The 65,010-nt window shown below is 45.1% G+C and overlaps 5 protein-coding genes across 6 annotated transcripts; 2 read left to right on the top strand and 3 right to left on the bottom strand.

Annotated features, from left to right (window-relative positions):
* Positions 1-9,160: 9,160 nt before the first annotated feature.
* Positions 9,161-11,433, top strand: LOC127299585 (pentatricopeptide repeat-containing protein At1g71460, chloroplastic). The gene has a single exon (XM_051329565.2). It carries the CDS (start codon positions 9,193-9,195, stop codon positions 11,242-11,244), a length of 2,052 nt encoding a protein of 683 aa, XP_051185525.2. The 5' UTR covers positions 9,161-9,192; the 3' UTR covers positions 11,245-11,433.
* A 132-nt stretch (positions 11,434-11,565) lies between these two features.
* On the top strand, positions 11,566-15,913 carry LOC127299586 (probable serine/threonine-protein kinase At1g54610). The gene is made up of 9 exons (XM_051329567.2): positions 11,566-12,229; positions 12,632-13,015; positions 13,109-13,393; positions 13,470-13,787; positions 13,894-14,121; positions 14,396-14,496; positions 14,600-14,702; positions 14,961-15,299; positions 15,375-15,913. Exons 1-9 carry the CDS (start codon positions 12,179-12,181, stop codon positions 15,534-15,536), a joined length of 1,971 nt encoding a protein of 656 aa, XP_051185527.1. The 5' UTR covers positions 11,566-12,178; the 3' UTR covers positions 15,537-15,913.
* Positions 15,914-17,166: 1,253 nt separating this feature from the next.
* Positions 17,167-31,896, bottom strand: LOC127299584 (uncharacterized). 2 transcript variants are annotated; one of them, XM_051329564.1, is made up of 3 exons: positions 31,657-31,896; positions 17,468-17,669; positions 17,167-17,421 (listed from the first exon to the last, which is right to left on the bottom strand). In XM_051329564.1, the coding sequence occupies exons 1-3, from the start codon at positions 31,855-31,857 to the stop codon at positions 17,414-17,416; spliced, it is 411 nt and encodes a 136-aa protein (XP_051185524.1). In that variant the 5' UTR covers positions 31,858-31,896; the 3' UTR covers positions 17,167-17,413. The 2 variants fall into 2 exon arrangements, with proteins under 2 accessions (XP_051185524.1, XP_051185523.1); XM_051329563.2 differs by lacking the exon at positions 17,167-17,421 and having other exon boundaries at positions 17,430-17,669.
* Positions 31,897-41,676: 9,780 nt separating this feature from the next.
* Positions 41,677-45,088, bottom strand: LOC127299582 (putative methyltransferase At1g22800, mitochondrial). The gene is made up of 10 exons (XM_051329562.2): positions 44,676-45,088; positions 44,350-44,488; positions 43,897-43,966; positions 43,724-43,788; positions 43,568-43,646; positions 43,276-43,363; positions 42,929-42,993; positions 42,739-42,828; positions 42,081-42,211; positions 41,677-41,987 (listed from the first exon to the last, which is right to left on the bottom strand). The coding sequence occupies exons 1-9, from the start codon at positions 45,004-45,006 to the stop codon at positions 42,095-42,097; spliced, it is 1,044 nt and encodes a 347-aa protein (XP_051185522.1). The 5' UTR covers positions 45,007-45,088; the 3' UTR covers positions 41,677-41,987; positions 42,081-42,094.
* Positions 45,089-48,283: 3,195 nt separating this feature from the next.
* On the bottom strand, positions 48,284-49,668 carry LOC127299581 (glucuronoxylan 4-O-methyltransferase 1-like). The gene has a single exon (XM_051329560.2). It carries the CDS (start codon positions 49,528-49,530, stop codon positions 48,631-48,633), a length of 900 nt encoding a protein of 299 aa, XP_051185520.1. The 5' UTR covers positions 49,531-49,668; the 3' UTR covers positions 48,284-48,630.
* Between the last annotated feature and the right edge of the window lie 15,342 nt (positions 49,669-65,010).

Raw genomic sequence — 65,010 nt, 5'->3', positions numbered from 1 at the left:
TTTTGCAACTTCCATGTGTTGTATACTTGTATCCTGAATCCCACCAAACATGTTCACATGCCACCTCTAGGTCTCCTTAATGCATCATATATATGTTTCAAGATGCACGTCATCCTTTCTTGTTCTTCATTCTATTCCATTTGCATATCATCATATATGGGACTTCTGTAGACTGAAATATCGTTTATGTGTGCTAGGAATCATAACTTCAAGTAAGAATTTCGCAGGAACCACCAATGAGAGGAAGACCATTCAACAGGCACCTGAATCGGTGATAGAACAGCGGCAACCAAAAAAGAAACCTGCTTCTGCTACTAGACAGTCTCAGCGATTCATGGCACCAGTTGAAGAAAATAACGAAAATTCTAAGAGTACTGAAATAAAAAAACGTGGTGAACACCCCAAGCGGTTGAATCAGCAATCAACCACACCAATCCAATCCTAACCAATGACAATCGCAAATAGTAACCAGCTTTCCACGGCAACTTCTCAGCCACAATTGGCAGCAGAATCCGATTTCCAAAGAACTTCTCAACAACAATTGGCGCAGAACAAGTTTCCACGGCAACTTCTCAGCCACAATTGGGATCAGCGATAGCTGTGGTAGGAAATACTGCCCAAGGACACACTGTACCAGTCCCAGTGACACAACCACAATGGCCAAACAACTTTGCTAGCACAACATCAACAAAGCTGTTGATGATCTCCCCTTGACCCATATTAGTCACCATAGACAACTCCCCTGAGGATGAGCCCCACACCGAAGAAGGTACATTTTCCAATGCTTATAGTTTCATTCTCCGTTATAAAGTTATACTTTATAGAGATATATATATAATGCTTATAGTTTCATTCTCCGTTATACCTACCTTGATAGCTTGATGTAATGCTTAACTTTGTAGTTGCACCACGATCAAGAAAAACGAGGGGCCCAACAGTAGGGAAAATGTTCGTAGCTAAGCTTGCTGGGATGGAATCAAGATTTCGCCTTTCATCTATCGTAGGTGGCAGTAAGGCCACTGGACCCTAAGAATCTTGTAAATTAGCATCGGATGTAGGAATTTTCGTCAGAATGAAATTCCTATCTTCCCAACATGGAAAGAGCACGTAGACACCTCTGCGCATTTTGAAAAATTAGTGCACAGGTTACACGTAAGTCATCTTTCTCTTGGTAATGTTACTCATACTAGTATACCACATTGGCACGTCCCGTTCCTTCTAGCTTGTTGTTGGATCTATGTATATCACACCAACGGTTTATATTGTTGTGAACAGTTAAGGTTCGAGTTCGATGAGGACCAAGAGGAAGTAAAGCATGTTCTCAACGAGTCTATTCTCGATCGTCTGCACAAGCGATATTTGGCAGCTAAAGAAGAAATACTTCACCGAAAGATTACTGGGAGTGTTCCAACTATATCTCCTTTTAAGCAAATGACTGACAAACAGTGGGGAGATCTTGTGAAGCACTGGTCTGATCCAAAGAATATGGTATGATTTGTAAGACTGAGACCAGATCACATCTTGGATTCTTATTTATAGCAGTGTCTCACTAGTCTCCTTTTTGCGAATTTGGCTAAACAGAATCAGAAAACCGCGGTAAACTACTTTTACCTAGCCGTACGGGATCTCGTAACCTTATAGTGCACATTCGGCAAAAAGTAAGGACATGTTGTTTTATATCGCTATTTAGAAATATTTTAGTAAAAGATCATGCAGAGTATATACACCACAGTGCAAACTTATATTATGATCCTCCATTTCAACCACGTTATTCGATTTATAAATGGTAGTACTAAAATGCAGATGTTACATAATGCAAGTAAAAGGGAACCAAACAAAGAGATGACTCTGCCAGAGATTTTTGAAGCATGCCAGAAGAACAAACTTGAAGTGATTGGAGAAGTCGCATAGTGTTCTTGTAAGTCTTCTCAAAGATTGAAATTTTGTGACGACTCACATCCCAACTTATAGGAGTAGTAAAGTACATGTCAATATGATATTATATATGTTTATTAAAATTCATGTGATGTGAATCAGACATGCCAAACTGTAGGAATAAAAGTAGGTCATACACATGATAAATCTACTATCGGCAAGTTTCTCTGTAGTAACTATCATGTTTACACATGTGTACGAACTGAATTTTTTGCAGAAGATATGAAATTAGAGATGGCAAAAACAGTTAAAAACCGTCTGGAAAAAAACGATGAAGAAGGTGTGAAGGAATTTTCTATGGCAATAAAAAAGAAAGGCATTGCCAAAAACACTTTCTTACGGAATGCTGGACTGCTGAAGTGCAAGTCCATGTCCAAGTCAAAGTATTTGCATGCTCAAGTTCTAAAGGAGCAACTCCAAGTAGAACGAGCTGCATCAGCTGCGCTAAGACTAGAAGTCGACAATTTTAGAACGATAGCAGACGAGAAGGAGGCCCTCTTTGGAGCAGGTTAGGAATGCTAGTAAGTAGTAAGAAGAGTATCTGCTAGATAATTGGAGATGAACGGGGACGATGACAGTCATTACCTTTGTCTTGTAAAATGGTTCCTTAGTCTGAGCATATTTCGTAGGTGCATTTATCTGCAATTGCTATGATCTTGGTGGTCGTTTCCTTGTTGTGATGTGGATTTTTTTGAACCGGAACCCTGCTGATTGTTAATATTATAAGTGGATTGCCTAGCCCTTTCCATCAGTTCTGACTTTTGGTTCCGTTGGCTCGTGGATGAAGCTTGACGTGGTATCAGAGCCCATAGTCTCAAGTTCGAGTCATCGCTTTCACAAACCTTCTCTTCTCTTCTCCCGGTCTAGCCTTTTCTGTCAGTTTGGACTTTTTGTTGCGATGTATAAAGTGGATTGCCTAGCCCTTTCCATCGATTCGGACTTTTGGTCGCGTTGGCTAGTGCATTAAAGCTTGACACCGATGATTTTCGTGATCCATTGATTTCCATCTTTCTACATACTGGTCTAGAAGCTTGTCAACTGATCTGGTTCATTCATCGGCTGTATTGAGTGCAATGAACGGAATAGTGGCTTCTCCTTTGTGTTGTGCTTTGCAACACAACAAATTGCTCTCGCTTCGTATTGGTGAGTTGTGAACAGAGATACTTATGTATGCTACCAAATTTCGACTCCATATAATCAATAGCTTAACAACCCTCTAATTCAAAATCTCAACATTATTTCACACACTGAAATATTTTGTACGCGTTTTGAATTGGAGAACATGGGAACCGACTTTGGTTTACGATTATGACTTGATGTGACCCTAGGCCCCTGGATTCCCCGAGCGAAGGTATGTGTAAAAACAAAGAGATTACAAAGTGCTAATTCCCTTTTTTAGTAAGTCCTGGTGGCATTGACACTCCTTTCTTACTTGCTATATTTTTTTGGTGTTTATATATAATAGAGAATTACCAGCTTATTGTCGAACCCGTTAGATTTTGGGCAATAATTGTTACGTGGCTGCTTCTTAATTAAAGTTTATCATGTCATGTAGATGGATTTGTGAAAGATGCAGCGGGTCGTTCTTCAGATCGTCTACATGGGATTCCCATCTACATGTATGTTCACGGTTTCATGGAGTACTTCAGCTCATAGCAGCCACATACGATCCTGCAAGATTTGCATTTTTTTTGACCTTGCAAGATTTGCATTCAATGTATCGCCAAGACGCGTCCGTGAGAACTCTAGAAACATCTTCGCCCGACTCGTTTTGGCGCGCGCGCTGTTCCTTGAGCGAATCCAATGAATTTTGACCGTTCTCTTAAAAAAAGGAGCTTTGACCGTTGGATCAAGCGTTGGAGAAGCATGTTGTGCCAACGGCCAATAATTATGATCGTCGTAACCGATTTTCAACGTGATGATGAATTGATGTGACATTTGGCCGTACTAGTACGGTCTCATATTTTTGTATTACTTGGACTGTAGCCAAATTCGAAATCTCATTCCGTGACAAAACTTCCCGCCCGAAAAATACAAATATTTCACACGCTTCTAACTTCCCATTCTACCCTCGTAAAGATGACAACAATGTCCATGTATAAGTCGGTTGGTGGGGGGTCTACCCGTCATTTTTTTTCGATCACCACCTCCCTAGCTCCGGAAACTCCCCGAAAAAAAATTCATTTCCCTCACTCTCTCCTCTGAGACCACCCACCGGAACTTCCCAAGTCCCTCTCTCTCCCACCTCCACGACCACCGCACTGAACATCCCCGCGGACTTCCCTGGCCTACCCGAGGCCTCGCGATCCTCGTCATCCGGCTGCACTGCCGGAGCCGCTTCATCGACGCCGTCATCAACCGGACCGGATCATCCCCGCCGAACCTCGAAACCATATGCTCATCCGGCGGTCTACCGCGATCGCTTCAGTGCGGCATCGTCCACCCCACCGGAGCCGCCGCCGGATCCGTCGTCCACCACCATCGGATCTTGCTCACCGACACCGCTGTGCATGAACCGGATCTGCTTCACCGGCGCCGTGTATGATCTAAACTCTTCTCTGTCGCTTTTCTATTGCTTGCCTGCAAGTTCTTGTTTAATCTTGGGGAACCTGTTTGTGCTAACGACGCGCGTTACGTTTTTGCAGACGAGATGAGTAACCATGAAGTGTAATGGCCACCGTCTCTCCAACCCCAAGTAGCACATGTAGCGTACTTCATCACCGGATCTATCAACCCCAGGAAGATCTGCTTGTGACTCCCACGTAGTGCTTCTCCTAATGTAAGTCCCTTGTTTTAGCGCCATGTTCGGGTTCGGATGCTTGTTTGTCTGAAGCTCTTTTAGTTCATTCCTAGCTATGACCGTAACACCTTGCTATTTTCTACTTCATTGCTAACTTTAAGCGATTGAACATTTTGGTTTGCATTCCCTGCTCTGTAGATGGAGCCATCATAACTTCTATCTTGCTCGATCGTTGTTACAAAAATTATACCGTAGGTATTATAGTAACATCCTGCTATTATTTAGTTCATGGCCAATTTTAAGTAATTGCACATGTTGGTTCGCATTCCCTGCTCTATAGCTTTTGGCATCGTAACTTCTATATTTGGTTTACATTCCCTGCTCTGTAGATCTAGCCATCATAACTTTATCTTGCTCGATCGTTGTTACAAAAATTATGGCCTGCTACTATGTTGTTTGTGCCAATTTTTTACTCCATGAACATGTTGGCTTGCATTCCCCTGTACTACAGTGATGCCATTGTTTTGTATCTAGTTCATTGTAAGCTAACAAAGTAAGGACTTAGTTTGGCATGCTATCACTCTGCTATCTAGCTTTTGTAGTACAAATAAACTTGTCATACTACTAGATAATAATTTTGCGTGCCATCTTGTTCTTCAAAAGCTGCATTATTGACTTGTTTCTCGACTTGGCATGACGCTCACATATGGAAAGCTTAACATATTGGTTTGCATTCCCTCTTATACAAGTTCACGAGGTGATCCCACTATATTCTCGTATCCTGGTCCATCCTAAGCTCCAAAGCATTAACTATCCTCCATGTGTTGCTCATTACAAGTTTATATCCCGAAACATCTTGATTTGCATCCCCTTCACTATAAGTTCAGGAGTATTATTTAGTTCACGGCCAAAATGAAGTAATTGCACTTGGCACATGTTGGTTCACATTCCCTCCTCTTTAGCTTTTGCCATCGTAACTTCTATTTTTGGTTTACATTCCACTGCTCTGTAGATGTAGCCATCATAACTTCATCTTGCTCATCGTTGTTACAAAATTTATAGCTGCTACTATGTTGTTCATGCCAATTTTGTACTCCCCGAACATGTTGGTTTGCATGGGACTCGACGATAGTAAGTCTCGCTGTTTCATTCTAACATGCTGTTATATTGGCTGTTGGTATGCGGCATGCACTCTTTGTTTGCTTATTGTGCGCATTACAATGATCTTGTTATAACGATTTAAAATGATGAGTTCCAAATTCTTTGCCAAACAATATTGTAGTGTCATTGCCTTTCCATTGTTGTTGTCTTAACTTGTAATGTCTTTGTTTCGGATATAGGTGCTTTATGGACAACTTAAAAGATTGCCGGATCGCTTCATTGTATTGCTAGGTTTAATTACCATTCAATTTCTCTGGGTTACTGTAATATTTTTTCAATGCCTTGCAAATTTGATGTAATATTTAGTTAGTTTTTATAGTTCTTTCGCGCATTTTTCTTTGGTGCTTGTGGTAAGTGAGGCTATCCGACGTAAATCAATGCTGCGTAAATATTCTCGATATCTAAATCACGAATTCCCATCCCTTAAACGGCCCAATTAAACGAAATCACATATGTGCTGCCCGCAAAATCCTAAAGCGCATATTATGCCGCGACATATAAACAAGAACTAAACGGGCTGGCCCACTTACTTCTTGGGCCACCCATTTGATTTACTGTGGACCCCACACACTAATTGGGCGGGCCCACTTGCTTTAAGGTGGACCCCACTGACCAACTCGGGCCGGCCCACTAATTAGTTGGGCCAGCCCATTTGCTTTTTGGTGGACCCACATAATAAATGGGCCGGCCCTTTAAGAGGAAAGTGGGACCCACTGTGTTTTTGGCCGGCCCAATATCTTGTTGGGCCGGCCCACTTGCTATATGGTGGACCCCACATACTAGTTGGGCGAAGCCCTTTAACAGAAAGTGGGACCCACATGTGTTTTTGGCCCGGCCACTATCTTGTTGGGCCGGCCCACTTGCTATATGGTGGTCCCACATACTAAATGGGCCCTTTAATAGGAAAGTGGGACCCACTGTGTTTTTGGCCCGCCCACTATCTTGTTGGGCGCCCCACCCTCGCTATATGGTGGACCCCACATACTAATTGGGCCGCCCTTTACCGGGAAAGTGGGACCCACCGTGTTTTTGGCCCGACCACTATCTTGCCGGGCCACCACTTGCTATATGGTGGACCCCACATACTAAATGGGCCTACCCTTTAACAGAAAGTGGGACCCACTGTGTTTTTGGCCCGCCACTATTTTGTTGGGCCTACCACTTGCTGTATGGTGGACCCCACAAACGAAATGGGCCGACCCTTTAACTGGAAAGTGGGACCCACCTGTGTTTTTGGCCCGGCCCACTAGCTTGTTGGGCCGGCCCACTTGCTATACGGTGGACCCCACACACTAAATGGGCCGGCCCTTTAACAGAAAGTGGGACCCACTGTGTTTTGGCCCGGTCCACTTGCTTCTTGGGCGGCCCGATTCTTTGTAAGGTGGACCCCACATGTTAAATGGGCTGCCCATTTAAGTTTTGACCAGTCAACCTTAGAGGTTAGGCCCGGCCCACGTAACTAATGGACCAACCCGGCTATATAGTTGACCGGTCAAACTATGTCATCTCGGCCCGGCCCGCTAAGACGTGGCGAGCCTCGTGTGGGCCTACCATCTACCACGGGGTTTCGCCGGCTTAACGCCGTTAATCGGGCAGCTAACTGCCGTCGCCACGTGTCGGTTGCATGACGTCGGCGATCCAACGGGCTCCCGAAAACACTTCCGCAACGGTCCGATTTTCCGTGGCGGAAGGGCGCCCAAGCGCGACGGACCGAAAAAATCGTCGTTGGACTTTGCCTGACGCAGTTTCGACAACGGAACCCATATCGTCGGGTTAGGCCCATAGGCGACGAAAAATGCCCCTTAGTTGACGATTTTGGGACGTTGTCTATCAGAACTTTTCTTGTAGTGACGACGGTCAAGATGGAGGCGCGGATGCAAGGGGTCTTATTCTTTGCACGCATTTCCGTGGCGGCGCCGATGCGTAGTCGCGCCGGGCTTCTTCGCCTCTGCCCCCCTGGCGGCCGGTGCGCAGAGGATGGCAGGGGGGAAACCATGTCCTCGTTGTCGGCAGCAAGAATGGCGGCTGGCCGGGCCGACAGGGGACGTGACAAGGGGAGTGAAAGGGGCGGGAACAGCGATCGACCACACTAGGAGGAGGCGTCTCGCGGTTTGTGGGGTTTCTTGGGCGCGAGAGAGGTCGGAGGAGGCCTCCATAGTCGTTGCGGTGGCCAGAGTAACCGAATATGGAAGACCATGTCACAGACGGAACCTCCCACGTAGCAGTTAGCCTCTCCCGCGCACCATTCGACCCGTTTTAGGATTTTTAGGCCGCGGCCTTTGGATTTGCAATATACCAATTGGATGCAAACTTTTTCTCAGTTGCCTAAATTTTTTAGGGGCATGGGGGAGCACTTTTAGCAACGATTTTGGATCAACTTTTTTTAGCCAAATTTCTAAAATTACAGGTTTTAGCAATCAGTGGCAAATATATAAAGGTTGTTGAAGATGTTGTAAATAAGTACTTAAGCAACGCTTGGACTGAAATTCGATGGCACTCAAATGTCGACCCTTTAAATGATCTAACTCCTTTCATTCTATTGATATCTCTTATACGAAAACTCAAAACTGATCCTAGGTGCATATGTATCCGATATGTACAAAACTTCCTTTTAAAAGTAAAAAATTTAGGGAAAAAAATCTCATGGGATATGTTCTATGTGTGCACGTAAATTTTCACATAAAACCAACAATTTTCGTGGCATGTGAAAAAATTGTCTTTTTTCCACAAGACACAAAATATGTCGGTTTTTGCTGAACTTTATGAGCATGTAACATGTCAAGATTTACACGGGACAATTTTTTGTATTTGTTTGACATTTTTAAATATGTTTAAAATGCATTTGAACTAAATGATGCATATGCACGGGGGAGCAGAAACACCTTTTCCTTCTCTCTTATAAAGCAAAACTCACTAATTAGTGATAATCTCTCTCAGTGTGCAAGCTATTCTTTTAGCTCCACTAATAGTTTAAAAAACTGCAAGCTATTCACTTCGTGTCATTCTTTTAGCCAGCCATATCATCCCCCTAATATTTATTAATTGTAGTCTATTATGTAAACTATCTACACCATTCATTCTTTATACTACATTCTGTTGTCTATATCATTATAACTCTTAAACATCAAATAGTATAGTCTATTAAATTTAGCATCTGAACTATTTTAATCAATTAATTTATAATTATATCCTTGTGGTTAAATCCAAGGATGGTCACATTGTAGAACAGCATGATGTTAAAATGTCCATTAGTTAATTACTTAGAGAACGTTCTCTAGATAGCCTCAATCGAACGCCCTTCGTTTTATCCAATCCCTATACGTGGTTCGTCTTCCCTCCAAAAATCCAAGCTCGCCATGGCCATGGCCATGGCCTCTACCTCCTCCTCCTCTCTCGCCAGCCTGAACTACCCCCATTTTCTACCAACCAAGCTCGTCCCCCATTCCAAACCCTTCAAGCTTCCCATACCAGCGAGAGCTCTCGCCGACGCTGACGCCGCCGCGGTCACCCCCGGCACGACCCAGGTGGAGCTCCGGCCGGACTCAAAGAACGCGCCCGCGCTCTCCGCGGAGATATGCCGTCTCGTGCGTGCGGGACGATTCCGCTCCGCGCTCTCTCTCCTTGACCATCTATCCCACCGCGGCGTCCCCGCGAGCCCCTCCGCCTTCACCGCTCTCCTGTCCGCATGCCGCTCCCTGGCACACGCTCGCCAGATCCACGCGCACCTCCGTGTTCACGGCCTTGACTCCAACGAGTTCCTTCTGGCCAGGCTCATCGAGCTCTACCTTTTGGTCGGTGCCGCCGACGACGCCCGCAAGGTACTCGACGGTTTGCCCCGGGCCAGTGCCTTCTCCTGGAACGCACTACTCCACGGGCATGTTCGCCGTGGCCGAGGAGAGGCAGGGAATGCTGTTGCAGGCGAGTTTGCAAAGATGCGCGCTGCTGGGGCCAACGCCAACGAGTACACATACGGGTGCATCCTCAAGTCCATCTCTGGGAGTGCCAGGCCATCGATGGCTATGGCTACTGCCACACACGCAATGCTGGTCAAGAACGCATTTGCAGGTGCGCCAGGTATGCTCATGACTGGTCTCATGGATGTCTACTTCCGGTGCGGGAAGGTAAAGCTGGCAATGATGGTCTTTGAGGAAATGCCAGAGAGGGATGTGGTGGCATGGGGCGCAGCAATTTCTGGGTTCGCACACAAGGGGATGAAGAGGGAGGCGTTGGAGCATTTCCGGTGGATGGTGGACAACGGGATCAAGGTGAACTCAGTGGTGCTCACCTCGATCGTGCCAGTTATTGGCGATTTACGTGCGCGCAACTTGGGTAGGGAGATTCATGGCTTGGTGCTGAAGAAGTTCCCAGACCGTAAAGATGTAGCGAAGGTCCATGCAGGGCTGGTAGACATGTACTGCAAGTGTGGTGATTTGGCCTCTGGGAGACGAGTATTCTATAGCACCAAGAAGAGGAATGCTGTCTCATGGACAGCGTTAATGTCTGGGTATGCATCCAATGGGAGGCCAGATCAGGCTCTGAGGTGCATTGTTTGGATGCAGCAAGAAGGAATCAGGCCAGATCTTGTTGCGGTGGGTACTGTCCTCCCAGTATGCACAAAGTTGCGGGCATTGAGCGAGGGGAAAGAAATCCATGCATATGCTCTGAGGAGGTGGTTCCTGCCAAATGTCCCATTATGCACTTCCCTCATCACCATGTATGGTGCATGCTGTCATTTGGATTACTCTCGCAGGGTGTTTCATGTTATGGACAAGAAAACTGTACGGGCTTGGACTGCATTGGTTGATGCTTACCTAAAGAATGGAGACCCTTCAACTGCTATTCAAGTGTTTAGATCAATGTTGCTGTCCAGCCGTCGGCCTGATGCTGTTGCCATCACCAGGATGTTGAGTGCCTACTCTGATATTGGGGCATTGCAACCTGGCAAGGAAGTTCATGCTCAGGTGTTGAAGTTGCGGATGGAACCTCTCCCGTTAGTTGCTGCGGAACTTATTAACCTGTATGGCAGGTGTGGGGATCTCAAGGGAGCACAGAGGGTGTTCAATCGCATAGAGTCCAAGGGATCCCTGACTTGCACTGCAATAATAGAAGCTTATGCAATCAACCAGCGACACAAGGAGGCACTCGATCTCTTTGCATGGATGTTGTCAAACAAATTTGTCCCAAATAATGTCACCTTCAATGTGGTTCTGAGAATCTGTGATGCAGCAGGATTGCATGATGAAGCTCTTGAAATTTTTGACTCCATGGTGCAAGAGTACAACCTGGAAGCATCTGAAGAGAATTATGACTGCATCATCCGCCTTCTTACGGGTGCTGGCAGGACTTCTGAAGCTCAGCGGTTTGCTGATCTGAAAGGTGCTCTGTTTAGTTTACCAGATCCGATTTAGGACTTTGAAGAGCAGTAATTTGTACATGTGATTTTCTTCCTACCTTCAAATATTTATTGCAAAATTTGTCAAATCCATACTGGTAAGGATTAGTAGCTTAGAACTCGGAGAGAAGGAACATTGTTTGTTACCAACTAGTAGTGCTATAATTGCTTGGTCAACAATTCAGTATTGATTTCAACTGCAGCACATCAAGTTTTGAATACTAAATAATATTATTGCCTTTATTTCCTCAACAACATGACTGTCAGCATGAGAAACTTGGGTTTATGGCTCACTTGTTTGTTTCAGTTTGTTTTTTGTCAGGACTCATGCAGGAGTCTCACACATTAAAAGTGTAAATTTTGTTGCACTGCTAAATAAGCCATAATAATTAGGGTTAGCAACTTAGATTTTTTTCTAGCAATACAGTGTTATTGTAGAAATGTTTAGCTAGTAATCTAATTTTCTATTTTTTTTACTTTTTATATTGTCATAGTAATTCAGCAGCTAACAGCGATTTGGCAATTCCTATCCACAAAAGGAGTAGTATAAAAATACTAAGAAACATAACCGTTGACTATTTTTAGAACAGAATATAGCTGATAACTATTTTTAGCTCTCGAAAATCCCTCCTATCCATTGCTTCGTTGTTTGTAACTTCTAATGGTTTGTTACTATTAAAAAAATTCTAATGGTTTGCAGCATTTCCTTTTGAGATTTTTTTCTTTTTTTCCTCGTTGTGTTCGGAAAGAAGTAAAGGAGGAATTTCAGATAAAACTTCATTGATGTGATATCTGTATCTTCTGCCCTGGTCTTCTGGATCCAATTTCATTTTGTATTGCTGTTTCTCACCGCTCCTCCCTGTCCAAGGACTAATGGGGAGTAGGCGCCATGATGTTTTCTTGCAAGGAGAAAACAGACTGATACCAGGTTCTTGGTTCTTGTTATTGGCATGTGCCTTCACACCAAGCTGAAATTTTCAGAGTTCAGCTGCCTTTTAAAGGTGAGAAGTATGTCATTTTTGTGTTCCATTACCTACTTATCTGGATTTGACATAATTTTGTGAGTTACAAATCATGGGCAATTTTTCCATATTGGTTGGTATCATATAATTATATGAAATTTTTCTTTTTACCGTTTCCAGCCTTAATTGGTCTTACCTTGAGGTTCACTTCAACATTGTTTTCAAGGATTCAGTAACTCTCAAATTTTATTTGGATTTATGCCACTTCATTTCTTCAAACATGGATTGCTTTATTATGTAAGAAATAAACATGTAGTTTGTTTTCTAAGAATACCATGCAAGTGGAAAACCTCATATGATGTTGTCATTGTTTGGTTAAGTATATGATCAGCTTTGGCAAGACTGAGAATTCAGGCAATGGTCATTTCTTGTCATGTGCAGATATTGGCTAGAAAGGCTGCACAGATTGGTCTCAATCTGATTCACTGGTTCAAGAAGGCGTCACATGTGCTTATGGGCTGCCTTTGCTCCAAAGGCACCAAAGATCATGCTGATGCCACTTCCGAAAAGACAGAAGCATCAAGAAAAGACGACTCTAAGACTGCATCAGGTACAAACGATGGTAGCAAAGTCATGCCAGATGTTGAAGAGAAGGTTGTTGTAGGTTTTGATGCTAGGATAAGCAGTAGTAACATTGCAGATTTGAAAGGGCTCTCAGGTGAGCATGTTGTTGCTGGGTGGCCAGCTTGGCTTACAAATGTTGCACCTAAAGCAGTAGAAGGCTGGTTGCCGCGCCGGGCCGATTCATTTGAGAAATTAGACAAGGTGAAGAACTGATTTAATGGTGTGGATTATGTGTTTTAGAATTTTTCTGACTTAAATTACTTGAATAATTGAATGGTTTCTTTTGAGTTGTAGATTGGACAAGGAACTTACAGTATTGTGTATAAAGCTCGAGATCTTGAAACAGGGAAGATTGTTGCACTCAAAAAGGTGAGGTTCATCAATATGGATCCTGAAAGTGTTCGCTTTATGGCTAGAGAAATCCATATTCTTCGGAGACTGGATCATCCAAATATCATAAAGCTTGAAGGAATTGTAACATCCCGTGTATCACAAACCCTGTATCTTGTTTTTGAATACATGGAACATGACCTTTCCGGTCTTATTGCAACTCCAGGCCTGAAACTCACCGAGCCACAGGTGGTTATCGTCCCACTCTTGCATTGAACAGTTATAAGAAACTTATATGACTAAACCAATTAAACATGATTATCAGATAAAATGCTTCCTTCAACAGCTGCTTCATGGCCTTGTTCATTGCCACAAAAATGGAGTTCTGCATCGAGACATCAAAGGCTCGAACCTCTTGATTGACAGCAATGGAGTACTGAAGATTGCAGATTTTGGCCTGGCAATATCGTATGACCCCGACAACCCGCAACCACTAACTAGCCGAGTTGTGACATTGTGGTACAGACCACCAGAGCTTTTACTTGGTGCCACAGAGTATGGTGTTGCTGTAGATATGTGGAGCACAGGGTGTATTGTGGCAGAACTCTTTTCTGGCAAACCAATCATGCCAGGAAGAACCGAGGTATCTCTTATTTTACCTCTGGAGATCCAGAATAAACCATGTCAGTTATCTTTCATATTTTTAGCTGGTTGAGGTCTCCAGTCTTTTTGTGGTAATGGTGTCCTAGGTGGAGCAAATTCACAAGATCTTTAAACTTTGTGGATCGCCAATGGATGACTATTGCAAGAAATCAAAGGTGCCAGAAACAGCAATGTTCAAGCCTCAGCAGCAATATAGGCGGTGTGTTGCTGAGACTTTCAAAGTTTTTCCTCCTTCCGCTGTAGTTCTCATAGACTCCTTGCTTTCATTAGAACCAGAAGTTCGTGGAACAGCTTCCTCAGCTCTTCAGAGTGATGTAAGTTTCAGATGCTATCGTAAGAATCATTTTTTACTTCTCTGGAAGTTTAACATATTAGTATTACCAGTATAGTTAAAATTACACTTTTGTTAGTATATTGCGGAATCAAACTAGGCCAGATTACATTCTCAAGGGGAAATAAATCAGTGGTGACCTTAATTGCCACTGCTTTTTTGAACTCTCCTTGTGTGACTGTGTGCACCCATAGTATTTTGCTTGTGCGGATATCTCTGGATCTGTAGCACTTATCCATGTTTCAAATATCTTTCAGTTTCTTACAACAGAGCCGTTTGCTTGCGACCCTTCAAACCTACCAAAACTTCCAGCAAGCAAAGAATATGATGTTAGACTCAGGCAAGAAGAAGCTAAGAGGTACACTTGCCAACACCACCATTTCTTGTTCCATCCAGATTCGCTGTGCACCTTGTTGAGCAGTTAAATGAAATACCAGCACTCTGCGTTCATGTTCTTGCAGGCAAAGAAAAACAGCTTTAGGTGGACGTGGAACTGAATCTTTCAAACCAGGAGATGAGAATCATGTAACCAGTCGTGCTGTAAATTGTGCTGCCGAGTCAAAGGTGGGTATGGTTGCGATTCAGGACTGTTGCTCAAGTGTCCAAATTAAAAGAAATCAAATCATTTGTCTATTCTGTTGGTTCTAATTTTGTACTGCTGTCAGATTTTATGCTTCCTAAAACATCGGCACATTCATTAAAAAAATTAGCCCCAAAATGGCGGCTTTGTCATTTCCCTTGAAGCACATTACTTTATCTCCTAAAGGCAAGCACCTTAAGAAGTACATTTCACCAACTGTGCATATCCTTGTGACCCAGCAGGAAAACGCACATACCAGTTCAAAGAGCAACAGTATGAAGTTCAACCCAGAGGACAGTGTGCCTGGGTTCCGGGTGGAGCCACGTCCATTGCCAACCACGGTGCAGGTTCCTGAATTTGGCTCAACACGGAACATGGGAGATTACAACGATGGCACGACGGTGCCTGGTCGTGCCTGCAGTTCTGTACATGTCGCAAATACATCTACCTCTAGGGAAAAGGCATCATCACATTCACATATACCACAGTTTGGTGCAACAGACCTCACGAGTGCAGCTGAGGTTACCAATCAGAATCAGCCACCTGATATGCCTACATCATCTCACAAGAACCCCCCAGAGGTAAAGGACACCATTAGTAGCGAAGTATCGAATATTTTTCTTTCATCTCACGTGGCTGCCTTTCTGTGTGGCCAGAACCATGGAAGGAAGTTCAGAAGGATCCACCACTCAGGGCCATTGGTGCCGCCAGGAGGGAACATCGAGGACATGCTCAAGGAGCATGAGAGGCACATCCAAGAGGCGGTGCGAAAGGCACGCCTCAGGCAAGGTGCAGGTAGCCAGGTAAACATGGAGTAGCTGAAAGGTCCTTAGGGAGCTCTGCAAACACGGACCGGATTTCAGAGGTGCCAACACCACATTCTTATGCAAAGCTGCCGTTTCCAGTTGCTGCAGTCCCTGTGTAGAGTTTTAGCATGTAATAGTGTGTTCTAAGATAGGATACTCAGTTGTTTGAGGGCAGAGCATGGCTGAATTTATAGATCTCTGTTTGCACCTTTTCCTTGTATCCCTAGGCTTATAGGTCTTCCGTGTATCCCTAGGTTTCAAAACACATATCATTAGAAAGTTCAGATGTTCTACTTTCTAGGGATAGCGCAGGCCCTATAAATCGGGACCGAGTGAGTACCAACAATTTAGAATGAGGGATTGAAGTAATTAATGTCAGTTTAGAAGAATTATTTTTTTAAGAAAAAATGCAGCCAAAAAGTTCCCTATTTTTTCTATTCAGTGCTAGTTCACCGAGATGTCTCGTGGTAGCTGTCTATTCATGAAAAACTTGAAAATGAAAATGAGAATATTTGGTAGACACTTGAATTGTGCAGTGCTGGGACGATTTTCTACCTTAATTATCATACATGCGCCTTGTCTGAAAAGATCATGGACAGCTTCACTGTGATGACGCTCCAGAGCATTGTGCCACAATCATTTACAATCACATTAAAACACTTCCCCGCTGACTGTCTGGGTAATCAAGGTGGAGAAGATGGAGATCTTGGGCGGCTCAGGCCCAAATTCGAAACCAAATCAACAGATCATGGAGCTTCACCACGATGACAGGGTCATTGTCCTCAAGTCTCCTGGATGGCTGGACCCAACCTCGACGATCTCATCGGCTTGCTGAGATGCTTCCCTCGCTTAGCCAAGCAATACGACATGCAGTTCAGATGTGTGTGAGAAACGACGCCTGAACACAGTCTCAGCCTCTCAGGCAAGTGGTGCTCAAGGCCTCAAGCGCTATGAGGGAAAGCCGCGGGAAGTCAATTTCTCAAAGTTCTTCATTCTCACCGCTAAGGAGCTCGAGCTGATGGAATTCGGTGTCCATGACCGTTGTTCCACCGAGAAGCACAGACGCCTGCCACCTGCGGTTGGATAGCAGAGCTTCTCCGGGTGCTCAATTTTATTTTAGGTCAGGCATCACCTGTGATGATTTTGCTTGCCATGATTTTCTTTCCATTCCTAACCGCCCTTCCGGCCCTTCGGTGGATCTTGTTGTGCATATTTGTTACCCAACGATAAATAGGCAGCGAGCACTCAAGTTAGTCAACGGCTCTTTCTCAAAGATTCGCTATGGAAACCAGCCTTTAGGTTGCTATGCGCCGAGGTTTGAGCTCCATTCATGACTGAGAATTGCGAAAAGCACGATTGCAGAAGCAAAAGAAGCTTGGTTGCTAATCGCTCCTGGCTCCTTTCTGTACGCAAACTCCTGACTGAACGTAAGTCCAAACTTCAAATCCTTTCTATATGTAAATTCCTGACTGAACCTAAGTCCAAACTTCAAACGGAACAAGGCCAGCATCCTAATCTATATTCCTTCCTCCTTGGCGTCAGATAACTCCAATAAAGCATGACTGAAGTCGATATAAAACGTGTCGAAGAGCAAAGCCTATATTTACAGAGCATATAACTGTCATCGATTGACCAGCATTACTTATGAATTGAATTTGATATCCGTGTTATTTGAATAGCGAGAATCTGGAAAGGCAGATGAAACATACTTTCTTGCTCCTGCATCATTCTTGCTATAAGGGCATCGGAACTAATCAAAAGTTGCCAAAGATAAGACTTGAAAAGGAGTTTACTTGTCCCGCTAATGCTACTTCCACTATCTCATAAAGAGGAAATATGACACATAAACCTCCCTTCATAATTTTTTTAGAGCTACAGCTCATTTATGTTCACTTAGTAGAACACATCTCACTCTGATCGTCAACCATGCACCGATCACTTAGCCTTGCCCTTCTCCTGGGTAGCTTGATGGTCCTTTGCATTCTCCTGAGCGGGTTGCTGATGGACAGGCTGAATTCGTTCATAGCGTTTCCTTGTCAGTGTCTCCCCTTTAAGAGCAGCGACGTATCTGTCATTTGTGTCCTCTTTCCTTTGTATCTCACCGAGAAACTCTGCCAGCCTCTCCCTGTTCACTTGTCCCATCATCTGTTGTTCAATGGTTCCATAAGTTAGTGGAAATGAAATCAACAAAACTTTAGGAGAAGCACTAACAGACCACAACAAAATGTGCATGACAGATGCACCTGGAAGCTGGAAAGCTAGAAAGATACAGAGGAAAGAATTGGATATATGGTCCGTCATGAAGTAAAAATAAAGTTAAAACCTTTAGCTGTGCAAATAGATGTCAAGCACTTTGTTGGGAGTGAAGAGTTACATATGCTGAACTGATAACTAGACAATGGTTGGCAACATCCACTTAATATAAATTCTTTGCACAACAATTTCTTACAGATGCTTTGGAAAAATGCAGCAAACATTCAACCATGGTATGGACTGGACAAGGAACATATTAAATGGCAACAAATTGTTAGGGTATCTAACTTCCTCAAAGTTCATCCACCTGGATATTCTAGGAGTATTACTTATTTAAGCTGCACACCCTTTTTCCACAAAGATACTCTAGAAGCATATTTTGATAGTATCTACATGCACAACCATCTCTTACAGATTGTTTGCAGGGACCAAAAATTTAAAGTACTCAATCAAACACAACAATAATACAGGCCGCACACGGCATTTCCGGACAGAGTAATGGCATCAACCCAACAACCCCTAAGAAACTCTTTATATATCGAAGTTGTTTGTACCATAGCGACTGTCTATGTATTTCCAACATGAACTTCTCATTTTCCCTGTTTTATGGAAGATAGTGCATCTCCGTTTGAAGTAATGGGAACGTGGACAACCAGGTTCGGATAGCCATCATAAAAAAATCAATAAGTGGATAAAAGATTGTAGCTAAGTAATGGGAATGGGGATGACCTGGTCCAAATAGCCACCACCAATTTGTTTTTCAATATTTGGGACACAAATTCATAGCTATCACCAGATAAACATGTATAGTGTAAATTTAGATGGTAAAGAAGGCAATTGTCAATCACATCAGGTATTATATGGTCCACACGTCAATATTGGTCTGTACTGTCCAAATAAACATTCATGAATGATATTTTCCAAATAAGAAATGAGCTTCTTTGCCCCTTCACTCACTTCTGAATGAAGGTCACATGATGTATTATATGTATGATTATGCACATTTCGACTAACTAAAAGCGAGTATTAGAAACCACCATTGACATACACAAAAAAATTATTTATTCATAGGTGAAAGACATGCACAAGTCTTGGCTATACCACAATAGTTTCCACACAAGATTATGCTGCTACTTCACAAGAGGCAAATGATTTCTCAATGCAAATCTTGCCACCCTTAACAAGTTGCACCATGAAACTGCTATTGCACGGATAACCAGTTTGAATAAGGACCCTTTCTTCAGCTCATCAACTTGGGAAACTTTCACATCGAATTTGAACTTTCAACTCCACATCAGAACACTTCCCACTTAAATCCCCTACGTGCAACTCAATTCCTTTTCTTCCAATGTCATGTTGCTCAAACAGTGAAGTAACAACCGAAAACTTCAACTCAAATATGCACACCGACTTCAACTTGATTCACGAAAAATCACTAGTGACAGCGCAATGCTGAGAGGTATATCACATTGGCACAAGTGCACAACAAGGCAGCACTTGAGAAAAGGTACTCAGATCGTGCTCCAGCATCAACACCGGCAAAAGGTATAAGAACGCACCCCATATGAAGAGGATAGGGGGAGCACACGAATGGAGAGGAAGACTTACGGGAATAATGTACTCAGTTTGCTATTAGACAGCCCAAAACAAGCAGATGAGATCACAAGGCTGCTGAATCAAAGGCATCACATGTGCACAAGTGCGCCATCGAGCATGCTAGTTTTAGCAAGGTGCAGAGCGACCTGCTGATTCCTGAACGCAGCAGCTGCTTTCTTTTGCTACTCCTGACGCCTTGGCAACGAGGGCCATCACTGAGGCTGCCTAATTCACTGTTCTTCCCGGCTAGAGGAAAAAAGGGCCCTTGATGGTTTTGACGATGAATTGGAGACAACTTAAGATGAGATTAACACTAGGGGTTTGATACAGAAAACAAATTCTATTAAGATTTGTTTGCAATGATCAAGTCGATTCTGTAGGGAGGTGGTTTGGGTAGAATTTGATAGAAAGAAAGGAACCAGAACCATGGTCCTTTTTTTCTTTTGGAATTGCTACCAGGAGAAGGGGCACAGCGTTTGGTCTGTTTTGTTGACTAATCTTGAGGGGGAAGATCGTGTAGGTGTTTTTCTTAAATCGAATCCACAGATCGAAAACTTAGGTGGCCTTTAGTGGTGGAGGAGGAAGATGTGATGTGGGATGAAAGGACATGCATCAAAATCACCATCACCACTAACTCCCCTTCGAAAGTAAGGAGATAAGAGGTCTTTCACATATTGTTAACTACCAATACTGAAGCAGGTTGTCCTAGGACCATATATACTACTCAAGAATACTGGTCAACTGTGTAATTAGAACTCAAGTAGTGGACATGTTTCTTGAAGGCATTCCAGTCTATTTGTGCATAAAAAAACTGCAATCCACTAGAGTGTATATCAAAAATCATGTAGCAAAGCATGCCACAGAGCAAGGTCTAGAAAACTACTCCCTCCATTCCCATTTATAAGGCACATGCAGAAAACTACTCCCTCCATTCCCATTTATAAGGCACATGCATTTTCCAAGATTTTCATTTGACCAAAAAATGGTATAAGTAAATAAAAGATTATCTGATGAAAAGTTCATATCATTAGAAAGTGTTTTTCAATACGAATCTAAATGAGATATTATTGCTCAACTTTTTGGTCAAAGGTTCATCAGAAAAAGCTCGTGCGCCTTATAAATAGGAGGGAGTAACACAACAGATGCATACAAATTAGGTTGTAATATAACGATGTACTTAAATTACTTGTACCTAGGGGTGCATGTTTGGTTAATTCAACAGATGCATACAAGTTAGGTTGTAATATAACGATGTACTTAAATTACATGTACCTAGGGGTGCCAAACTACTTCAGTACGGTTCCGGTAATTACTATATTAACCAAAGTTGACACGAATTTTAGAACGACACGATAACTGCACATCATACTATCACACATTGCAACCTGTGTTCTCTAGAAATTCTCTAACTATCGAGTAAGAAGTGTTCTGGACCAAGAAAAAACAAGAGCAAAGTGCCCAGCACTCCATTAGGCATCTACAACAGCGAGGAGCCCAAGCACAACACAGCAATCAATACCACATCAGTGTCTGTGTAACGATCTAGTCCTCAAATTTTCCGTGCATGTATATTGTGTATGAAGATTAATTAGAATACATGGCAAGCACAAGTCCACGTACAACATAGTTCTTTACACATTAGGTCCATATGAGTTGGACCGTCATGCTCAGACATTAACACAACCTTGCATGAAAGTTCATGTCCAGAGAGTGATGTAGCCCCGCTCACCAACGACTCTACATCAAGGCCAACAAGTCCCCCAAGTGGACCAATGACAAGGGCTCGAGTTAAAGCTCTACACGACAAGGTGAACTCGCTCCTCACTTCCCTCGACCTAGATACCCCATTGGATGGAATGCTACCTCATGCCGAAACCCTTTGTGTCATTAGGTACGTGGAGCATCAAGATCACGGAGAGGACGTTACGCCATGGTCAAGGGAAGGAGAGGAGCAGCTGATCGAGAAGATGTACACGGAGCTGGACCCGAAGTCGCCCCAAGAACGCAAGGAAGAGACGGGGAGCGACCAGTCCAGGACCCGGTCTGACCGGGCTCCTGACCGGGCCACCCGGCTCAGAATCCGGTCGACCGATCCGCTGGCCGACTGTCACCGGGTCGCAACCGGGCTACCAACCGGTGCCATCCGACAACATCCCGGGGCCTCGGGACCTCGCCCGGTCGGCGCCTTGTCCACAGCCAGTCGGGACCGGACCGCCCGATCACGAGCCCGATCTGGACCGGATCCCTGACCGGCCTGCACGACTTAAGTTATAATTTCGGCCCAAACTTACCTTTTCGGCCTGTGTCGTCTTGTAAGACTATATAAGCACCCCAAGCACCCCTTTAGCTCTTCAGACTTGTTTAGAACTCAAACCTTCCTTTGAGCTTAGTCTCCCTTGGGTATCATCCCTCTGTAATCAAGGCACCTTGGTTGTTGACTTTGAACTTGTTGAGTGAGATTCAAGTACTTGTTACTCTCTCTCCCTCACCAAGCTCATCCTCTCCAATCCCAATCTCTCTCCGGGAATTCTGCCTCGTGCCTCTTCCACGGAGATTCTATTGGCGTGGTCCATCGAGCCACGGAGGTAAGCATCGAGTGTATCGGGTTGGTGTGCGTGCGTGAGTATCGGAGTTCATCGTGTTCTTCGTCCCCCTCGCGTTTTCCCATCTCTCCCGCTTGGTTTCGAAGTCAATCCGCAAGATCGGGCCACACACGGGGTCTTAGACCTCATCATATGGTATCAGCAGCCTTTGGTTCCCGCGGATTTGACCCTCCACCCACCCGATTTCGTTTCTAGAAAATTTTCCAAAAAATAGCCCTAAATTGCCTTTTGACCGATCTGTGATTTGGTTGAGTTTTGAGTGGTTTTGGTCCGTGGATCTGGTGTTGTTGTGCTTGATCTACTATTTTCCCAACTTTTAGCCTCCAATTCCATCGTTTCCCTTCGATTTGGTCGATTTGGCTTGGTTTTCGTGAAGAACAGGAGAGAGAAAGCTCAATCCCGAGCAATCCGGTTGAGCAGCCTCATTAACTGCACATAGACCGGCCGGGCCGGCCTGTACGCCTGGCCAACCAGGACACACAACCTGGCCGAGCGGTCCAGAGCCGGTCCAACCGGGCCCCCGACCGGGTGACGCAACGCCTCCTTCGACCTCGACATCCGGCGATCTCCACCACCACCACCACCACCACCACCACCACCACCATCGCAGGTATAACTTGCAGGTTTCCCCTTGTAACCCCTCTTCCTTTTGCGATCTACCCCATCGAGCATCGCTTGTCTAGTGTTGCGAGACATTGCACGTGGCCCCGCATTGTGAGGTGTGTGTGTCGCGTTGAGTAAGGCACCCAAGCAAACACTCGTGTGGCAAGATAGCAAAAGCGAGGCTAACGCTAACATAGTGCGTGAAAAAGCCCAAAAAACACAAAAAGAGTGCAAGTAGCACCATACATCCATACGCCCATACATACAAAAGTGTCCACAAAAGCCACCAAAGATAAAAACGAGTGCAAGTGCCACCATATACAAGAGAGAAAAAGCTTTTAAGCAAAGAGAGATAGGAGAAGAGAGGCCGCGTGCGAATCTTGTTGTCTCTTCCTTTGCAACCAAAGCTTTGGCTCTCCTTGTGTTAGTGTGACACCGAGCAACTATACATACACTTTTCCGCTCACTTTTGGTTGCACTAACCCCGCTTATCTCGTGTGTGAGTTCCACATTTTTCCGTGTTTATAGTGATCGCACTTTGACATTTGGATTTTTGGACCTCATCCACTTTTAACAACATACTTGATCTTGGATTTGTCTTTTGGCTTTCCACAACACTCGCCTAACACCATATTTGCTAGCTTTTGCGTGTGGTTTTGCGTGTGTCCCCGATACACTTGATCTTACTTTCGGCTTGGTTGATTGCCTCAATACTATCTTACCTTGGTAAGAGTGCGAGGTAGTCTCCTTCCACTAACATACACAACATAGTTCTTGTTCTTCCATCATGGATAGGAGCGGAGATGAAACAAGGGATGGAGAAGTACTTCGGAACACCGAGAGGTTGGCTACTCAACACAACCTATGGACTCAACGCCAAGAGTTCAAGGAGCAACTATCACTCTTCGAGACTCGCATCGACGAACAATATGAAGAAGTGGCTCACAACTTCTCCACGGTGAACCAAGACTTGGCTCTCCTCCGTGAAGCTACGGACAACTTGAATGGCCAAATGGCGGCCAATGACGCGAACATGGAGCGACGCATGGATAACCTCGAGCGCGCCATCACCAACTTGGGTCGTCATCGCCGACACCGCTCTACTTCATCATCATCAAGCTCGTCACAAGATTACTACTCTCATGGCCACCGTTCGTCATCAAGCTCCTCCTCAAGGCATGAAGACCATACTCGTCCTCATCGACCACATGCTCGTCAAGAAGACTCTCGCTCTAACTCAAGGAGAGGTGAATTCCATCGCCATGCTCGTCCTCATGAACGACCTCCACAAGAACAAGCTCCTCACCAAGATCGTCATCAAGCGGCTCGCCATGCCCACCATGGGTATGACGACCATCCTCAAGACAACGTCCTCCACAACATGGCGCCACATGCACCCGCACAAGGTCGTCAAGAGCAACCAAGGCGTGATCTCCGGAATCATCCTCGCCATGACCAAAGGGGCCGAGGGCAACCACAACATGATCAAGATGAGAGGGCCATCATTGGGCAACGCCAACAACCTCGCCAAGACCCGCAACAACATCCTCAACATGAGCCAAGTGAAGCTAGTGTTCACCTCCAACGCCAACCCAATGCTATGGTTGGTCGTGGAAGACCTCCTCCACCACCTCAAGTCGCAAGAGATGAGGGCATCCGTCCTCGCCGCCGCAACATGGAAGATGAAGAGAATATGTATGGAAAGCTCAAGTTCAACATGCCCAAATTCAAGGGTGAAGACGATGCCGAGGCCTACCTCTCATGGGCACTCAAGGTTGACAAGATCTTCCGCATCCATAACTACTCCGGTGCCAAGAAAGTAGCCATGGCCTCCCTCGAGTTTGAAGATTATGCCAACACTTGGTGGGAACAAGTTGTCACTCTTAGGGAAGAAAAGGGTGATCCTCCAATTGATACTTGGGAAGACATGAAGGAGGAGATGCAAGCCCGCTTTGTCCCTACACACTACAAGACCGATCTCTTCAACAAGCTACAAAAGTTGAAGCAAGGCACCAAGACCGTTGAGGAATTCTTCAAGGAGATGGAGTTAACCATGATGAGAGCAAACATCCAAGAGTCCGAGAACCAAACCATCGCTAGGTTCTTCAATGGCCTCAACTACCCCATCAAGAAGATTGTGGAGTTCCAACAATACTCCAACATGGTTGAGTTGGTTCACCAAGCTTCCAAGGCCGAGCGTCAAGTGAATGAGGACATCAAGTACTCCAAGTCCAAGCAATACTTCGCCTCCAAGCTTGCCACATCAACTCCTACAACAAGTGTCAAGCCATCCGCATCCTCTACACCTTCCAAGCAACCTTCCATACAAAGTCGTATGAAGCAAACGGTATCCTCCACCGCCTCCTCTAAGGCCTCTACGGGACCCTCCAATGTCACTTGCTTCAAATGTGGTACTCAAGGCCACAAATCCTTTGAGTGCAAGAACACCAAGGTCATGATCACTATGGAGAATGGTGACATAGAGACTCTAAGTGAAGGTGAATATGAAGCCCTAGTGCAAGCCGCCGTTGCTAATGAGGAAGACTATGATGAAGAAAGTGGAGAAGACCCTCTCTTATGCACACATGATCCAAGCTCTTCTCTTGTGGTCACTCGAGTGCTCACCACTCAACCCCAAGCTATGGAAGACCAAAGATGCAACATCTTCCAAACGCGTGCCGGCATTGGTGGCAAGTCTATCAAGGTCATCATCGATGGTGGGAGTTGCCACAACTTGGCAAGCACCGAGCTATGTGAGAAGCTCAACCTCACGCTTCGCAAGCATCCTCATCCATACCATGTCCAATGGTTGAGTGACAAGGGCAATGTCAAGATTCAACACACCGTCACCGTCAACTTCAAGATAGGACCCTATGAAGACACCGTCGAGTGTGACGTGGTGCCTATGACCGTGTGCCACATGTTGCTTGGACGCCCATGGCAATTTGACAAGAAGGCCATACATGATGGTTTCTCCAATGCATACACCTTCAAGGTCAAGGACAAGAAGTTCGAGCTTCGCCCAATGACTCCTAGCCAAATCATCGCCGACAATGCGAAGGCTTTAGCGAGGGCACAACACCACATCCACCATAGTGAGTTGAGAGGAGAGGGAGCTACCCACCAAAAAGAGAGTGAGCGCCACCACCCACATATGAGTGAGAGAAAGAGTGTCCTCCTAGCCACCAAAAGCGAGTGGAGAGAAGTGAAAGACAACCCATCCACCACCATACACTACGTGCTCATTTGCAAGGGCCTCTCACGTGAGACTAATGACTTAACCAACATTCCTTCGTCTTTGTTGTCTCTTTTGAAGGAGTTCCAAGACGTCTTCCCCGACGAGCTACCCCATGGACTACCACCGCTTCGGGGCATCGAGCATCGCATCGACCTCATACCCGGCGCTCCCCTACCAAACCGCGCCGCCTACCGCACCAACCCCGAGGACACCAAGGAGATCCAACGCCAAATTCAAGACCTCCTCGCTAAAGGGTATGTCCGAGAAAGCCTTAGCCCTTGTGCCGTTCCCGTCATTCTTGTGCCTAAACCGGATGAGACGCAACGGATGTGTATGGATTGCCGCCCTATCAATGCCATTACCGTCCGTTATCGACATCCCATTCCGCGTTTAGATGATATGTTGGATGAATTGAGTGGTGCCACGATTTTCTCTAAGATTGATTTGCGTAGTGGCTACCACCAAATTCGCATGGCAATTGGTGATGAATGGAAGACGGCATTCAAGACCAAGCTTGGTCTCTATGAATGGCTCGTCATGCCGTTTGGTCTTTCCAATGCTCCTTCCACTTTCATGCGTCTTATGAATCACATCTTGCGACCTCTCATTGGCAAGAGTGTGGTTGTTTACTTTGATGACATTCTCATCTATAGCAAAAATCTCGAGGACCATGTTCAACATGTGAGAGAAGTCTTATGCATCTTGCGCCACGAGAAGCTCTTTGCCAACCTTCCAAAATGCCATTTCGCTCAAAACAAATTGGTTTTTCTTGGTTTTGTGGTTTCCGCCAACGGGATTGAAGTTGATTCTTCAAAAGTTGAGGCCATCCACAATTGGCCCACTCCCACAAATGTTGGTCAAGTGAGAAGCTTCCATGGTCTTGCCGGATTTTACCGCCGTTTTGTGAAAGATTTCAGCACCATTGCTTGCTCTTTAAACGAACTTACAAAAAAGAATGTTCCGTTCGTTTGGGGCAAAGCACAACAAAAAGCTTTTGATGAATTGAAAAAGAGACTCACCGAGGCACCACTACTTGCTCTTCCCGATTTTGCCAAGACATTTGAAATAGAATGTGATGCGAGTGGCCTTGGAATCGGTGGTGTCCTCATGCAAAATGGAAAACCCGTGGCATACTATAGTGAGAAGTTGGATGGCGCACGCCTCAACTATCCTATATATGACAAGGAGCTTTATGCTTTGGTTCGTGTTCTTGAAGTTTGGCAACACTACCTTTGGCCAAAAGAGTTTGTTATCCATTCGGATCATGAGTCCTTGAAGTATTTGAAAAGTCAACACAATTTAAACAAGAGACATGCTAAGTGGGTTGAGTTCATAGAGTCCTTCCCTTATGTAATCAAATACAAAAAGGGCAAGGAAAATGTGGTTGCGGATGCACTTTCCCGCAAGATTACTCTCCTACTCACCCGCTTGGAGTTTCACATTTTGGGTCTTGAGGAGATCAAAGAACTTTACCCCCCCGATTCTTTCTTTGGACCAATCTTTGAAAAGTGTTCCATTGACCGAGGTTTTGATGATTTCTACTTGCATGATGGCTACTTGTTTAAAGCTAACAAAGTTTGCATACCCGAGTCTTCTCTTCGTAAGTTGCTTTTGCAAGAGTCACATGGAGGTGGCCTCATGGGTCATTTTGGACGCGACAAGACTCTTTCGATGCTATCCACACACTACTATTGGCCACGCATGAAACGAGACGTGGAGCGCCTTTGCAACCGGTGCACCACTTGTTTACAAGCTAAGTCAACATCCAATCCCCATGGTCTTTACATGCCTTTACCCATTCCATATGCACCTTGGTCGGATATAAGCATGGACTTTGTGTTAGGCTTACCACGAACAAAGCATGGGCATGATTCAATCTTTGTAGTAGTGGATAGGTTCTCAAAAATGGCACATTTCATTCCATGTCATAAGAGCGATGATGCTTCACACATTGCTTCATTGTTTTTCAGGGAAGTGGTTCGCCTACATGGGATACCGGCAAGCATTGTGTCGGATCGAGACGTCAAGTTCATGAGTTATCTATGGAAGTCGCTCATGGCCAAGTTTGGAGTCAAGCTCTTGTTCTCATCATCATCGCACCCTCAAACCGATGGACAAACCGAAGTGGTCAATCGAAGCCTCTCCACACTCCTCCGCACACTTGTGAAGAAAAACTTGAAGTCATGGGAAGATTGCCTCCCCCACGCGGAATTCGCCTACAATCGAGCCAAACACTCCACAACATTACGGAGTCCCTTCATGGTCGTCTATGGATTCGAACCTCCAACGGCACTCGACATCCTTCCACTCCCTCTTCATCAAAGGACCAACATGGACTTCGACGAGCGCACCACCGCCATGAAGAAACTACATGAAGAAACAAGAGCAACCATACAAGACCATGTCCTTCGCCAAGCTAACCGCCTCAACGCCAAGAAGAAAGAACGAGTGTTTGAAGAAGGAGACCTTGTTTGGGTTCATCTCAGGAAAGAAAGGTTCCCTCAAGAACGCAACTCCAAGCTCAAGCCAAGAGGAGATGGGCCTTTCAAGGTCCTCAAGCGCATCAACAACAACGCCTACGTCATCGACATACCGACATCCAAGTACTTGGTGAGCAACACTTTCAACATCTCGGACCTCTCCCCACATCATGGAGATGAGGAGGAACAAGAGTCGAGGACGACTCTCTCCCAAGGGGGGGGAGATGATGTAGCCCCGCTCACCAACGACTCTACATCAAGGCCAACAAGTCCCCCAAGTGGACCAATGACAAGGGCTCGAGTTAAAGCTCTACACGACAAGGTGAACTCGCTCCTCACTTCCCTCGACCTAGATACCCCATTGGATGGAATGCTACCTCATGCCGAAACCCTTTGTGTCATTAGGTACGTGGAGCATCAAGATCACGGAGAGGACGTTACGCCATGGTCAAGGGAAGGAGAGGAAGCAACGATCGAGAAGATGTACACGGAGCCGGACCCGAAGTCGCCCCAAGAACGCAAGGAAGAGACGGGGAAGCGACCGGTCCAGACCCGGTCGACCGGCTCCTGACCGGGCCACCCGGCTCAGAATCCGGTCGACCGGCCGCCTGACCGGGTCACCCAGGTCGCAACCGGGCTACCAACCGGTGCCATCCGGACAACATCCCGGGGCCTCGGGACCTCGCCCGGTCGGCGCCCGGTCACAGGCCCGGTCGGGACCGGACCGCCCGGTCACAGGCCCGGTCTGACCGAATCCCTGACCGGCCTGCACGACTTAAGTTATAATTTCGGCCCAAACTTACCTTTTCGGCCTGTGTCGTCTTGTAAGACTATATAAGCACCCCAAGCACCCCTTTAGCTCTTCAGACTTGTTTAGAACTCAAACCTTCCTTTGAGCTTAGTCTCCCTTGGGTATCATCCCTCTGTAATCAAGGCACCTTGGTTGTTGACTTTGAACTTGTTGAGTGAGATTCAAGTACTTGTTACTCTCTCTCCCTCACCAAGCTCATCCTCTCCAATCCCAATCTCTCTCCGGGAATTCTGCCTCGTGCCTCTTCCACGGAGATTCTATTGGCGTGGTCCATCGAGCCACGGAGGTAAGCATCGGGTGTATCGGGTTGGTGTGCGTGCGTGAGTATCGGAGTTCATCGTGTTCTTCGTCCCCCTCGCGTTTTCCCATCTCTCCCGCTTGGTTTCGAAGTCAATCCGCAAGATCGGGCCACACACGGGGTCTTAGACCTCATCAGAGAGACTGGTCGACTTACTTATTTTGTCATGTGTGGCCGTCATTTATCTTGTGATTGTGGTACCACTTACCAATTTGCCAATTTGTGTCTGTCATTTCCATTTATCTTGGACTCTTGGCAAGTTTAGACTTCAGAGCACACTCTAATGTGTATGTTTATCATTTTGTAGGTTTGGATGCATCGACAACCAGACTAGAGCGTCCTGGTACCATTTCTACACCTCTTAGTCTTGTCTATGCCTTTTGTATGTCTACAGTAGCATATTTGAGTATAATTGCATAGCTGGCAACATGGGAGTACAAAATAATATTCAAAAAAACTATATATATGTTGGCAAAATATTTGCTATGTCCTGTTTTCTCAACCGATTAATGGCCGACCGATTAATCCAGTTAATCGGCCGATTCACCGATTAATCGCTACTCAGTGGCCGACCGACCGTTACCAGTTACTGAATTCCTGAACAATGCTGGTCGTACTATTAGGTTGCTATGTTTCTTTTGTTTCAGGGGATAATGGTACTGCTACGCAGTAGACACAGTACCGTGAGACTGAAACCAGAAGTCCCATTAGCGGGCAGCCCACACCGGAAGGGATCAGGAAGTCCAGGACAAATGTGGCCTATCTGGTTAGTTCGGTAGAAACCAATCTGTGTCAGTTTTGTACTGATATAACCGAAGCTTCAGCAGTTACGAACTTATGAACCACACTGTTAACCATATACCAGACTATCTAACGTATTCAGTTTGGTTCCTCGGTTTGGTAACCATATGCCCAGCCCTAGTTGTATGTGAAATATTTAGTAATCAAGATTCAGCAATCATGGTGTCTATGACTTTTAGGGATCTCATGAACCTTACCAGCAAAACACATAGATAACCAATTACCAAACCATTCGACAGTAGCACTATATGAATACCATTCAACAGTAGCACTATATGAATTAATTTAATTCCTCAGTAACACCAGTTTCTTACTTTGTTCTGGACCCCATTAAACTATAGCTGTTCAGTGGTGCTTCTTAATCAAGGATGAATTTTACACGTAATTCCTAATGTGTAGTAACAGAATAAACCATCATTATAGAACAACCTAAAATTGTAATACTAGCCACATCTCAAAGACAAACAATTAGTATGTTATATTGTTCTTCTGGTTGCATCTTCACCGCAATTGAACAATGTATTATGCATAAAAGAAACTCACACGCCATGTTCCATCCAAAGCATATAGTGTTCTTCTGCTAAGCTTGGCTGCACTCGCAGCTTGCCCAGGCTACAATCCTGAGCTAGCTTTGTCACTGGCACTAGATATGGGTACAGCACAAAAATACAAAACAAGAATACCATTACTGCGGAACAAACCATGCTAATTTCTCTAATCTTTAACACTACCACCTTTCTCTCACCACAAGTGTCGCATGTATCCCCATTCTAGTGACATTTCACTTGTTTTGACATATTTTGGCTGAATATCACTTAACATGCCCATTAGTTACAACTTTACAGGATCATTGGTAATGTTTCAGCAAGTAACTACGGCTTTCTTTTGTTTGAACTATGCATCAAATGGTCTGAAGAAGGTACACATCACAATGGTTGTTGAAACCTTGTCAGCCAGAGATACCCAACGAGGCCCAGGTATCTTGTGCCAAGCCTTAGTTACTACTTACTTCTAGAAATTGGGCAATCAGTGAGGTGTGCACAAGTCTGCTCACTCCACGCCGACGCTGGTAGATGTGCCCTGGCCTAGCGCACGCTTGGGATGGCACAATTGCATGATTTTGCTCGTCACGTGGGCAGTTAAACTTCATGTTCAATGCGTAAAAAGGAAAGAACTAACCCAGAAAAGCTGCAAGGCTTACACAGCCCAACACCAAGTGTTCTTGGTGTTATAATCGCGTGAGGTTTAGATATATGGCTGACAATAATCGCCCAGAATGAATCCTGCCAATCGTCATGCCTCTCAAGACGAGCTCTCCAGTTATTATCCATGACATCGAATCTTGGAATGGGAGTCGTCGAGTTCTCCGTCCGATCACAAGAAATCGGAGCATATGCTTGTGCTAATCGAGACTCGGGGGTGGGGAAGGGGGGTTGCGAATTCACGCACCGTGGTCTCCGGGCGGGCGTTGGAGCGGAGGTGGGCCTCGAGCTTGTCGTTGCGGGAGCTGGTGAGCTGCATCACGCCGTAGCCCACCACGCCGGGGACGACGCCGCAGAGAGCCGCGAAGGTGAAGAAGAAGGGCTTCGAATCCCTCGTCCGCCCCACCAGCCACCGCCATGCCGAGCTCTTCTCCCACAGGATCGACATCTCTCTCTCTCTCTCTTCTCCCCCTCGCCGCCTTCTCCAGACTCTTCTCTCCACTTTCAGACTTCTCTAGGGTTACCCTTTTTTTTAGGGGGATTTTACTTTTTGCTACAGTAGGAGTATCGGAAACTCATGTTAAACAAAAGAAACAAGAGTATCAAAACTCAATTCGGCTTCCAGATACATAAGTTTTTGACAAAAAGTTCGACATGTACATCTCCAAAATATGTTTATATTCGTCAAGTTTCACGAAAAATAATAAATTATATGATCTAGGTAAAAAAGAGAAAATTTATCTTGCGAAAAACCTTATTTTTAGCACCTACTTTTATCATTTTTACATACGCCACACAACAAGTCAATTTTTCATGAAACGACTTTGTGAACGCGTAAGCGTAGCACGTGAAGATGTATATGTAAATTTTTTATTTCAATTTTTCTGACATATTAAAATGTGTCTATGATGTATTTCAATATAAAAGGAGCATGTGCTACCATGTGCCAAAATATCATTCTTATAAGCTGACCGGAGGAGTCCAAGCTACACTTCGTTTTCCATGTGTCGCAGCTGCGCAAAGGAGCTCCTCCATCGCCCAGTGCTTCCTCAAGTGGATGATTGCCAACCTCATCTTCAAGTACCGCAACAAGTGCTTCAGACTCGCCCAGTTCAGCGTCGCCACAAGTTCCTGGAGGAAGCTCTCATTCGCTGGGCAAGGTTGCCAACATCCTTGACGGCCTGGGAGAACATCGCAGAGATGGAACTCGCTTTCCGCGAGCACCGGCTTGGGGGCAAGCCGCTAATGAAGGGGTGGAAGAATGTCATGGGTTTAACTAAACCTGGGCCAAAGGGTGGAGAATCCTAGATACACGACTAGGAATGGGCCCATTGAGGAGATAGAAGCGAAGGTTGGCAGACGGAGGACGACATCGAAGAACAGAACTGGAAACCGGCTCTCTTCCCTACCCCTGTGTTGTATCTCTGATCCCCATCTACGCCCTCCTATCCCTCCTAGATTCATGCTGCCACTCTTGTATCAGACCTGAATATTATGTTGAAGACAGTACCGTGAGAGAACCTGACAATAGACAAAGGCTCCGTTTGGATGTTTGTATTGGCAGGCTTGGCATTGCATTGGGTGTAATATCAATGTATTGAGATATTCACATTGAGATCAATACCAATATCTTTGTTTGGATGTTTAGATATTTGGATTGTGGAATTGATATCCTAGTTGAATGCCAAAACCTGTTTGGATGGTAAAAGTGATGTATTGCATTTGTATGAGAGTTTTATCATAATACATGTTTGCAAACGATTTTCTTTGTAAGTTTTGAATATAGAATGATTGTATGACATAACAATTAATAAAATGCAAAAAATATATAAATTTATGACATCATCTTTTAACTTTAAACAAACATGGAAAATGGAGTGAACATAAATTCATAGGAGCAATACTATTCTTCAAAATATGACAATAGCAACACAATAACAAGTTCCTTGCATAATTCAAAAGGTTCACTGCACGTTACAGTCTGGTACGCAATATTACAAGTTCTTAGGATAGGTCGCACATGTCATATGAATTAAACTGCACTCCTCTAATTCAGCATCAACAACCATTCCTTCCTGAAGGCCATGGGGAGCTCCATAAGTGCTTGGAATAAGCGTTCACTAAGGATCAACTTACCATATGCTCGCAGCTTGTCACTCTGAGAAAAATCTGGTATCTTATCAAGTGCGGCAAGGATATCAGCAGGAGGAGTAATCTGTGGCATGGGTAATGGCTCAGTTGTCTTCAAAGCATCATTGAATGATGTCTTCAGCTCTCCAATCATGGATAGAATTGCGTCACACGCCCGCTGCTTCTTTGGAGCTGGTTCAACATATTCCGGAGAGATTTCTTTGTCTTCTGGTTGCGGATCTGCAGCAATCTCAGCTCCTGTCCTAGCACCTTCACCAGTGGCATGATCTTTTGAGTATATGGTGCAGATGTCATCCCAATTGTGCACTACTTTGTTCTTGTAAATAGCTGCTTTTTCATTAGCCTACAAACATGATCAGTGAGGTCAGATTGGGAAGTTGCAAAGTGAGCATGTATTAGATTGGTAAGATAAAGGACATACCTCCACGTATCTGTTCCATACATCATCACTATCAATGGACAGTACGTTCTTCTCATTGTCCCAACCAAATCCACTCAGAGCAAGAATTTTGCTAAGGATTTCATAATGCTTGTCAAAAGTTTTGCACCTGGATACAATTTTATCGTTTGTGACAGTCACTCCACATTGGTCAACCTTTGTTTTTCAGTAACTAGTGGAAGATGCCCACACATTGCATTATAAGGAAGATAAACACTGGAACTGGAGTGAAAATAAAGTCCTTGCAAAAACAAATATAACACACAACTTGATATTAAACCTACGTGATAGTTGCTCTTAAGAGAATCTCCAGTCGCGTCTCCCGAACCGTCCCCCAAAGCGCGCCGAATTAAGCGTTTGGGGAACTTGTTTCGTTCGTGCCGCGTTTGGGGGACGTCGCTCCCCAGCCGCGTCCCCCAAACGTCGCCCCCCAAACATTAAAATACTTTTTTTTGACATTTTTATTTCAATTTCCACAAACTAATACATAATTGGGAACGTGGTTTACACGAAGACATAATTAGGAACATGGTTTTTCCACAAACTAATACATAGTTTGAACCATGGTTGACACAAATATAAAATATTGCAAAAAAACTAAACCTAACTAGGCCGTGCATCGAAGGTTTCGTGTGTTCGCTGCCAAGAAAGAACACTCGAGGGCACACCCAGTCATCCAAACTGGAAAATCCAGCTGGTGACGGTGCCCCTGTTGGTTCTTGCGAGGAAGAACGGCCAGAAACCTCCGTGCACGTATTCGCTGCGAAAAAACAACACTCTTCATCAGTCGTCCTCCTCGTCGGTGATGTCGCCGCGGTAGTTTCGGCGGCAGCGCGTCTAGTCGAACACCTTGACGCTCATGTCCCTGTCGCCAAAGTAGGAGAACACGAGCACGAAGCCGGCTTGGAAGCTGTGGTGGAGCGCGAACTTCCCCTAGCTGATGTGGAGGTACATCTTGACGCACGCGTCGTAGATTACATCGACGATCCACCGGTAGCAGCCGCACGAATCTTCCCGCAGATGCAGCATGCCCGGGCGGTCGTCGTAGTCGGTGAAGGTGTCCGGCAGCCTCTGGATGCCGCATGGGTCGCCCTTGAGGACGAACTCGAAGAGCCCGGGGCCCCCCTCGTCCATCTTCGACGATGAAGACGACGGTGTTGGAGGCGACGGCGAGCGTGCAGCTCTGCCGCGGCCACGACCACGGCCGCAAGCTCGGCCTCCGCCTCTACCAGCCATGGCGTCGACTTTTATTGAGATGGTGGCGGCTAGGGTTGGGAAGAGAGGCGCTAGGATTTGTGTGTGAGAGGGACGATGAGAGAGCGCCCTTTTTATAGGTCGGAGGGAGGCGGGGGAGCGGTGGCGCTTATTAACGCCGGCACGCAGAGCTAGGCGCGACGAGACGCTTTGCTGCGACTCTGCGGGAACTGCACCGTCGTTGTGCACCAATAACTTCCGTCGCGAGGTAGGCGACGGTTAGGTTAAAATTTAATGTGTCGCTGACAAGTCGGCCCCGCCACTCCCCGCCTCGCTTTTCGGTGTGTCCGGCGTCCCCGGTGCGTCCCCTATGGGGCGGGGACGGGCTCGGGGCGCCGGACACCGTATCGGACCGCGCCGGACAAACAACGGCTTTAAAGGACACGACTGGAAGCGTTTTTTTGTCCGGCGCGCCCCAAATAGTTTGGGGACGATTTGGGGACGCGACTAGAGATGCTATAACAAGTTGACAAGCTTGAGCAGGTTCACATGCGAGGAGCCTCACTCCGAGATGCTCGCGCACGCAGCGTCTTTCAACATGGCAACCCTGGCCTTGAACTTCTCGTCGGATAGCAGCTGCGCAACTTTGGTTTTGATCTCGTCCTTGGTGACGACCCCTCGTTCTAAAAGATTTGGTATGAAGTACTAAAAGCTTTCTCAAAACACGGGAATACAAAAAATAATGCAAAGATTTGAGTGGCATGCTTTTTCAGTCCTATGTGATTAAATTATCTAGTACATGAATTTGTCTCAAGAAATGTTCGACATCATATACAAAACATATGTATTTGAGTGGATGGAACATTTTGGTCAACGTAGCATGCACTCATTAGGGAAAGACCTCTCCAACAGGCGCTGTAAAATCTGGCGCTGTAAACGCGCGATTCGGCGCGCTGTATACTGTTAGCGCGCGTGTTAGCGAATTTGCCTGCGGCAGAGGCGCTATTTTCCAGCGCGCGTTGCTGCGCGAAAAACGCACCTCCGGCAGAGGCGCTATTTTGCAGCGCGCGCGCGGTATAAAGTGTAAATCCGACCTTTTTTTGAAAATTTAAATCGAACAAACAACGTAAATTTGAGCGAAAATACGAATATATTATAAAAGTTCGACGATACAATGCGACATATATTTCTACGAGACTACTCGGAGGAGTCCCAGTTGAAGTCCGAGCTGCTCGGAGTCGTGGACGACACCGGCGTTGTCGTCCACTCGAAGGAGGAGGAGGAGGAGACGACGACCGTCGACGGCCCTGCGCCGTTCTTCTTCTCCTCCGCCTTCCTCGCCGCCTTCGCGGCCCTCCTCTTCGCGATCTCGGCGCGGCGCTTCTCGCGGGAAGCTTTTTTCGCCGCCTTCGCCGCCGCCTTCTCCTCCTCCTTCTTCTCTTTCTCCGCGTAGAAGGCCGCCGTGGCGGCGACGTCCTCCGGGAAGCGGCGCGCCCATTCGACGCGGAACGCTTCGTCGCGCTCGGCGATGACCAGGCGCTGCTCCAGCTCCCGCTGCCGGCGCTGCTCCTCCCGCGTGATCATCGGCGGCGGCGGCGCGAGCATCTCCGCCTGCTCGCGCGTGAACACGTCGTGGAAGTTCATCGCGCGGCGGCTGCGGCCCAGCCGCCACGCGACGGCGTCGTAGACACGCGCCGCCTCGTGCGCCGTGTCGAAGGTGCCGAGACGGATCCGCTCCTCGCCGGAGCGGATCTCCGCGTCGAATCGGCCGCTCGGCCGCTTGCGGACGCCGCGGTAGCCGGAGGACGAGCGGCGGCGCGGCGGCATCTTCGCGTCGAGGAGGAACGGCCGGAGGTGGAGCGGCGCGGGAGGGAGAGCGGCGGGGAAAGAGAGGGCGCGGGAGGAAGACGCGTGGGCGGAGTGGCAGTTGGCCGCTTCGCGCGTGTCATCTATATAGCGCGCGCGGCAACGCACGCGGCAGATTTCCCGCGCGGGATAGCGCGAAAGCGCGCGGGCGGCAAAACTTTTAGCGCGCGCGCCGTTTTTCCGCGTCCGCTGGAGCAGCGCGGCAGCGTCCGCGCGCGCCAAAACGGCGGTTTTTTTTGCCGCGCGGGACTTTTACAGCGCCTGTTGGAGATGCTCTTAGGATTTGAATCCTATGAATCAAACGACATTGGGAGAGAAATTCCCAAGGATTATGTGTCCTCTAAAAATAATGTAAAATTCTTTTGAATACATGGAGCGCTAACAGCAGTGTACCACTTAGGTACATAGACCAAATAACAACAGTAACATAATTACCAATCTGTAGCAGTTAATTAGAACTTGCACAGGAGAGATCAAGGTGTTTTCTTTCATACTTGTGGATCTTTATTTTAGACAAGCACGGCTGATTGGATAAACTTCAAGTACAGAAGGGAGTTTGGGTCACAGCTTGGACTTGTTAGCTGGTTACCGGCGTTGTTCGATGAGTTCTCTCGTGTTTCGCTATGTCACTGCGAAGTCATCTTTGGTGGAGGATTCAGTTTGCGCAAGTCCAACTAGGTTCTCTTGTGAAGCTCCACGTTCGAGTTAAAGCATGTCTAGATGGCTCTTTATATTTCTGCCCTGTATCTCACCGCTTTTTCGCCCCCTATCGAAAAATTGCTAACGAAAGAGCCATTCCGTCTAGCAGACCCCGTATTTCGCCCCGTATTTTCAAGAATAAAAACCCCGGGAAGTTCAAGTTCATTGATCATACTACGGATCATACATACGGATCAACGATTCTACATCCAGAATGCGCGATCCTACTCGGGGAGGTCGACTAGGTACGAGTCCGCCTCCGCCTCCCGCAACTCCGCCTCCGCCACCTCTTCCTCCTCCGCCCTCTTCCTCTTGGCGTCGTCCTTGAGGAACTGTCGTAGCTCCTTCAACAAGTCGGGGGCCTCCTCCTCCTCGCCGGCGAGCGGACCTCCTCCAGCGCTGGTGCTCCCGCTGCTCCAACCCTCCTTCGCCCAGCGGCGGCGCTCCCAGTCGGCGTGCCACTCGTCGAACTTGGGCCTGCTCATCGGCTTCATCGGCAGATCCTCGTTGTACCAGCGCCCGCCCGCCGCGAAGTCAACGAGCTTCGGCGGGACGTACGCGGCGCCGGCGTACTTGCAGGCCGCACGCCGGCTCCCGGCGGCGGATCTCTTGCATTGGCGCCGCCACGCATCCTCCACGTTGTCCGGCGAGCGGGATCGCTTCGATCCGCTCGCCGGCGAGGCGGTACTGCGGCGGCGGGCGTCCATGCCGGATCTGGGGTGGAATGCGGCGCGGGGGAGTGAGGAATTGCTCGCCGGAGCTAAGTACGGAGGCGGCGGCGCATGGCGGAGGTATGGTTGCGAGTGAGGGGTTAACCCCTCACTCGCACCTGCGCCCAATATAAATACGGGGCGACGGGGCCGATTTCCTAGGTCCCGTATTTCGCCGAAATGGGCCGACCCGAATACGGGGCCTGCTAGACGGTCCAAATCGCGCCTGCCCCGTATCCCGCCGAAATTTTACGGGGTGGGCGGGTTATACGGGGCCTGTTAGACATGCTCTTAGAGCTGTCTCTGGTTGGCTGCGTGTGGCCGACTATTGGATTTTGGCCAAGTTGGTCGGTGCTTGTACCCAATATAATCATGTTTCATAACAATATTGGTGCACTTGTATTAGTTTTTGGTTGGTTGCCCATTAATTAATCAGACATCAGACATCTTCTTGTCTATTAATGAAAATGATACGTTAAGGAGCATCCGTTGTTAGCCAAGGCACGGGCTACTCTGTTAAAACATTGAAGTTCTCTTTGTTCTGAACCAAGTTATCGGTTCTTCTTTTCGGGGAGAAATCGAGTTGTTAAGGTCGTATTTCACAAAAAGCCAGCAGAATTTTGGGGATCAAACAGCCAAACTGAAAATTACATAGCCTACAACAGGTTGACGAAGTAGGCATGGTCGAAAAGGTGGAGTTGCTGCGACCGATAAGCGCTTGACTCTTCCTGGGCATTTCTCGGGCCGGGCCGGGCTTCGGGCTGGCCCGAAAAAAGCCCGACGGGAAATCCTTGGCCCGAGCCCGGCCCGGCCCGACCAACTTTCAGCAAATTTCGGCCCGAGCCCGGCCCGCGGCCCGAAAAAGCCCGAATATATCCGGGCTGGCCCGACGGCCCGGCCCGATCTAATGGTAAATTGTTTTTTCCTGTGGCCCGAGCCCGGCCCGATTTAGTTACGGGCTGAAGAATGTTGGCCCGAGCCCGGCCCGATAGAGAGAAAAAGCCCGGCCCGGCCCGGGATTTTCGGGCCGGGTCGGGTCGGGCCGTTCGGGCCGGGCTTCCCATGCCCAGGTATACGCTTGACAACTGCCTCAGCCCCCGTCAAACTGTTCGAGATCCCGGTCACAGCTGGACGGAAAGGCAATCTTGCCGATGACGATTGGTGCACTTGTTTTGACTTTTGACCACATGTAATTCCCTCTATCAAGATAGAAGCAAATGCGTCTAAGAAATGGACAACACGCACGACAAACAATGATATGATACTAACTCAAGATTCTTTTTTTTTTAAATGGGAGCATAGCTCCGGCTTCTGCATCAATTGATGCACGCAGCCGTTTTATTGCAATTCAGAGTTTAGAATTCAAAGCTTACACCTCAAGAGTCACACATGGCGTTCATAAAGATCAACCAACGGAACGGAAGAAAAATGTGCTTATGCATCTTGTAATCTCCTAGAAAGCCGCCAGCCACCGTCTCCAGCCAGGTGCATCCAGAAACCATATGTCCCTGTCTAGGAGTATCATACAGCAATATTGTTCTATCTAGGAGTAGGAACTTATTTACTCAAAACCTTATGGCTTATCGGCATTGGTATTGGCCACGTCAGCAGCACTCCCATCCTTGTCCTCCACGTCGAGCGCTGGCAATGGAGCATGAGGTGCCGTCGCTCCCGCTGCCAAGGCTTCCGTCTCCTCATCACGCGCCGGTAACATGTGCAGGTGCCCGAGTTTGACGATTTTACTAAACCCGGTCAAAAAAAAAAGCGAAAAAGAGTTATTACCACAAAAGCAAAATAAAGAAAAAAATTGAGTCATCTTTTCTGAGAAAAGTCATGCGGCATTATTACAAGCTCCAGATCAAAAAGACCAAGTTCTTGGTAGAAGTTAATTGCCATTGTGCTTTTGAATTAACATGGGAAGGGAGCAAGATCGGCTCATTCTTCTACAGGGGAAAAAAGGTCGGTTCGTTCAATTCAAATTGACACACATAGTAAAATGATATAAGTAGAACCATACATTTTTCGCCGCGGATGAGCTAGTGCGTCTTGACGACAGTCCTTAAGTATTGCATGCTGTAAGGAAAAACATTAGGAGTAGAGTGTCATACATGCCAACCAAATAAAATGTGGTTTTCTGAAAAGCAAAGAGACGGACTGGGAAAGAGTTGCGCATGTTTTAGGCACGTACAGAGGTGAACTCGAAATGGCGACCTGAACTATTTCTCGCCGAGCTCTCCCAGTAGTCTGATGACTTTATTTTGATCAGGATGAACTCCTCCGAGTCCCCAAAAATATTGCAGATCCCACTTGCGGGCGTCTCTTCCATCAGTTCTTCGCTCCTCCTGCAACAGATCATCCAAACGTTTCATTGGATTTGGTCGCAAGCAACATATTAAATTTCCCCAGAATTCGAATCTCTTGGAAGTGTTGTTCCGTAGAGGAAATTACTCGAGATCAACATGTAAAGAAACATAGGGTTTTGCCCTAAAGACCAGTAACGAGAAGCAAGGATTGAATCGATCTGTTATAGGACCAGAAGAAATCGATCTTTAGCGACAAATCACTTTACCCCAAAACCAACGTCGATCGTCAGGGATTGCTGTTGGCCGGTTGGAGAGGAAGTAGTAGGGGTGCGACGAGGTAAAACGCGATCTAGCGGCGATGCCGGAGTCGGCGATGGTAGACTACCCCACTATATACGGGACAGACCGAGTATATAGCCGCATCACTGGGTCCGATTAGTTGGAAGGAACATATACAAAAAAAAAGAAAAAAAAAGTTGGAACATTTGGGGCGCGTTTGGTAAGTGGACGACACGTAAACCGGGAAGTAAAAAAAAAGTAAACCGGGAAGTAGAACTAGGATCAGATCGTATCACGTTCACGTCACGGTACAAACATAATATCACACTGGTTGTAGAAAACAAATAAATATCACACCGTCTAGACGCCTATTCCAATTTTATCATGTTTATCCTACCGCCCAATGCTATGCTACGGCCAGTAATAATTTTAATTAGCATTTGGAATCAAAATTAAAAGTTATATTTCCATCGACAGTTTTAAGCACAACTTTGATGGTAAGAAGAACGAGTTGCATCGTCCAGTCTCTTGCAGCAGTCTACGATGCATAAGATTACTATAACTAGCAGCACGACTGTCTAAAAATGGGCAAGCTATTTTTATTGACATGACAAGTTTAATACTAACATAGTTCCTTCGAATTTACAATGGGTCAACCAAAACAGTTGTTACAACATTGTGAACACAACACCGGTACGCTAGGTTCATGGTTCAAACAGTCAATTGAAGTCGGGACTGCCACTCAAAGAGACACTGAAAATATTACAGGATGATCGTGAAGAATGATGTAACAAGGGATTCTTCAGAGGATTTTGGTGGCAACCAACAAAGCACACTTGCTTTCTGCAAATCAGGATGCGTCGGAAACCCGAGGTTATACTGTGAGGCACTAGGGGTTTTCTTTTCCATCTCCGGAGAGAGATTTTTTATATAAAGGCTGGTAAAAGAATATAAAGGATAAGTATAGCTGCAACAGATGGGTGAATGAATAATACAGTAACAGAAAATGAACTCGATGCCATCCTCTTACCATTTGCTAGAAGTTCACTCTTGGTTGGAACCAAATTCTTTCCTTATGTCACTAAATGATACAGTCGCAGAACCCCTTCTCTTAGCTTTTTGCTGCGATGAATGCTCCTTCCAGCCAGTCATGTAAATTACCTGCACAAAGCAAGTACTCTTCCATTTCAATATAAAGAGCATATATGTAACTAGCGTTCAGAGTAAGGTGGCCTAAAAGCAGCTAAAAGTAGAGAAAAAGTAGTATGAAGTAGTCCCAGCTGCATTTATTTAGCTTTGGAAATGGTGAGTTGGGCATGCACTCCCCTCTGAGCTTTACTCCCCACTTTTCTAGGTAGTCTTGTGTGGTAAAAATTGGTTGCCTATGCATGCGTACAGCTGATCGCAGTTATATGTACTGCAGGTAAGATGGGAAAATTTGATTTGGTTGCACATTGGTATCTGCACACGCCTTATAAAACAAAAAACAAAAGTGATGGATTGTATGTGCTCTACAATATGAAATGGATAACAAACTCTGAATCTGTTGAGCATTTTCAACGAGGGAGGTCACAATTACTACCCTTTATTTAGTCAAGTTGAATGAGAAGAGACATTATTTAATCACTGTCAAGTTGAAATTCTCTGCTCTTCCTTACAAAAAATTGTAATCTTAAACAGCACCAAACCTGAAAGGTAGCTGGAATGGTTCCATCTTCTAACCCAAACATTGACTGGTATATGGCTGCAGTAGCCAGTGCTGTATCTCTCTTTAATATCTGGCAATAGAAAACCAGTGTAAATTCAATTACCATGTTAATAAATTAATTAAAAATAGCTAATAAAAAATTCAGTCATCATTATATTAGAAAGGCTTACAGGGCTTCTTTGGAAGAGAGCATTCGTTTCTGCCATTGCTCTAAGATGTTCCACAAGTTCCAGAGCTAATTGATAAAAAGTAATAAAACTGTCAGGACGAATAAGCAACTTGCTGAATAGGAAAATATCATTTTGAGGCGTTTAACACAATAACATATTACATGCTTCTTGAATATAAAATAAATTTATCAGACAACCTATTCCTAATTGTATATGAATAACACAAACTGACAAAAGTGACCCTTAATATCAGTCACAGGAATGTTGTAAATAGGATGCTCGTTCCATCTTGACTATATTGTAAAAATATATACACTAATTAGAAAATTAAGAGTTCTGGTACGCACCACTATTGTACTTGACTGTATACCGATCTACATCAACACCTGGAAGGGCGAAGCCTGCCCTTGACAAAAGATTTCCTGCATCACGGACCTTAAGTGTACAACCCAATGTCACCATTAGAACCAGGAGACAACTAATGGGTCAACGTAAAGATTAAACTTTGCAACTACGGTCCAGTCTCATGGAAGGAATTTTACCATCTGATTTTACAATACGACAAGCTAATCAACAAACTTATAGGATGCATGAACAAATCTCATTTGGACAAAATTTCAGATCATAAAGGAACCATACTTGTGCTAAAGGGGACATTCGAGGACTGATGCCTCCCTCGCGTTCAATTTGAGCAATAGTGCATGCAATTCTTAGTTCCCTGACCATATCCAAGAAAAAGCAAGTCAGGCAGGAAACTGGAAAATATCGATAAATGGTAAATTTTAAGATTGTAACTTCAGAGTCTCTCCACCAAGAATCGCTGCAAGAAAAAGGCCATCAGGCTTCAACGCCAACCTACACTGCCATCAAAGGACAGCCAATTATCCTCAGTTCAGAAATTTCAGCGCTAGATAACTGAATGTTACAAAAAAAAATATTAACAAAATGGCTTCATTGTTTAAAGTTACCTGTATCATTGCTCCAGGTAGATCATTGGTCCAATGAAGCCCAAGACAGCTCATTATCAAATCCTGAGAGCTTCAGAAACAAAGAAGCACGTTAACATTAGACTAGACAATGCAAGATCACAATTTGTCTTGTCTCTTAAACTTTTATCTTTGAAAATCAGACGCTCACACCTAAAATCTACTCCCTCCGTTCCATATTAGTTGTCACTGATTCAGTAGAAAGTTGTCCATTAATATGGAACGGAGGGAGTACAATTGACTCTTTCAATCATGAGCATAAGCAGACTATACATTGACAATATGTCTCTTAATTCCTATAAAGGGGGATATATTCATTAGCTTTGACTGGAGCTGGAGAAAGTATGTGGCTTCAGTGCAGTTTACTTATGCAATACGCAAATGAAACCAAAAAAAAAAAAGACTGAAAGCTAAGCATTGCTGACATTTATTTACTTTTCTTTGATTGGAAGATACTCTTCGTCTCCAACGATATAGTGTGTCTCGAGGCCATCGTCAGCAGCATTCTCCAACTCCCGCCACTTCTTGACCATGTCTTCCGACATGTCCATCATGGTTAACTTCTCAATTCCACCTGGCAAACAAATTATGAACACCATCTTGCAAGTTAGTACTCCATCAATGAGAAGCAACAGGTGGCAGATCCGTTCAAGGCGAAAATGGAAATTTTAGGAAGCCATCTGACATGTCTCGCCGCAATGACCAGTATATTTCAGAATAAGTTGGTAGGAAGCACAAGAAGAGCGGGTCGAGTAGCTCACCACGGCCGCGGAGCAACCGGCGGACGGCGGCGGCTGCGCCGCCCATGCAGAGCGCTGAGGGGAACGCCTTCCTGCAGTCCTCAAGGCGATCGAGGAGGTTATCGGCGACGGCATCCAACAGCGCGTCGTTCTCCCGCATCGCCCACGCCGCTCGGTCCCGGTGCCGGCGCTTCAGGTCGCGGTCGAAGATCTTGACGCGGCCGCCGTCCCCACCGTCCAGACCGTCGGCCGCGGCGGAGGAAGAGAATTGGTGCTTGGGAAGGAGGTGGGGGTGGCGCGGGTGGCGAAGGAGGAGGAGGCGGCGGGCGGCGACCGCGGCTCCGGCAGCCATGGCGAGCGCCGGCGGTGGAGGACAGGCCAGGCGACTAGAGAGAGTTTTGGGCTTCTTCTCGAATGGGCCAGGTTGTTCACTCGTGGAAGTGTTACTAGACGAACGTCCGTCCATTTCAGGAGAGTGGCCCAGTGGGGAGACTAGTGCATTTGGGAGCAAAATATTTCCCTCAAAAAACAAATATGGGTGCAAAATATAACTCCACTAGAAATTATTGCATTTGGGCAACCATTGCAGAGAGCCCTAGTGCAAAACATAATCTTGGTTCAAACGAAAAAGAGACGGGGAGATTGGTTAGAACTTAGAAGGCATATCAGCTGGAATGAATGGGGCTAAGGAGGAGAAGCTTTGGCAGCAACTTACGAAGGTCCACGTCTCGTCGAAGCCGAGGGTTTACCTTTGGCGCTTGCACACCATCCTCAACCTACTGACGATGTCCACACCCATAGAAACATGGCTGACATGAGTGTGTGCTCAATCCGCGGTGTGCAGGATTCTTGGAGACATTCACCAATCAACTGTATGGTAGCTCAATGTGTATGGGCCCTAGCAAAGGAAGGAATGGTAAGAATATGAGCAATTCGGAGGAACCATCCGTAAACAATGACTATTCTTGATGGAGTCACTATCTAAAGAAGATTTCGTTACAATGGTTGTCACATTGTGGGCCATATGGTATGCGAGGAGGAAGATTATTATCGATGGCCCATTTGAAGGCTCTCTATCGATACACATGTTTGTGGAGATCTTCTTGAAAGATCTCTCAATCGCTACCACCAGGACTTCCAATGGAAGTGTGGGGATCAAGCCCACCCATCCGAAATGAGTCCCTCTTCCTCATGGGTACATGAAGATTAATGTTGATGCCATTGTGTCTAAGATTGGCAAAGAAGGAGCTCTAGGTGCAGTCTACCAGCGAGAAGATGGGTCATTTCTAGGGGCTTCAACCCTAACTGTCACTAAAATCTTTGACCCGGTGACCCTGGAGGCTATGGCATGTAGGAAGGCAATGTCACTGGCAGAGGATCTCCACTCCAGTGTATTGCAGTGGCATCAGACTTTCTTCATGTGATTAATAATCTTAAGAATACGTACGAGGGAAACTATAGTATGGTGACCCAAGAGATCAAGGCCAAAGCGGGAGCTTTTTCTAGGGTGTTTTTCAAGCATGGGAATAGAGCTTCAAATTTGGAAGTTCACAAAGTGGCTCGTAGTTATGTTACTAGTAGTTTAGGTAGAAAAATTTGACTTCTTCGGCCTTCTAGAGGTCTTTTTGTATTCCTATGTTTATTGAGCATTAAAGAGCCACTTTAACTCTCAAAAGGAAGTTACCGATACCTTGTATGGCTTTTGTTTTGAGTTGGTATTCAAAATGAAGCATTTTCTGGTGGTGTCACTTCTTATATCATACTCCCTCCCTCCCAAATTCTATATGAAAAATATCAATATCCACAAGATTAAACATGTATTACTAGAACCACCATTAAATATATGTTCATGATGTATAAATTATATATTGCAAGAATTTATATGTTTGCTTTTATATTTGATAAAATTATAGGCAACACATTTTGGGACGGAGGGAGTATAACTCACCACATTTTACTATTGGCTTAAGTATTTGTTGATCCTTTTTATAGTACCAAGCACACTTGTTTAAATGTCTCAATAATGGAAACACATGGAGTATCTTGTTATTTACAATGGACATATGTACTTTCACATCACAGAAAGGCTTCATAACTTTCTATGTTATGTAGGCAACGAAATGTCATAAAAAAGCAGCACAAATAAGTGTGTGTGTGAGAGAGAGCGCATCTCGTGAGCAGGTATATTGATCGCTTTACCAAAATCTGTGATAGTTGCAGTGTTGGCTGGTGGCAGATGGAAGGGAGCTAGGATCTTGCTCGGGTGACACACATGTAACGTCATCAGTGGCCATAGGCCCTTAACGATGACTAACACCACCTCTTCCTGTGGCGAATTGGTGTTGAACTATGTGGCCTTGGGGGCAGGTGTTGAACTTTGTGGCCTTGCGGGTATACGCTTTTTACATCTGGAGTTGTGGCTCCTTCAGCGATTGTTCGACGAGGGTGTGGTAGATCTAAGACCTGTTTGGGGAGCATCCTCGCGCAATGTACATTAACAACATGTTTGTTTTGTCTCTTGTGTCATCCTTCATTTCAAACCCTCAAACCCCTTTGTAAGTATCATTGGGCGTACCTAGGTTCACCCAACAGTGGTCAACGGGTTCAGACTTGACCCATTTTGTTTGATATTACATTTATTTTAAAATATAGACCTTTTTAGAAAACTAGTTTAGCCTTTTTTAAAGGATTATATTTTAGAATGGATGTAATACAATAGTTAGTGACACCCTGATTTAAATGAAATCTATGTACGATCTATTGGAGGACACTTCACACCCTAGGTCTGCCTCTAGCGCCAGGAGACCCTGGGGAGCTGCCCGGGCTCCGGCGACAGTATCAGTTCATGTTTGTACAACAGGTTAATATTGTCATTAGTTTTCTGGGCTTTGTGTACTACAGCTGCTTCACCTTGCCCAAACCCAATGGACGCCCTAGCTCAGCCACTGGCTGCCATATTTCCCTTCAGCATCCCCAAAATATGGGGACGAAAGGCTCCGATGAGCAGTAACCAAAGAATGGAATTCGTTGGGAGTTTCTTTCTTGTACTGTAACAAGAAATCTAACAGGGGACAGACTTGCATGTTACACTAGAAACTTTACAGATGTCACGCACCCGCGTTCTTAGCCTCTACAATCAGGCTGTTGAAACTCGGATCTCAACTAATCGAAGTTCAACTCCTAGGTACCCCTTCACTTCGAACTTGGGCACTGTGCCATGGAAATTAAAATGCCACGCAGGTGACTGCCCCAGCTGTCTACAAAATGCCAGGCAGGTCACCGCCCTAGCGAAAGGGCAACGTACCATGTATCGTCCAAAGCAATCGAAATCAGGCCACCCTCCCTCACCGCTGCCGGTGTCAGCTAGCTAGGCAGAACACATGTGGAGAAGTACTGCCTGAATCAATGTTGAAGTCGATCGATCTTTCAGTGGCAATAGTGTTGCTGATGACTGCTAGCTCGAACCATCCAATGCAGTTAACCTGTATTTCCTTACATACACAACTATGCAAGATGTTTTTCATATCCACAAGTGTGTAGTATTATTGCTGCAAACAAATAAATCTCTTTACTTCACATGCACCTAACTAACTATGAGCCACACAATTGAAAGGAAAATATCTTTCAGTAATAATAGAAATGTAGTGCAAATGGTTCCAAATTACAACATATAGGATTCCCCTCTTGATTGACAACCATCAGTGTCAAGGGGGCGCTGGATCGAAAATTTACAGCTGACTACTGCTTTCATATAGTAGATACAAAGGGAAAAAAATGGACAACTCCTCTCCTCCGGAATACTGGATCGCGCGCGTTGGTTTCTCAATCCAACGGCCTTGGTCGATTGCCTCCAATTAATGGTACGGTGTAGTATTCAGTATGCCCAGCTGTGTAGTGTTGGGGTATTTCTGATCATGGTGAGTGCCGCCGTACTACTACACCGGATCGGAGGTCGAAATTGGGTAACCAGTAGTGATTAGTTCAGAGGGCAGAATGGCGTGCCGGGCTTCTCCCTGTGGCTGGGGATGACGAAGTGCCTGATCCTGCCGACCTGCTCGGTGAGGTATGCGTCGCAGAGGAAGGCCTTGGAGAAGGTGTCCTCCACGGTCCGGTCCACGTCGTGCACGAACACGTCCGTGGCGCCGTCTCCTGGCCGCCGCGCGCGCGCCGCCATGCCGGCGGTGTAGATGGCGCCCATCCTCCCTGGCGCCTCGGGCGTCCACCCCGTGGGCGCGTCCACCATGATGAGGTCCCACTCGGTCTCGTGGAACGCGGCTGGGAGGCCGCGTAGCGCCAGGCGGCAGTCGGCCTCTGTTGCGGCGGCGAGGTCGGGCTGCGCGGTGCACCCCGGGTGGTCCCGCAGCGCGATGAGCTCGTCGGCCTCGGTGAGGCGGGTGTCGTAGGTGACGTGGTAGGACTCGAGGCCCGGGTGCTTGGAGCGGACGGAGGCGATCCAGGTGGCGTCCTCCTCGAGGAAGACGGTGCGGCCGCCGTGGTTGAGCGCCGCCCACATGGGGCTGTCGTGGCCGAGGCCGAAGACGAGGAAGTTGCAGGGCGAGCGGCTCTGCAGCACCCGCAGCGACACCCCGATCTCCGCCGCCGTCTGCTGCGGCGTCACGTTCGACGTGGCGTAGTGCACCAGCGCGGCCGCGATCGGGGACGGCAGCTTCGAGCACGACGTCCCATCGCCCACGCCGCCGCGCAGATGCGAGGTGGTGGAGGTGGATGGAGAGAAGAGCGTGCGGGCGGAGAAGAGGACGAGGAAGCCGGCGAGCGCGGCGACGAGGATGAGGCGGAGGCCGACGAAGCTCTGCAGCTTATTGGCCTTCATGGAGACGAGGTGGAGGGCCTTGCGTACGTGCACGGAGCTCGACATGAAGGATGGGCGGACAGAGAGACCAAGAAAGCAAAGCTGCTCGATCTCCCCGGTTCTTCTAGGTGTTGTGGTGGAGAGGTTTATAGGCGGGCGCCGATGTATGTATGATGCTTGAAGGTGAGGCGAGGAAGAAGATTGGTTAATGGAGGCGGGAGGATGGGATTGTGATGATGGGCCGGGTTGGGTGACGAGGACACGGGACCTGCTGCAAAGTTTGGTGTAGGGTTGGAAATCAGGTGGATGGACGGATGGATCCTCTGTATTTTGTGGGGCTCCGTTTTGGTTGAGCATGGGAGGCGTTCATGGCGTCTAATGGGGCGGGTGTACGTGGCGTCTATACCGTATTATTATTTTCGAGACATCATGCATATCCCTAATTAACGTGTTTTAATAAATACGTACTACAGTACGAAACGGACGTGGTGAGGGATAGATACGGGTGGGCTGGAGATATCATCATCCGTTTCAAATCACATCAAGCACGCAATGGCTTATCCTCTAGCTAGCTTGGTGTATGTGCGAGAAGACACCCATTGGAAAACCATCGCTCCGAGTAAATCACGGACACCGTTGGATTTTGGTTTCACCCGTGCAACGGAGCATCATCTGTTTATGATTGCTCCTTGCCTCCTTGCTCACTTTTTTTTTTGAGGGAATCATCAAACTCTGCTGCGAGTTTTATTAATGAAATAGTAGATACATCGCTAATTAACAAGAAAATGATAAAAATCAGCGGATAATCTACCCAAACACGCCGGAGTGAATCCGTATCACTCAATAAGCAATGAGGAACAAAGTTTGCTTCCTTATTACATAATAATCTAAGCTCACAACTAGAAAATGTTGAAGCTTGGATGTAAATATCACCAAAAAGAGCAAACACCGCTGTTGAAGGGAAACTTACCGCTTGAAGAGGTTCATTCACTTGTAAACTATCAGATTGAATAATAATACGTGAAAATCCCACCTCATTGGTTACTTGCTCATATCTTTTATTCCACAACAATTCGCCTCTTCCTGTCCTGCAACAGCGGCGGCGGTCCAACAGATCTCCACCCGCAATATCATTTGGTCCCTCTCTCTCCGCTAGCTGCGCGGACAACAAGGGAAAGGGGCCTCGTTCCTCCGTTCTAATCTAACATGTAAGGTTAGTGTGTGAGCGTTGTTTTTTTTTTTTGATGTACACCCGTAAGCATACATTACTTGTATTCAAAACAACAAAATAGAGTTGATATGCATATAAGCAAAAAAATAAAACAAGAAGAATACAAACTATTTTATTGCTGCAAACTGGCATTGCCGCAACTATCAAGCATACACGTCCTTATAGTCAGGAGGTGTTAATGAGTAGCAATAGCACCAGCCCTATACAACTGGATCTAGCATGATAAGGAACATCGATCAAAGGAGCCTCTTCGATGCTAGATCCAGGACCGGCGTCAACCCGCCCTTCAGGCGGCAAGATCCCCACCATCTTCTGCAAACACGCATCAGTTAATGGTCTACTCCAAGGCATCTAGTCCCTGTCACCATGCCACGACCCAACACCAGATTGAAGCCACTCCAACAACTTGGACCCCACAAGTCTCTCGTCAGCATCAGCAACAGCTCCGAAGAGCAGGGGCATGAACTGGGAGACCATTATTTCTAGAAGCACCATCAACATCTATCTCCCACCATGACGCCGAGAGGTCGAAAACCTAGGAGTAAAATACACACAGATGGGAACCGGACCTCCCCTCCTCCTCATGATACCAGGACAATGATCAGAGGGAAGGGGAGCGAACAAATCCCCGGTGAGAGACTAGAAGTGGAAACCGCCTTGTGGTTAGTAGAGAGAGAGAGACGAGGCGTCACCATGAATAAATCTGGTAAATCATGCACTAGATGTGGGGAATAGTTGGGGTGTGGGGAGCGGTGCCCAACAAATAAATTTGGCTCAACTCTACTCCCACACCTGTCGCAACCTTCATGACAATGTCTTGGAGCTGATGGCGACTGATACGTCTCCGACGTATCGATAATTTCTTATGTTCCATGCTACATTATTGATGATATCTACATGTTTTATACACATTATATGTCGTATTTACGCATTTTCCGGCACTAACCTATTAACAAGATGCCGAAGAGCCAGTTGTTGTTTTCTGCTGTTTTTGGTTTCAGAAATCCTAGTAAGGAAATATTCTCGGAATTGGACGAAATCAACGCCCAGGGTCCTATTTTTGCACGAAGCTTCCAGAAGACCGAAGGGGAAAGGAAGTGGGGCCACGAGGCGCCGCCACACTAGGGCGGCGCGGCCCAGCCCTTGGCCGCGCGGCCCTGGTGTGTGGGGCCCTCGTGTGGCCCCCCCGCGTTGCCCTTCCGCCTACTTAAAGTCTTCGTCGCGAAACCCTCTGTACCGAGAGCCACGATACGGAAAACCTTCCAGAGACGCCGCCGCCGCCAATCCCATCTCGGGGGATTCAGGAGATCGCCTCCGGCACCCTGCCGGAGAGGGGAATCATCTCCCGGAGGACTCTTCATCGCCATGATCGCCTCCGGAGTGATGAGTGAGTAGTTCACCCCTGGACTATGGGTCCATAGCAGTAGCTAGATGGTCGTCTTCTCCTTATGTGCTTCATTGTTGGATCTTGTGAGCAGCCTAACATGATCAAGATCATCTATCTGTAATACTATATGTTGTGTTTGTCGGGATCCGATGGATAGAGAATACTATGTTATGGTGATTATCAATCTATTACTTATGTGTTGTTTATGATCTTGCATGCTCTCCGTTATTAGTAGAGGCTCTGGCCAAGTTTTTGCTCTTAACTCCAAGAGGGAGTATTTATGCTCGATAGTGGGTTCATGCCTCCATTAAATCTGGGACAGTGATAGAAAGTTCTAAGGTTGTGGATGTGCTGTTGCCACTAGGGATAAAACATTGATGCTATGTCTAAGGATGTAGTTGTTGATTACATTACGCACCATACTTAATGCAATTGTCTGTTGCTTGCAACTTAATACTGGAAGGGGTTCGGATGATAACCTGAAGGTGGACTTTTTAGGCATAGATGCATGCTGGATGGCGGTCTATGTACTTTGTCGTAATGCCCAATTAAATCTCACTATATTTATCATATCATGTATGTGCATTGTTATGCCCTCTCTATTTGTCAATTGCCCGACTGTAATTTGTTCACCCAACATGCTTTAATCTTATGGGAGAGACACCTCTAGTGAACTGTGGACCCCGGTCCTATTCTTTACATCGCATACAATCTACTGCAATACTTGTTTTACTGTTTTCTTCGCAAACAATCATCTTCCACACAATACGGTTAATCCTTTGTTACACCAAGCCGGTGAGATTGACAACCTCACTGTTTCATTGGGGCAAAGTACTTTGGTTGTGTTGTGCAGGTTCCACGTTGGTGCCGGAATCCCTGGTGTTGTGCCGCATTACATTTCGCCGCCATCAACCTTCAACGTGCTTCTTGGCTCCTCCTGGTTCGATAAACCTTGGTTTCTTTCTAAGGGAAAACTTGCTGCTGTGTGCATTGATACGTCCAAAGCGTATCTACTTTCCCGAACACTTTTGCTATTGTTTTGCCTCTAATTTGTGTATTTTGGATACAACTAACACGGACTAACGCTGTTTTCAGCAGAATTGCTCTGGTGTCTCGTTTTTGTGCAGAAATCCAACTTTCAGGAAAAACCTCGGAATTTATACAGAAGGCCCTATTTTTCCAGAAGACTCACGGAGCCAGAAGGGCAAGCCAGGTGGGGGCACGAGGGCCCCACACACTAGGCCGGCGCGGCCCAGGGGGGGCCCGCGCGGCCCTAGTGTGTGGCCCCCTCGGCTGGCCCCCGACGCCCTCCTTCGGACTACTTATCGCCCTCGACCTAAAAACGCGCGGAGAGAAGTCGAAGTCGCCAGAAACCCTCCAGAGAGCCGCCACATCGCGAAACTCCGTCTCGGGAGCCAGAAGTCTCCGTTCTGGCACTCCGTCGGGACGGGGAATTGGAGGAGATCTTCACCGCCATCACCGCCAACGCCTCTCCATCGACCAGCCATGTTTCCCCCATCCATGTGTGAGTAATTCCCCTGCTGTAGGCTGAAGGGGATGGTAGGGATTGGATGAGATTGGTCATGTAATAGTCATAAGATTGTTAGGGCATAGTGCCTAGTATCCATAGATGTCACTTTTATGATATTGTTGCAACTTGTTATGCTTAATGCTTGTCACTAGGGCCCGAGTGCCATGATCTCAGATCTGAACATGTTATTGATTCATGAAGATATTCGTTTTTTATGATCTTACCTGCAAGTTGTATACACATGTCGCTGTCCGGAACCAATGGCCCCGAAGTGACAGAAATCGGGACAACCGGAGGGAATGGTAGTGATGTGAGGATCACATGTGTTCATGGAGTGTTAATGCTTTGCTCCGGTATTCTATTAAAAGGAGTACCTTAATTTCCAGTAGTTTCCCTAGAGGCCCGGCTGCCACCGGCTGGTAGGACAAAAGATGTTGTGCAAGTTTCTCATTGCGAGCACGTACGACTATATATGGAACACATGCCTATTGATTGATTAGTACTTGGATACCGTTTTATTATTATCTGCAAATGCCCCTGCTTTGATTGTTATATGAGTTTCTCTCATCCATGCAACGCCCGTTAATCCGTCCCTGTGCCTACAGTATTTTAATCCTGCTGTTTACTATAATCACTACTGCTGTCTTTATTTCACCGCTGCTGTTATTTCACTATTCCTACTGCTATAAAACTGTTACTACTGATAAACTCTTGCGAGCAAGTCTGTTTCCAGGTGCAGCTGAATTGACAACTCCGCTGTTAAGGCTTACAAGTATTCTTTGTCTCCCCTTGTGTCGAATCAATAAATTGGGTAATACTTCCCTCGAAGACTGTTGCGATCCCCTATACTTGTGGGTCATCAAGACTATTTTCTGGCGCCGTTGCCGGGGAGCATAGCTTTATTTGGAAGTTCACTTGGATTGATATTGTTCGCTGCAATTCTCCATTATGGGTAAACCTCGCGATACTAAGATCGCCATATTACCATCCACTACAAGAAAAGGTACAACCCTTAGTACCTCTGCTGCTCTTGATTCACCATCTGTGATAAGTAAACTTGTTTCACCACCACAAGCTTCAAATGCTGGTACTTCTGCTGAATCTGAAAATTACTCTTATAATTGTGATGATGCTTCTGCTGTGCTTGATAATGATGGTTCGTTAGGATCTTTTCTAGATGCTACAATTGCTAAGTCTAGACAAATTGAAAACACTGAAACTCCTAATGAAAATGTTGCTACACCTGTTAATTCACCTGAGTCTGTTGAATATTCTAGTGATGATCTTGATGAAGATTATGTAGAGCTTGATGATGATTTTATTGAAAAATGCAATGCTACTACTGATGCAAGAAAAATTAAAAAGTTGCTTGCAGAACATTCTGTTAGATATAAACTATCTCCTGATCCTAAATTTGCCACATCTCCTATAAACATTAGGGATAAAGATTATGATTTTTCTCTTGATCTATCTCATATAGCTATTGTTGAGAAAACACCCTTTTGTGGTACTGAAAAAGAAAGTGCTGTTGAACACATGATTGAGTTATCTACTCTGAGTAGCGTGTTTTCTGATGATGTCAAGATGCGTACTTATTTTGTCGCTAAATTTTTTCCTTTCTCATTAAAGGATGATGCTAAAACTTGGTATAATAATTTGCCTCCTGGTTCTATTAAAAGTCCAATTGACTTGCGTGATGTTTTCTTTCGAAAATACTTTCCTGTTAGCGCTCAACACGCTGCTTTGCAGAGAATTTATAATTTTGACCAGGAAGATGGAGAGAAATTGCCCGAGGCTTGGGCGAGATTTTGCTCTCTTATTAGAGCTCAGCCTGACCATGATTTGGAAAAGCATGATTTACTTGATATATTTTATAGTGGATTAACTATTGAGTCTAGGGCATACCTGGATAGTTGTGCTGGTTGTGTTTTCAGGAAAAGAACTCCACACGACGCTGAAGAATTATTGGCTAAAATAAGCCGGAATCATGATGATTGGTCTACACCTGAACCAACCCCGACACCGATAGTGAAGAAGAGGGGTATGATTAAATTAAATGATGAAGATATGAGGGAAGCCAAGAAGTCTCTTAAAGAGAAGGGTATTAAACCTGAAGATGTGAAAAATTTACCTCCTATAGAAGATTTATGTGAGATAACTCCCCCTTCATCCATGATTGAGGTACACTCTCTTCAACGCTTTACTAGGGAAGATATTCCGTATTCAAAACCTCCTGCTCAATGCTTAGATGAGTTTGATAATTATATTGTTAAGCAAGAAAACTTTAATATGAGAGTAGAGAATCATTTAATGGAAAATTCTCGAGCTATTAGCGAATTGCATGATATTGTGGAGAGAACCTCCAATGATGTTAAGATACTTGTTAAACATTTTCAAATGGTTCAAACTCAAATTGATCAACTTACTAAAGTGCAAAATGACTTGTTGGGAAATAATTCTAAAGAAAAACATGCTTATGAAGTAACAACTAGAGGTGGTGTTTCTACCCAGGATCCTCTATATCCTGAAGGGCATCCCAAAAGAGTTGAACAAGATTCTCAACTAACTAAAACTAGTGCTCCATCTAAGAAAAAGAAAAAGAAACATAAGAATGTTGTAGAATCCTCTGAACCTGTTAATGATCCTAATAGTATTTCTATTTCTGATGCTGAAACTGAAAGTGGTAATGAACATGATAAAGATAATGATAAGGATGATACTCCTGATAAAGAAGAGGTTGAAGAAGAACCTAAAAAGCATGCTAAAAATAAAAAGTACACTAAAGAAGATTTTATTGCAGAGAAACATGGTAATGAAAGAGAACCTTGGGTTCAAAAGAAAATGCCTTTTCCTGCTAAGAAACTAAAATCAAAGGAGGAGGAACATTATAATAAATTTTGTGATTGGATGAAACCTTTATTTTTGCAAATCCCTTTGACTGATGCTATTAAATTGCCTCCTTATTCAAAGTATATGAAAGATATTGTCTCTAACAAAAGGAAAATTCCCAATGAGGAGATTTCCACTATGCTCGTTAATTACTCCTTCAGTGGTAAGATTCCAAAGAAACTTGGATACCCAGGTATACCGACTATTCCTTGTTCCATCAAGAATAATTATGTTAGAACTGCTCTATGTGATTTGGGAGCAGGTGTTAGTGTAATGCCTTTTTCTCTTTATAAGAGACTTGATTTAGATAAGTTAATACCTACTGATATATCTTTGCAAATGGCTGATAAATCTACCGCTATTCCTGTTGGTGTATGTGAAAATGTTCCTGTTCAAGTTACTCAGCATTGCTTGATATTAACTGATTTTGTTGTGTTGGAAATGCCTGAAGGTGATAATATGTCCATTATTCTTGGAAGACCCTTTCTTAATACCGCAGGGGCTGTTATTGATTGCAATAAAGGCATGGTTACTTTCAATGTTGATGATAAGGAACATACTGTCTATTTTCCCAAGAGGATTGATAAAGTATATGGAGTTAATACAATTTTTTATGTGAGAACTATCAAAGTGGGATCCATCGATTGTCCTATATATGAGCCTAAAGAAGAATATCAAACTCTTGTGATTGGATCCATATCAATTCAATATAAGGTAACATGATTGATTTGAGGTTTATTTCTTCTTATGTCATATAAAATTTATTTGGTAGCAAGACTTGATCAACCTTGTTAACAAGTATATTTTAATGCATAAGAGAGCTAAACAACATTTCTTTCTTTCTTTCTCCCTCCACTTATTTTACTTGCTGTAGCACTTTTTGTTTTGCAATATGCTTTAGTTGTTTAAGATTTTGGAAATCATTTTCCTGCGCAGTAATAATTAATTTAATACCCAGAAATGTGCATTTTTCGAAGTTCTCTAAAAATTACAAAAATTATACTGGTAGTCCTATTTTTCGAGGAGGCACCTGGGAGCACCTGGGGCTGACCAGTGGGGCACCCCAGGGTGGCACCCCACAGGCCGGCGCGGCCAGCAAGGGGGCCGCGCCACCCTGGTGTGTGGGCCCCCCTTTGCCCCATTTCAGCATCTCTTCCTCCCACTCTCTTCTCTCTCCCGAAAAAACTCGTACTCACTTTCTCTCACTCGCGTTTCTGCTCAAGAACTCGCGATTTCTCGATCTCTTTGCTCAGCCCAGATTTCTGTTTGAAATTTGGCAAATTTGCTACTTGGTATGTGACTCCTTTGATTGTCCAATTAGAATTTTGTTTGGTTGAGTATATCTTGAATATTTTGCTGCTGTAGATAACATGTTTAGTGAGTTTGCATGTTTGTTCTAAGTGGTAGAAACTAGTTTTGATGCATGTTTAGTACTCTAGCAAGTTCCTATAGTAGTTCCCCTCAATTATATACCTTGAAATCAAATTTTATAATGATTGTTGAAAAATTTCAGAAAATGGAAGGGAGTAGGCACCAACTAAATCAACAAGAATTGGAGGTACAGCAAGTCATGAGAGTTCATCGTGAAGAGGGAGTATACCCCTCTTATTACCCATGCACAGATTTTATGCGGAATGCAGGAATCCTGCAAGATGTTCAAACACTGATTTCCAATGCAGGGTTGGAAGGTTTTACTGTTGGTGAACCTCACCAATATGCTAAACTAACGGTGTCGGTTGTGCAGGATTTCGAATTTCATCGGTCTCAAACTAACCCCATGGTCCGGTACAAGATTTATAACAAAACTATCAACTTGCCTTTCAGTGATTTTTGTGCAGCAATTAGAGTGCCGCGGTGGGGATCCTGCGAGAAGGTCAGGGGAACGCCGCGGGAGCTCTCGAATCTTTATACAATGATTTGTAATGGGAGGAGCTTATCTGATGATGGTGGTAAGATTAGCAGCATTCAACAACCAGCTATCCGTTACTTCGCTTACTTCGTTACAAAGTGTGTTCTTGCTAGAAGGAATGCGAGTAAGTTGTCTGTTCAAGATATGGCCTTCTTAGCCGTCGCTTTGCAACAGGATAGGACCTATAATTTGGGTGCTTTAATAGCTTGTAGACTTGCTACTAACCGTGAGAAAGGAGGAATTTGTGGAGGTCTTATCGCCTCTCGCTTATTAGCTATGCATGGTGTAGGACCTCACCATTTAGATATTCCGCTTTCTATAGAGAAGCTTGATGTTGTTTCCATGATTAAACATGAGTTTATTTCAGATGCATCTATTTTGAACAACCTGTATTATAGGATAACTTTGTATAAGAAAAATTGGAGAATAACTAAGAAAATTGAAAAACTAGTACGATTGCCTGCACCTGCTCTGCTTAACCTTGATGCCAGGAAAGGGTGGTCGATCACAGAAAATGAGCTAAACGCATACATAGAAAGGGAAAGCCATCGTGCAAGGGAAGGCATGGAGGAGGCCGAGGAGCACCCCGACTCTTCATCCGATGCAGCGAGCTCCTCATATCAACATTATGGTCATGTGGAACCTCCACGACATTCTTCTGCGCAGGGGCCCTATTATCACTCCATGTATGATCCACCGGCTTGGAACTCCGACCCTCGTTGGGAATGAACTCCACTTAGGCCAAAAGCCTAAGCTTGGGGGGAGGTATACCGGCATCACTCATTCTTTGCATATTATGATTGCTGGATACTTGTACATACTTGTTTAGTTTCTTAGAGTGGTTTTCTAATGAGAGGGAGATGATATTTGGGGAAGTGCTGTCCAAAAACAGATTCTGGGCTGTTACCAAAAAAATTCGTACGCACAGCCAGAACGTTATTTTGAGTTGCCAATTTTTGAGCATGTGCCCCAGGTTGTTATCTAACTTTCATTAGTTAAACACTTTTTGAGCTGAGAAATGGAAGATTTTTGTTAATTTCGATTTCTGTACTGCTGTCAGGTTTTGGCAGATTTCTGTCATCCTGCTTTTCTGTGTTTCTGTTAGTTTGCATTCTTTTGTTTTCGCTTTGTTTCTTTCCTAAAACACAAAAAGACCAAAAATATTTCTGTTGTTTCTCTTCACCATTTGTTTATTTGGTTCTTTGCTCTTAGTTTACTTTATTTACTATCGTTGGTTTGCTATGAGAAAACCCAAAAAGATTTTGCTTTGTTTTCTTGTTTCTTTTGTTCTTGTTTTCAATTCGAAAACACCAAAAATATTTGCTGTTCTTATTTGGTTTGTAAAGTTCATCATGAGTTCAATGGTCTTCGGTGGCTGGAGCGTGGTTTTCATTTCATATTATCCAAGCTACACAAGTGAAAGGCAATAATGATGATCTACAACAATTGGATTGTGGTGAGAGGCTGGTATGAACTCTATTTGTTTTCATTTTTGTACATATACTCATCCATGTGAGCATGCTTAGTTGGTTCATGTGAGGTATATGTTATTTGAGAAAGTCTAGTAGTTCATGATCTCTCATGTTTAGCTCCAATTTATTAATATGAGTAGCATGTCATGGATGTTCGCTTGCATTGTTTTATTCATAAGTAAGTATGGGATTGTGGTATCCTCCTCTGAATAATTCATTTATATCGAATTGGCACATGCTCACGCATGCATATGACTGAACAAAAAGTCAATTAAGCCTCGATGATTTATATTGCTTCAGAGTTCTTGTATCACTTTTATTCCTCCGTTAATTTATTTTGCCGCAAGCATGATTATGACAGTTACTGCTCTCTTGATTTGTCGCTCCCTAGTCTTTTGCTAGCCTTCACTTGTACTGAGCGGGAACGCCGCTCGTGCTTCCAAACACCTGAAAACCAAGTTGTTCCAAAGTGTCCACCATAAATACCTATGCATGGCATTTCAAACCATTCCAAGTAAATTCTCGTGCGCTACCTTTAAAACTTTCAAAATGCTTCTCAATTTGTGTTAATGTTTCATAGCTCATGAAGAAGTATGTGGTGTTTAGCTTTCAACCTTGTCATTTACTTTTGACGGACTCTCATATGGACTAGTGGCACATCCGCTTATCCAATAATTTTGCAAAAAGAGCTGGCAATGGGATTCCCAGTCCCAAATTAATTAACTTAGATAGACACTCCTCCATGGTTTGTGATTGTTGGACGGCACCCGAAGGATTCGGTTAGCCATGGCTTGTGTAAGCAAAGGTTGGGGGGAGTGTCATCATCATAATAAAACTTAAATAAAAAGGCACTCCTTCATGGTATGTGATTGTTGGCAGGCACCCGAGGATTCGGTTAGCCATGGTTTGTGTAAGAAAGGTTGGAAGGAGTGCCACATAAACATACAAAAAATTCATGGGAGCCGCTCTTGGGAGTTCGGTTGATGAGGTAGTTAGTGTACCCATTACCATTCGTTGACAACAACAAGCACCTCTCAAAATAATTTTACTCCTGTTTTAAAAATGAAAAGCTCTAGCGCATGTTAATCCCTGCTCCCCTCTGCGAAGGGTCAATCTTTTACTTTTATGTTGTGTCTCCATTCTTTATTTGAGCACTATCTTGAGAGCACAACTGTCATTCTTAGTATAATATGCTTGTCTCAAAATATGATTGATTGTGGTATAACTTTGATGCTTTTATCTTTGACAATCACTACTTCTAGAACTCCAGAGGTGCCTCGGCATTTATGTTTTGCTGATCAAATACGGGCAAACGAGATACCACTTTATCATATTCTCTTATGAACATTGCAATCCTGCTTATATACATGATTCATGATGCTTACTATTAATTGTTGGTACCTCTCCATGATTGACATAGCTGTTGGATGATCTTATTTGCATGTATCTCATTATGAACTGCTTAAGTATTAGCCATAGTATGAGAATATATACATCATATGAGCAAATGTGTTCGTGAAAGTTCTTTTATCGCTCAGTTGTTAACTGAATTGCTTGAGGACAAGCAATAAGCTAAGCTTGGGGGGAGTTGATACGTCCAAAACGTATCTACTTTCCCGAACACTTTTGCTATTGTTTTGCCTCTAATTTGTGTATTTTGGATACAACTAACACGGACTAACGCTGTTTTCAGCAGAATTGCTCTGGTGTCTCGTTTTTGTGCAGAAATCCAACTTTCAGGAAAAACCTCGGAATTTATACAGAAGGCCCTATTTTTCCAGAAGACTCACGGAGCCAGAAGGGCAAGCCAGGTGGGGGCACGAGGGCCCCACACACTAGGCCGGCGCGGCCCAGGGGGGCCCGCGCGGCCCTAGTGTGTGGCCCCCTCGGCTGGCCCCCGACGCCCTCCTTCGGACTACTTATCGCCCTCGACCTAAAAACGCACGGAGAGAAGTCGAAGTCGCCAGAAACCCTCCAGAGAGCCGCCACATCGCGAAACTCCGTCTCGGGAGCCAGAAGTCTCCGTTCTGGCACTCCGCCGGGACGGGGAATTGGAGGAGATCTTCACCGCCATCACCGCCAACGCCTCTCCATCGACCAGCCATGTTTCCCCCATCCATGTGTGAGTAATTCCCCCGCTGTAGGCTGAAGGGGGTGGTAGGGATTGGATGAGATTGGTCATGTAATAGTCATAAGATTGTTAGGGCATAGTGCCTAGTATCCGTAGATGTCACTTTTATGATATTGTTGCAACTTGTTATGCTTAATGCTTGTCACTAGGGCCCGAGTGCCATGATCTCAGATCTGAACATGTTATTGATTCATGAAGATATTCGTTGTTTATGATCTTACCTGCAAGTTGTATACACATGTCACTGTCCGGAACCAATGGCCCCGAAGTGACAGAAATCGGGACAACCGGAGGGAATGGTAGTGATGTGAGGATCACATGTGTTCACGGAGTGTTAATGCTTTGCTCCGGTATTCTATTAAAAGGAGTACCTTAATTTCCAGTAGTTTCCCTAGAGGCCCGGCTGCCACCGGCTGGTAGGACAAAAGATGTTGTGCAAGTTTCTCATTGCGAGCACGTACGACTATATATGGAACACATGCCTATTGATTGATTAGTACTTGGATACCGTTTTATTATTATCTGCAAATGCCCCTGCTTTGATTATTATATGAGTTTCTCTCATCCATGCAACGCCCGTTAATCCGTCCATGTGCCTACAGTATTTTAATCCTGCTGTTTACTATAATCACTACTGCTGTCTTTATTTCACCGCTGCTGTTATTTCACTATTCCTACTGCTATAAAACTGTTACTACTGATAAACTCTTGCGAGCAAGTCTGTTTCCAGGTGCAGCTGAATTGACAACTCCGTTGTTAACGCTTACAAGTATTCTTTGTCTCCCCTTGTGTCGAATCAATAAATTGGGTAATACTTCTTCCCTCGAAGACTGTTGCGATCCCCTATACTTGTGGGTCATCATGCATCATACCTTCCTCTTGGGGTTCCCAACGAACGTGTGAGTTACACGCCATCAAGCTCTTTTTCTGGCGCCGTTGCCGGGGAGATCAAGACACGCTGCAAGGGGAGTCTCCACTTCCCAATCTCTTTACTTTGTTTTTGTCTTGCTTTATTTTATTTACTACTTTGTTTGCTGCACCTAAACAAAACACACAAAAAATAGTTGCTAGTTTTACTTTATTTACTGTCTTGCTCTCTATATCAAAAACACAAAAAATTTAGTTACTTGTCTTTACTTTATTTGCTTAGTTTACTCTTTGCTTATTTCATCATGTTTCCTCCTAAGCACACTCTAAAAGACATACCGGTAGGCCGAGGGTCTATAATTGGAAGATATAATATAGAAGATTTTTTCACTCATGTTAGTATAGCTGAGGATTTTGAAGATAGACACTTGGTAGAACTTGCTCCTACTTATGAAATTGCTGTTGCTTCTTGAGTACACATGTTGGAAATTAAATTTGTAAATCTTAATCCTATAATTCAGCATATGTTTCTTACACTCTCTGATATGGAGGAAGGAGAAAAGAAAGATTTTGTCTTAGAAACTCTTCTAAAAGAATTTGGTGGTGTAGCAAGAGAGGCTAGAAAAGTCTTTACTAAATATAAAATGCTTGGTTCTTACACCAACTTTGCTAGCACCCTTGAAAAAATGGATATTGATAGGATGAAGTACACTAATAATGTTAATGATGGAGGTGACATTAAGACATCAATACCTTGCAAGCTTGTAGGAATGTTCGAGGCACTAGAAAAGAATTATGATTGGATTGTTCCCGAAAATTTATTTGATGAGAATAGCAAGCCTAAGAGTAATGAAAAGGGAGCCTCTGAAACTTACATATATAAGATAACATGCATTGTAGAGGAAACTCTCAAGGTAATAATGTTGATGCTCCATCTCTTGATGTTACTTGATTTGCACTTTCTGCGCCTAGCTGAAAGGCGTTAAAGAAAAGCGCTTATGGGAGACAACCCATGTTTTTACTACAGCAATTTTTGTTTTGTTGAGTCTTGGAAGTTGTTTACTACTGTAGCAACCTCTCCTTATCATGTTTTTGTGCCAAGTAAAGTTTCTATGTTAAAGTTGATGTTATATTTGGGATCGCTGCGCAGAAACAGCATTGCTGTCTGTCACGAATTCTGGCATAAGTCTCTGTAGAAAATTCGAAAAAATCAGCAAAATTACGAGCGTGATCCCCAGATATGTACGCAACTTTCATTAGTTTTGAGTTTTTCCATTTGAGCAAGTCTAGTGCCCCTTTCAGGTTCGTCTTTACGGACTGTTCTGTTTTTGACAGATTCTGCCTTTTATTTCGCATTGCCGTATTTGCTATGTTGGATGAATTTCTTTGATCCATTAATGTCCAGTAGCTTTGTGCAATGTCCAGAAGTGTTAAGAATGATTGTGTCACCTCTGAATATGTGAATTTTTAATTGTGCACTAACCCTCTAATGAGTTTGCTTGAAGTTTGGTGTGAAGGAAGTTTTCAAGGGTCAAGAGAGGAGTATGATATACTATGATCAAGAGGAGTGAAAGCTCTAAGCTTGGGGATGCCCCCGTGGTTCATCCCTGCATATTTTAAGAAGACTCAAGCGTCTAAGCTTGGGGATGCCCAAGGCATCCCCTTCTTCATCGACAACATTGATGTCTACGGGTGCTTCTATTCTTGTAGACAGTGTTGGGCCTCCAAGAGCAGAGGTTTGTAGATCAGCAGCAAGTTTACCTTAAGTGGATTACCCAAGGTTTATCGAACTCAGGGAGGAAGAGGTCAAAGATATCCCTCTCATGCAACCCTGCAACCACAAAGCAAGAAGTCTCTTGTGTCCCCAACACACCTAATAGGTGCACTAGTTCGGCGAAGAGATAGTGAAATACAAGTGGTATGAATGAATATGAGCAGTAGTACGGCGCCAGAAAAGTGTTTGCTGGCGTGCAGTTGATGGTAGTAATATTGCGGGAAGTAAACATGCAGTAGTAACGCAGCAGTAGTAACGCAGTAAAACAGTAACAAGCAGCGATAGCAGTATTTAGGAACAAGGCCTAGGGATTAGACTTTCACTAGTGGACACTCTCAACATTGATCACATAACA

This window comes from Lolium perenne, chromosome 5 (assembly GCF_019359855.2).
Source record: "Lolium perenne isolate Kyuss_39 chromosome 5, Kyuss_2.0, whole genome shotgun sequence".
Classification (NCBI taxonomy): domain Eukaryota; kingdom Viridiplantae; phylum Streptophyta; class Magnoliopsida; order Poales; family Poaceae; genus Lolium; species Lolium perenne.
Note: the sequence above shows the minus strand (reverse complement) of the source record. Positions and strands in the feature narration are given on the sequence as shown.

Bases quoted from the DNA above. Each gene is read 5' to 3' on its own strand.
- LOC127299586 (XM_051329567.2), top strand. From the start codon at position 12,179: ATGTGCCTTCACACCAAGCTGAAATTTTCAGAGTTCAGCTGCCTTTTA. The intron at 13,394-13,469 runs GTGGTTATCGTC...CATGATTATCAG, and splicing joins TGAAACTCACCGAGCCACAG to ATAAAATGCTTCCTTCAACA. The intron at 14,122-14,395 runs GTAAGTTTCAGA...AATATCTTTCAG, and splicing joins CCTCAGCTCTTCAGAGTGAT to TTTCTTACAACAGAGCCGTT.
- LOC127299585 (XM_051329565.2), top strand. From the start codon at position 9,193: ATGGCCATGGCCATGGCCTCTACCTCCTCCTCCTCTCTCGCCAGCCTG.
- LOC127299584 (XM_051329564.1), bottom strand. From the start codon at position 31,857: ATGTCGATCCTGTGGGAGAAGAGCTCGGCATGGCGGTGGCTGGTGGGG. The intron at 17,670-31,656 runs GTGCGTGAATTC...ATTGAACAACAG, and splicing joins ACGCCCGCCCGGAGACCACG to ATGATGGGACAAGTGAACAG.
- LOC127299582 (XM_051329562.2), bottom strand. From the start codon at position 45,006: ATGGCTGCCGGAGCCGCGGTCGCCGCCCGCCGCCTCCTCCTCCTTCGC. The intron at 43,364-43,567 runs GTATGGTTCCTT...TGTACACTTAAG, and splicing joins GAATGTCCCCTTTAGCACAA to GTCCGTGATGCAGGAAATCT. The intron at 42,212-42,738 runs GTTTGGTGCTGT...TGCTTTGTGCAG, and splicing joins CCATTCCAGCTACCTTTCAG to GTAATTTACATGACTGGCTG.
- LOC127299581 (XM_051329560.2), bottom strand. From the start codon at position 49,530: ATGTCGAGCTCCGTGCACGTACGCAAGGCCCTCCACCTCGTCTCCATG.